A 71,265-nucleotide genomic window follows, 5' to 3' on the forward strand; every position below is an offset into this window, starting at 1 on the left:
GAGCTTACCCTCTCTCTTGTATATATGGGTATGTAACGGATCTGGTGAAGAACAACAGGGATCGGAAGAGAGACAAGACTTGGGGGAGTAGAAGAAAGAAACTTATTTCTTCATTGATAATTTTGATTGGTTACAAACCCGGGCTTATAACCATGCCCACTCACACTGACACCGAGACCCCACCCCAACAACTCCAGACCTCGTCAACTAGGCAGAGACGCCTTTCCCCCAGCTTCAGCTTCAGGCTTGGCAGTGTTGCACGTTTCTTCAGTTTCGTCAGGTGTAACTTCAGAACCGCTACTTCGGAGCTGCCTCCTTATCATGATCTGGCACGCTGGTGCACTACCGTGCTGGTGGTCCTATCCAGCAGTGTGACATAAGGCTTCACTTCCGTGCCCCAAATTGCTGTCCGCGGAGGTCTTCAACAGTTTTACCACTGTATGAAAAACTCTAAAGTTCTGTCTCATTATCTGGTTACCTTCAGTTTACGGTCTGAAGTTCTGTACTGCATGGATGCCAAGGATTTCTGTAGCCATTTTTTTTAACCTTTTGTCGTCAACACTTTATATTTCTTGTGGAAATATGTTTAAAAGAGTTAATAATTGCAGAAAATTGGTAGCACTGAATCTCATGCTATTACTGATGCTTTTAGCCTTCTACATTTTGTTACAGATGTTTCAAGTGGAGACACAAACTCCTCACCAAGATGATCAAATTTCATTACATGGTGAGTGCTTGGGGAGGAAGAATGTGAATTATGCATCAACTGTTCATTTTGACAGACAATTGCCATATGATGGCAGTGAAGCGTGGACTAATAAAGCTAACAAGAACAAACATAAGAACCTAAGATACAAGACTTCCCAAAATACAACCAATCCACATACTTCTGCTATAAAGGTTAATTCATTGTCCATGCTCCCCATTTATTGTTGCTTGGGGTGATATCTTGCCAGCATTCCGTGTAAGTCCTCAGCCTGGGGTTCCACCCGAAGAAGCGGAGGCTGCCCAATCTTCTTTATGTACATGGTGCACTTGTAGCCTATGTCATACTCCCTCTGTTCCTAAATATTTGTCTTTCTAGAGATTTCAACAAGTGACTACATACGGAGCAAAGTGAGTGAATCTACACTCTAAGATATGTCTATATACATCCATATGTGGTTGTCCATTTGAAATCTTTAAAAAGACAAATATTTAGGAACGGAGGGAGTACATGATAAAACATCTGCTCTTCATGTATTTTGAGAGAAAGCTTAAATAGCTCCTAACATGGGGATGGATGTCGTGTTTTTATGTTACCATAGTTGCGAATGGTGGTCAACATACTTCTAAGAAGCTTAAAATTATGAAGCAAGGGTAAGATATATTAAACAAGAAGCTTCTGAATCACGGATGAGCAATATGACACATCCTGCTTAATTTTTAAATATCATCACTAATAGGGATTGTGGGAGAAAAGTCAAAGCACTAAAGGTATTATCATGTCTCTACGTTAGAACTCCATTCCTTTTCTTTTGTTTGCATAGACACTATATGGTCACCACTGATGAAACCTTGTCATTTTGGCAACTGGAATTATTACTAACTGAAAATGTTCAAGTTCTATAAATGTTCAGGTTCTGAAAATGTTCAGGTTTGGACTTGTAGCTGTACTTTGCAATTTTGGACAACATGGATCTGATCAACAACAGAAAATTAGAAAAACACAGAGCTCTATAGATCAACATGTGTATCAACTTTTTTGGCAATAACTTTGTTGATCAACATGGTCTGAAGAACCTGTACTGTACTGTTCCTAATTTTATTCACACATGATAAGTCCAGGTCATAAAAATTCCATGATGTTCCTTACTGCTCCACAATCAACAGGATTGTACACAGGGACAATTAACAAGATTACTCCATGATGTGAACAATTAGACAATTAGACAGACAGTACACAGGGACAATTAACAGGATTACTCCATGATGTTCCTTACTGCTCCACAATCTGGAGATCAGTTAACAGTAAGGGAAATTCAGTTAAATAGAGGCCTTGAGTAAATTCAGTTAAAGATGCATTAACAGCAAGGCCTTGAGTAAATTTAGACTTGCTAACAGCATGTTCTGATCCACTAACAGATCATCGCGGTACACAGTGAGAGCATCTGAATAGGCTAATACCTGCTGATCATAAGCATCGACGGCATCATCATCGAGAGCCTTGGCTGCATCCCGGTCAGCCTGAGAAGCATCAGCAGCAAGGACCGGTGGCACCGGGGGTATTGGGGCCACGGGCGCAACAGGGCATGGCGGACAGGGGACCTCGCCAGAGAGAACACCCCACAGAAGAAGACCGCGCATATGGATACGCATGAAGCCCACAAACTTAGCATAGTTGGTGCCATCGAAGATCACCGAGCACCGAGGGACAGCAACAAAGCCTGAAGAAGACATAAGGAGCCCTTTTTTTAGTCAACTGCTACTGTAGGCCCGATCTGGATCGGGGAGAACTCTCACAAGGCCAGAGACCGAGCGAGGGGGATCGAGCGGGCGACCCAGGCCCGATCTGGATCGAGGACCAGCAGATCCAGAGGAGAGCGAGCGAAGGGGAGGGCGCCCGAAGGTAGCAGCGCCCGCTGTTGGGGATCGTTGCAGAAATTAAAATTTTCTACGCATCACCAAGAACAATCTATGGAGTCTTCTAGCAACGAGAGGGAAAAGAGTGCATCTACATACCCTTGTAGATCGCGAGCGAAAGCGTTCAAGTGAACGGGGTTGATGGAGTCGTACTCGTCGTGATCCAAATCACCGATGACCGAGCGCCGAACGGACGACACCTCCGCGTTCAACACACGTACGGTTGGGGAAGACGTCTCCTCCTTGATCCAGCAAGGGGGAGGAAGAGGTTGATGGAGATCCAGCAGCATGACGGCGTGGTGGTGGAAGTAGCGGGGACCTCGGCAGGGCTTCGCCAAGCTCAGCGAGAGGGAGAGGTGTCACCGGAGGGAGAGGGAGGCGCCAGGGGCTGTGGTGCGGCTGCCCTCCCTCCCCCTCCTATATATAGGCCCCCTGGGGGGGGGCGCCGGCCCTAGGAGATCTGATCTCCAAGGGGGGCGGCGGCCAAGGGGGTTGGCTTCCCCCCCAAGCCAAGTGGGGGGCGCCCCCACCCCTAGGGTTTCCAACCCTAGGCGCAGGGGAGGCCCAAGGGGGGCGCACCAGCCCACCAGGGGCTGGTTCCCCTCCCACTTCAGCCCATGGGGCCCTCCGGGATAGGTGGCCCCACCCGATGGCCCCAGGGACCCTTCCGGTGGTCCTGGTACAATACCGGTGACCCCTGAAACTTTCCCGGTGGCCGAAACTGGACTTCCTATATACAATTCTTCACCTCCGAACCATTTCGGAACTCCTCGTGACGTCCGGGATCTCATCCGGGACTCCGAACAACTTTCGGGTTACCGCATACTAATATCTCTACAACCCTAGCGTCACCGAACCTTAAGTGTGTAGACCCTACGGGTTCGGGAGACATGCAAACATGACCGAGACGACTCTCCGGTCAATAACCAACAGCGGGATCTGGATACCCATGTTGGCTCCCACATGTTCCACGATGATCTCATCGGATGAACCACGATGTCGAGGATTCAATCAATCCCGTATACAATTCCCTTTGTCAATCGGTACGTTACTTGCCCGAGATTCGATCGTCGGTATCCCAATACCTCGTTCAATCTCGTTACCGGCAAGTCACTTTACTCGTACCGTAATGCATGATCCCGTGACCAACCACTTGGTCACTTTGAGCTCATTATGATGATGCATTACCGAGTGGGCCCAGAGATACCTCTCCATCATACGGAGTGACAAATCCCGGTCTCGATCCGTGTCAACCCAACAGACACTTTCAGAGATACCTGTAGTGTATCTTTATAGTCACCCAGTTACGTTGTGACGTTTGGTACACCCAAAGCACTCCTACGGCATTCGGGAGTTACACGACCTCATGGTCTAAGGAAATGATACTTGACATTGGAAAAGCTCTAGCAAACGAACTACATGATCTTTGTGCTATGCTTAGGATTGGGTCTTGTCCATCACATCATTCTCCTAATGATGTCTCGTTATCAATGACATCCAATGTCCATAGTCAGAAAACCATGACTATCTGTTGATCAACGAGCTAGTCAACTAGAGGCTCACTAGGGACATGTTGTGGTCTATGTATTCACACATGTATTACGATTTCCGGATAACACAATTATAGCATGAACAATAGACAATTATCATGAACAAGGAAATATAATAATAACCATTTTATTATTGCCTCTAGGGCATATTTCCAACACCCGCAGCCGGCCGAAGAAGAGGACGAGGGGTCGGGGGCGGCCAGAGCAGCGCCCGCAGCCGGCCGGAGAAGAGGACGAGGGGCCGGGGGCGGCCAGAGCAGGAGGGGATGCACCCGAAGCAGGGAGAGGAGCGGGACGAGGGAGCCAGCGCTTGGCAAGGCTTGAGCGGTGGCGGATGCAGCGGGGCTCAGCCCATTCGGCAGAGAGGAAGGCCGGCACGATGGAGAGAAGGCAACTCTGGGCCAGACCAGAGGGGAGACGGCCGGAGATGGCCGGAGATGACCGGAGACGGGGGCGGCCGCACTAGGGACGGGGCGCACGGAGTTGCAGCGTGCGGGAGGAGGGGGCTAACCTAGCATCTGATACCATGTTGGATAATGAGCAACTGAGCTTTATTGAGGGCCAAAGGCCATTACATATACATGTGTGGTAAAGTGCATAAAACCCCTCGTACAATGGGGATATGACGAAAAGAGACTATACACATCTAACAATAATCACTATTTTTGGTTAACATAACACTGCATTATGTCCTTCTTTTGTAGATTTGGGTCAAACCGGAAGGTCGAAGACAATTGTTACCGGTGTTCCACAAACTAAAGCTTGTGAATTTGCTTAACATTTCTGAAGAATGTGATCTGACTTGGACATTGTTTATACTCCGAGGGGCACCCACCCTTGAGAAACTACGCATCTTGGTGAACTCTTGTACCGATTATTCGGTCCTCAATTTTATTCTCTCATTTTGAAGTTCAAACTTGCTGTGTCCACTTAGGATTTTTTTTACCTTACCAAATGCAGGTGCGGGATCATTTATGTGAAATGGTAACGGGGGAGCAGAGGAAAAAGTATGCGTTTAGCGAGGGGAAGGACATGGGACTAGAGTGGGAACCATCTGCATCTGATTTCAAGCACCACAACCTTTCCGAGCTCAGAATCTACGGGAGGTTTCAAGCAGAAGACAACATCGTGTGCTTTGTCAGGAATATCATCAAAGTAGCGGTGAATCTGGAGGATATAAAACTTTATAAGAGTCCAGTGTGTGAGGATTGCAAGCACACGCTTCAGGAGTGGACATTGAAGGAGAAGTCGTCGCTTAGCTTAGCTACAAACTCAACAAGGGGATGCTGTCTTCGCACGTCCAGATTCAGTTCCCGAGGTTAGGGCAATTTTTAACATGGCAAAAATACTGCTCTTGAGCTGCAAGCTGAAGTTGGCAGGAACAACAATATGCATCGATTAATTGTCACTAGTGAACCTTCTCAGATACTCCTGACGTTAGTGTGAAGGAGGATAAGGAGTACTCTTGACGTTAGTGTGAAGTATTTTTTGGCAAATGCAGATAAGTGTTATTCGTGATAAATGCTTGCACCTTGCTTTTACTGTGAAATGAATTTTACTAAGCGGGACACACCCTCTTTTGCTGTGGTGATGAAAGGTGTGGGGACACGTGCCTTGCCGCATCCCAGCAGCCACAATGTTTGAAATTTTGAAGTATGTTTGGGTTGCAGCAGCGGCGTCGGTCCATCACACGTAGCTGCTGGGATGTAAGTTGATGCTTTCTCAAAAAAGAATCTGCCCCAACCAAGTAAAAAAACTGTGAGAAGCATTAGAATGAATATAGTAGGGTGGGCCTGCAGTTTTGCAGGGAGATTAAGGAAGAGTTCTGAGCCCGTGGCTTCGTGCTGGTTGAAAAATAAGAGACCAGGATGTGAGCGCGACGTGGCTGGTCTGGGAAGTGGCGACGCGACGGGGCTCGCAGATTTTCTAGCTGTTGGTTCAGTAGGCACTAGGCAGTCCTAGTTAACTTTGGATATTTAGGAATATCTGATGTAACTAATTTGCCGGACCTGAGCTTCTCTTGTAGTTATTAGTTTCAGTTTGTAACACAAAAGTTGATGTGTAAAAACAAATATCTGATCTTGCACGTTTTTCCTCCTTAAAGATGGAATTTAGACATCAAAGCGTAAATCATTACAATGCATTATCCCACTATTATTTCTACACTGATATGCATAAAGATGAAGTGAGCATGTCAACTTGTTCCAACACATCAAGAGCACTCCGCTTTAACCTCTAAACAGAGCCAGGTATCAGTGAACTTATCCCAAAGGAAGCATTCACAAATATCAGAAAATTTACTAAATATTTTCTCCATTAGGCCCATAGCTTCAATTTAAGAGAAAGCAAGTGTACAAGCGCAATGTCTACTGAATTGTGGAGTTCCTGAACTCCTTCCAACAACAGACCATAGAACAGAGGACTTACAAACTACCAAGTACTATGTCACACATCTCTTTTTTTTTCAATTACGACAGGAAACGAACCATAGCAGGCAAAGACATCCCCAATTCTTCAATGATCTGCATGCGCTCATCTGCGTTCCGTGGATATCTTGATGGGCACTTCATCTTGGGATCCAAGTCACCACAGCGCAGGCATACCTTCCTGTCATGCAGAGGTATCTCCGCCATATTAACTGCATGTTCCATGACACACCTGATGAATCGCACAAAGATGCCGTCAGGTTGGAAGCCATAGATGGTGAGCTTAACCAGATTCTTGTGCTTGAAATCAGGGGCATGTGGCTTCCACTCCACGTCTGCCTTTTCACAGTAACCATTTCTCTTCCGAAACTCTTCGTCTCTCGCCATTACGCACCAATGATCCCATACTGTGATGCACAACTCTTTTAGGGATGGTGCAGCTTCAAGAATAAACATTGTCCAAGCTAAATCACATCCTTCAGGAAGATGGTCCAGATTCACGTGCTGTAGGTTGCTGAGCACAGGCCTCAGCAGCTTCGGGCTTTCTGGCAGAACCCAAATCTGGGAAAACAAAAAAACAATTTACAACCTGAGTGCAAGCTGCATATAAATCACATCCACTACTGGCGGAGAAGACCAACAACATAAGCTACTATTGTTGTTGTTGCATATACCATCATCATATGTAGAGTGACAATGGACAGGTACGATTCAAATGACTAATTAGTAGTACCTTTTCACTTTGAAAATCCAGATGCAGATCGCTTATGGAAGGAACATTACCAAGGAACTGACTGAACATAAGAGTCCCAGTCGAACAGGAGCCAGATTTAGCAAGCCTCAGCTTTGAAAGCTGTCGTACAAAACCAAAATACAGGGGATATTTATGAGAGTTGAACCAATTCTTATAGCCCACCAGCTGGAGTTTTGGCAGGCAAGTGAGCTCTACTGCCTCAAATTTCCCAAACTCGACCTCGAGCTCAGTAAGTTGAGCATGTTCTAGCTGCAGCATAGAATTGAACCCCGAGTCACAATGGGATAAACGCAAAGACTCCAAGAGCTTGCAAGTGCTGAGGATGTTGTGTATGTCCAGTTCACCGAACCTCATATTGTTCAGCCACAGACGGGTGAGGCCAGCAAATGCATCCGGACAAGCACCGAAAAAATCATTGAACTGCTTCGCATGGACGAGGAGATCAGCAGGGGAGCACTTGGAAAACTTCTCCGGTATGATCTCAAACTCAGCCGCGCCAACCTTGTGTGTTGCCATGGCGCGAGCAACAGATTTGGCGATTCTGGAACAGTCTGATTGCGTCAAGATGAATCTGATTTTGAGTTGGATGATGGTGATCTCGGGGCTCCTTGTGCTCAAGATGGTATCCGTTACATGAGCCACAGCGCTGTTGATTCTGAGAAAGTCACTGAGGTAGAAAACACGAGCTCTGTCGTATTGACCTGGAATGGAGTTAATACTTAGGAAGAAGTGTGAGAGCATGGTTGGGAGCTTCATCATTCGCTTCGAGCCACGGCACAGGATGTTATCCATCACATGAGCCACGGCACGGTTGGTCTGGAGCTCTTCACTGGGGCCGAAAACACGAGCTTTATCATGGTTAACCTGGAAAGGAACCAGCACTTAGGAAGAAGTGCGAGAGCATGGTGGGGAGCTTCATCATTCGCTTCGAGAGGACGCAGGCCCTTATTGCATCGAGCGTGTCCACCCTCTCCAGAATGTTGAGCAGAAGGTCATCAGGCAGCTTGGTAAGCCTGTCTCCGTCTGCTTCGCTGCCAGCAGCATCTTTGTTGTGAGTTGCTTTGTGCATCGCATCTAGCTGGAAAACCACAAATAATCAGACTTTTGATGATGAATCCAACGTGATGGACAAACATCAATCAAGCACAATAGCACAATAGAAACAGCACTTACATTGCGTCTGCGCCGACCAGTTTTGTTCTTCTTCTTTTTGCGACTAAAGCACCCGTTCGTCATGGCTGATCGGATCAACAATCGCTGGACGCCTGATCTGGCCTTGGTAAAAATTTCCCCTCTGCTCCTGACAAAGCAGATTAATAGCCGGTGAAAATCAAATCGGGGACACCAACTTAATTTATCGATAATCCGCCTCCGTCTCCCTTGAGATTTTCTTTCTCCCAAAACGCAGCCATACCTAACGAGGTTACCTTCAGATTCCCTGGACCTTTGAACCCAGACGGCGGATGGTAGGGATGGAGTGGAGAGGGTTGTCGGGGGAAGGAGGCCGACTGAGACTGGTGGGTGGCCGGCGGCGGACGGCAGAGGTGGTGGGGTTCGTAGGGGTTGCCGGCGGAGTGTCAGGTTCTGAAGATGTTCGCCCACCTATCTGAAGTCTCCTATCTTCAGTTAACAAAGACGGGCTTCAATGGCTACGAATCCTTCTCACCGCTTCACACACCTTCCTTTTCTTTGAGATATTTTACGGTGCATCATACTCCTGTAAATAGTGCGTAGTATATAGTTGATCCAATGGTCATTATTGATCCCTGTTTTTTTCTCTTGAGGACATTTTAGTAATTGGTTGTAAGGGTAGATTAGTCCTTTCTTAATGATAATGTTATTAATTAATAATATGGGTAATTGCTGTGATTAATAACGTAAGTAATCACAGCTGGAATAGAATTGCCCTATCTCGTGCGTTGCCCTATCTCGTGCGTTCTTCATTTTTCTGCCGCCGTCGCCTGAGTCGCACAGGGGCCGCCGCTCCTTCCCCCGCCCTGCGGTCGCTCCTTCCCCCGCCCATCGGTCGCCGTTTCCTGAGTCGCACTGGGGCGGCCGCTCCGTCTCCCGCCCTGCGGGCGCTGCCGCAAGATCTTGGACGGGGCCCCAAGATCTTCAACGGCGCAGCCGGCCCGCGCCGCCCGGCGGCCCTCTCTCTCCATCGAAGGATCTTCGGACGGCGCCCGAGATCGGTTCCTCCGCGCGTCGTGGTTGAGATCCCTCGCATAGGTACGTTGCCTCTGATGCTCCCCAAACACCATAGCTGGGCGCACATGGATGCTGGCTGTGCACGCAATACGAATCCGAAAATGGCTGCTGGGTTTTCTGTCCGTGTGGATGCTGGATTAGTAGTGTGTGAGAGGTTCCTAGTTCTTCTCATTTTTCCTAGCAAGGAATAGTAGTGTGTGTGAGAACTCTCAGATTATGAGTTTGATATTGTGGGATGCATGTTACTTCTTACAAGAACATAATACAGATTTCTTAGAACATGAAAACGATGGGTTAAATACTATGGCCAGTAGGATTCTTGGCTGCTCAGAAAATTAGTAAGGATGTCAGAGATTATTGGTTCAGTTACAGATGATAATCGATGACAATGTATAATTAATATGTTTTAGTTGCAGCGTATTTTCTTTCATGTAAATATGTAACAGGTTTTGCTGTTTCTTATGGCAGGATATCGGCATGGCTGGCGAAGCCATCTCGATAGATGAATTTATGGAGTACGACTCGATGGTCAGGCAGACATTTAAAAGTGAGAACGAAGCGTACAAGTTCTACTTAGGGTATGCGAAGAACAAAGGGTTTGGTATTAGAAAGGGCGATCTGAAATATAAGGGAAACAAGGAAAATGCATACCGGAGGACGTTTGTGTGTTGCAAACAAGGATATCGTGACGTAAAGCACTTTGATGAAACCGACAAGAAAAGGACGCCAAGGGCACTCTCTGGGTGTGGTTGTCCTGCTCTTTTGCAGGTTGAGCTTCAAGCAAGCACTGGGTTGTGGTTTGTAAAGAATTTTGTTGACCAACATAGCCATCCATTCATAAATCCTGAGTTGTCACCTTTCTTGTGGTCTCATCGTGGCATGACCGATCCACAGAAGGCGGATGTCATTGAGTACTCGGTTGGTGGACTTCGCACACATCAGATAATGGATGTGATGGAGAAGCAGGCTGGTGGTTTGGGCAAGGTTGGATTTATATCTCGCGATCTGTATAACCATGTCGCGTTGGAGAAGAAGAAAAAGATAGAAGGTAGCGATGCTCAATTTATGCTGAACTACATGACAGCACAACAGATGAAAGACCCAGATTTTTTTTACAGATACACCACAGACAGTGATGGGCATCTGCAGAACATATTCTGGGCAGACGCCCAATCTCGCTTGGACTATGTTGCATTTGGTGGTGTGGTGGTGTTTGACAGCACATACCGGTCAAACAAATATAGGTTGCCGTTTGTTCCATTTGTGGGGCTGAACCATCACCGCATCACAGTCGTGTTTGGGGTTGGTCTTGTATCCGACGAGTCGGCTAACTCATATGAGTGGCTGCTTCAGGTTTTTTTGGAGGCAATGCACCAGAAGCATCCCATCTCAGCGATCACAGACGGCGACGTTTCAATGGCCAAAGCCATATCATCAGTCTGGCCTAGCACATATCACCGTCTGTGCATCTGGCATATCGAGCAGAATATGGTGTTTCACCTCCGAAAGGAAAAGTTTAAGGAATTTAGGAAATTTATTTACTATGCCATGGAGGTTCATGAGTTTGAGAGACGCTGGTTGGCTTATAAGAAGAGATTCAGAATCACAAGGAAAAAGAAAGATGCATGGATTCACAGGATGTACGAGCTGAGAGAAAAGTGGTCTGTAGCATATAACAAGGGAAGGTATTTCCTAGGGATGCTGAGCAATCAGAGGAGTGAGTCTCTAAACTCGAGGCTTCATGTGCACCTGAATAGGAGAATGAAACTCGTTGATCTCGTGCAACACGTTGAACACTGTGTGTCAGTTTTGCGTAGGAATGAAGCAGCATTGGACGCTGTAGCTTCGCACACAATCTCCTTCACTAGATTGACTGCCGATCCACTTGAGATAAGTGCCTCATCTATTTATACCCCTGTTATGTTCAGTAAGGTAAAGGACGAGATTGTCAACTTATCAAGATGGAATGTTCTTGAGGTGGAAGAGGACACTGGTTTGGTTAGCTATGGAGTTGCTCGCAAAGAGTCGGTGCACGTTAGGTTCCATGTCACATGTATTTTTGATGGATCTAAGATGGAAAGTGCATATTGTGGATGTAGGAAGATGGAAAGCGAGGATTTTCCATGTGCTCATATATTTTGCGTTTTGAAGTACAATGGGATATGCACCATCCCCGCATGTTGTGTGAAGGCTAGATGGGCAATGCAAGCCAAGCCTGCTTTCAGTTCTGTGAGGAGTGCCAATACACATGTATGGTCAGAACAGATGGATAAGTACCATGAACTGCGCAATATGGCTAGTGAGGCTTTATTCACGGCCTCAGCTAGTGAAATGCAGTCAGAAAAGGTGATGGAGTACCTGAGGAGCATATTGGACGAGGGCAACAAAAATGATGGGAATACTGGCACGCCATCATTTGTTCCTATGCCGGCTTATTTTTCTGGGGCGCGGCAATGGTTTACAGATCAAGTCCAAGACCCTAAACCAATAATAAATCCCAAAGGCAGACCAGCCAAAGAATCGAATAAGAGGTTGAAGCCATTCCTGGAGAATTTGCAAGCAAAAAAGAAAACATTGAAGTAAGTGTTTGGTCATTTTGATGTGTACTGCATATGTTCATTTCTTGGTTGCAGCCTGTCAATATGGTTTACTTTTTGCAGGAAAGTTCATGGTCAGTTGAGTAGGGGGAGGAAGAAAAAAGTGAACAATACTGTAGAAGAAGCAGGAGAAGGAGGAGGAGGAGGAGGAGGAGGAGGAGGAGGAGGAGCAGAAGAAGAAGAAGAAGAAGAAGCAGAAGAAGAAGAAGAAGAAGAAGAAGAAGAAGAAGAGGAAACCGGTGAAGTAAGTTTTAAAAAAAATTCATGTATCTTGTCTACTGTACTTGTGCAAGTCGAACTGTTGTTGAAGCATGCTAATATGTGCAATTTAAACAATGTTTTGCACTACACAGGAAAGCTTCAGCAAAGGTGACTGAAGTTAGTATGATGACTCGGGGGAGAAAGAGAAAAGAGAACAATGACGAAGTGTGTGCTAAGAACAAAAGACCTTTCAAGTAAGTTTATGCATTTTCAGAAGTACATGTTGAACCCTGTGTCGATACCATGTTAATTTATTTGAGTTTGTACAGGAAAACGGCTGGAAAGTCTAAGTAGACAGACAAGGGGGACAAAGAAAAGATGACAATGAAGCCACTTTCTGTTTGCCATTATTCTATCGAATTGTTGGTCACAAGTGTTATACATTCACTTTTTTACTTCATCGACAAAGTCAGGTGCACCGAAGCCCCCACACTCGTCGGCGAAGAAGGTATACATATATCATTGAACCCGTACATCAACTCGTGTACAAATCTCGCTTATTGTTAGATTCAAATAAAGTCAGGTGCACATGACGCCTCTTATGTAGATCAGTCCCGATTTCCTTCTGTTTACATTAATCAAATCATTACATCAGCCTTGCACGTCTTAAATTAAGAAGCCAAATAAACAGCCTAAATGATTAGCTTAATTATTTCTTCACAATAAATCTCTTATTTTTGTTGCCTTGTCACTGAAAATAATCTTTGCACATACAGGGTACCCAGGTTGTATCAATGCACGGGTACTCAGAGTTTGTCCAGTCGTTAACTGGGGAACAGTATGTCATAGCTAGTCAAACGACAATTCGCGAAACTCTGAAGACTCCCGCAATGAACGTTAGGAGAGTTTTGTGCCAAGAGATTGCTAGCACATACGATTCACAAGTTGACGCGTTTGTAATACGCGGGGTACCTATGAGAATAACCTTGCAAGACGTAGAACACATCACAGGCCTGCCTAGCATGGGGAGGGACTATGTCCCTCCTCCGTTCAAAGAAGTGCAGGACCTATGGCTTGATTTAAAGGATCCTGAAGATAACAAACTGACCTTGAAAGGTATATGATATTTTCAGAACTATTTTTTCGTCTGATAATGGAACAAATTTCATAATTACAATACTTACAATTCTTGACAAACAACCTTTTCAGGTCTTCGAAAGCAGATGATCGGCGAAGAGAGGCCACGGTTTGTGAAGCCTTACGTCTTGTACACCATTGGCAAGTTGGTTTGCCCAGCGACACAACCCTATGTTGATCCCAAATATTTGGGAATTGTTGTGGACATACCTAGTATAAACTCCATAAATTATGCTAAACTATCTCTCGACCACTTAATGTCAAGTGTGAGGAAGTTTGTGAACGGTGCCGCGAACTTGGAGGGGAACCTCCCACTACTGCAGGTAGTACGAACTCATTATTTCCTATGATATTCTTTAATTGGTCACTTATGTATTCTTTTTAATTCTCTTGCAGACTTGGTTCTATGAGAAATTCCGAGTCGACCATATTGATTGCACCATTTCCTATCTTCAACGAGATAAACCATTGATCCAATACTGGGACGAAGCAAAGGCTGGAAAGGTGGACAAAATAATATCGCAGAACTACGTAGGAGTAGGACAGGTATATGCTTACTGTTACTAGTTGTCATCTGCTCAGTTTTTGCAAAATTGCTCATAATATAAATTTTTTTGCAGATGGTTGAGGACCTCAGGCGCCCTTGGAAGCCAGTGCGCAAGGTTTCACATCAACCTACAAAGTCCTATGCATTTGTTTTTTTTTTTGTAATACATCCTTCGTGCATGACTAACATTTTTTCCATTAATAGGATCATCGATTTGGCATAGGAAAGGACTTTAATGAGGGTCAGAGAGTTGATAATAATATCAAGGTATGTCACAACATTTCTAACTGTCTTCATGTCAGAGAATGTATGCTAACCATTTTTTATTTTTAGAAAACCTCAAAGAATGTTGCTGCTAGTACAAATGAAGTGCCAAAGTGTGTCTACAGCAACCCCAGCAAGAACCTTGCTGGGGAATTTGAGGTATGAATTCCATCTTGGTACAATGTTTTTTTGTCAACCATACTTACTACTAACTTGTTCATCTGTACAGAAGGTAAAGAAAACACCTGTGGACCCCCACAAAGGAAAAACAGACAGAGATGACGCTGTGGACTCATTTGGTAAGCGTTTTAGGAGTGACAGCAAGAACTTACCCTCCCAATCTGAGGTCAGCATCACATGTCTGAACCATATTGCTAGCAAAGGTTTTATTTCAACCATATTCTTAACTTGATGACAATATTGCAGAAGGTGAAGAAAACATATGCACACCCCCAGAAGTCAAAGACTGAAAGAGACGATAGCAAGAACTTACCCTCCGAATCTGAGGTCAGCATCACATGTCTGAACCAAATAACTAACAAACGTTTTTCTCAACCCATATTCCTAACCTTAAGTCAAATATCGCAGAAGGTCAAGCCTACGTCCATGGATGACATGGACTCCATAGGGAGGCGTGTCAGACATGACGGCCGGAAGAAAAAGAAGTCCTCACTCCTTCAGAGCGAGGAATACGAATTTTACACCCCCGCGCTCAGAAAGAAAAGAGCTCTATCTCAACAGACACATGACAGTAACGATGTTATGTACACACAGAATAAGAAGATGAATCCCGGGAAAAGCAACAGCCAGCAGCTAAAACAGCTCAAGGAGGACTTGATCAATTTTCAGGCAGAAACAGATCGAGTTACACAGAATATAGTAGCAGATTATGTAAACAGTACTCCAGAGACCGCCAAGTTGGTGAAGATCAAGGACATACTTCTAACGCAGAAGTATCTTAAATGCCTTACAACACCAGATCATTCCTCCTTTGCAGCTTGGGTGGATGATGATGTAAGTGCTAACGCAATATGGTATCTTTGATTATTTATATGTTTTCCAATTGAACTAATATCTTCTTTCTTAGGTACTCGATGCGGCAATCGAACTCCTACGTCTGGACGGACTAGAAGGTGTACGAGATCATGGTACCGTGTATGTCGAAAGGTCGACCATCGTCAACATCCTGAAGAGAGATGGCACAGTCCCGAATTGTACCTTGGATGTTTTAAGCGGCAAATCAGGCACTAAATGGGGAGATAACTACCTTAAACATGACATGGTAACAACATCCACCCTTCTGTTATAATAATAAGAAATTTTATTTTTAGGCACTTCAAACCACTTACAAATTTTGCACGCAGATTTTCCTACCTTCAAATATTCCCAAGAACCACTGGTTCCTGGCTGTTGTCAACTCCCAAAAGAGGGAGATTCAAATTCTGGACTCACTCCAATCACGCAACAACCGGAAAGAAGTAATTGCTGCGGTGAGGCTCTAACAACATTTTATATAACTTACAGTTTATACGAATACGGTACTAAATTGAGTGATATGTTACTTGCAGCTTCTTGGAATGGAAACACATATTGATATAGCAGTGATGGAAAATGGATTGCAAGGAAGTAGATGGCCGGACACTCAAGTGGCTTCGTGGCCTATCAAAGACTATGAAGTGCCACAACAAACAGATGGCTGTTCCTGTGCTCTCTGGGTGTTGAAATTCATCCAATATTGGACCGGAGTGAGATTGTCGGCAATATTCAACCAGGTAACTACATCTTCCCTATCTAACTTAACTTTCACATATACAAAGGGTCCTAACGTCTACCTCCTATGCAGGATGACATAAGATAGTTCAGAAGATGGCTTGCTGCTGCCTTGATCAATTCACCTCACAATGAGTTGAAAGTTCGGAAGGCCATACCAGCAGTTGATTTAGAAGATGATTTAGAAGACCTCGACCTCGGAGGTGACGACGGACACAACGACAGCGGAGATGTCTCAGGAGACGATGGTTCCGCACTATAGTTGTGTGCTGCTGGACTTAGGGTAGAGTTAATAGGATTGGGCGTGGTGTGGTTTTTGCCCCGTAGACGGTTTCCACACCGTTTTCAATTTTATTACTTTATCTATACAGCGGAGATGTATCAAACAATTTTTTTGGCTGTGCTACTTCATATATACGGCAAATTGCCGTACATTTACTACTTTTATCTGCATTGAATATCTACATTAATTTTTAATTAAAGTCTTTCATGCACAAAATCTTGTATTCTTTGTTTAATGATGCAATTCCCTTTGGTTTATAGGATGTGCTTCAAAAACCAAATTTCTAAGTGGCTTTACACTACCGGTGGCAATTTCCTTGCTACTTGTGTCCTTGGAAGCAACACATCCTTTTTAAACCTGGGGTTTCAGTTCTGTATTATGCCAATGAACGATAGGCAAATGCTGTCCTGTTTGCTTACCCCGTTACAAAATGTCAAAGGATGAGCCAACTTGGCCACCAACTTGGGAACTAGCCATTGCCTAACCTCTGAGTGTTTAACAGGTGTCTGAACTGGAATGTCTGTTCATATGACTATGACTTAATCTGAAACTGAAACATGCTCTCTGTGGAATCTGAAACTGCACATGCTCTGCACTAATATCACATACAAAAAAATCATTGTCTACATGAGCTACTTTCGGACTTGCTGCTATACAAGCTAGTGTTGATTTCTGAATTTGAACAACGACACAAGATGAGCAGAGAGGATGAGCATGGACCTGAACTACTGCTGGTGTCATGAAACTCGTCCTCCTCCTAGGCGAGGACCATGGCTGGATCAGCTTTTACGATGGACAAGCTAGCTTAGGAACTCGACAAAAGAAATGGGGGCCAATGGATCGATGGGTCGGATGCGAGTACCTGCATCGGCCGCGACAGATCTGTACGGCACTGGTCGGCGGCGCGTAGGGCCTTGACGGTGACGGGGCATGCCGGCGACGTCTCGCCTTAGTCCTCCCCCTCGGCGACCCGCTCCACATCCCGCAGCTTAGGAGGGGAACACGGGCGGCGGGGACATTTAGCCGCCGACCACAGCCGCCTAGGAAACCGGGAAGGGGCGGCGCCTGCGGTGCTGGCCCCTCCGAGTACGGCGGGGCGCCAAACCATACCGCCCGCAAATACTGCGCGGAGGGTACTCACGGCGACCGGGGTTCGCCGTCGTCCTGTCGCCATAGCGCCGCCATCGGTCGCCCTTTTCCTTTCACCTTTCATTCGGTTCTGTGCGTGGCCGTCAGACTGCGGGCGAGGAAGGGCAACGATGGCTATTGAAAAAACAAATGATCATGTTAAATTCCACTAATGCCCTTCACTTGTTTTTCGGGGGAACCAGCCCACGTTTTCGTTAAACAGTGAACTACCGAAACTACCCCTGATCGCAAAATATACTACCAGAAATCTGGAGTAGTATTTCCATATCTGGGCCATCCATACAGAAAAATGAACGGCCAAAATTCATCTGATGCACCGTAAAATGTCTCTTTTCTTTTTTTAGGGATTCACCCACCTTACTTATCGCTATTCATGACACTTTTATTTTAACCTAAGGCTACTTATAGTAAGAAGTATCATATACTAGTATCATGCATATGATATTAGTATATGATGTTCCGTTTTGAAAAAATATTAGTATATGATACTACTCCCTCCGTCCCAAAATAAGTGTCTCAACTTTGTACTAGCTCTAGTACAAATTTGTACTAAGCTCAAGACACTTATTTTGGGACGGAGGGAGTACCTCCATAATGCATAGTAACATAATAAAATAGTATCATAGATGACCATATTTATTGCCATGCATGACACAAAGTAGCATAGCATTTAACATGATACCGTATCTACCTATGTTACTCTAACCCCCTCTCTCTTCTTTAATTGTGTGGCATATAAGCATGTTTGCTAGTCCCAAGTGCACGTTACTGGTAATGTTACCCCCACTATGACCAGCCTAAATGATAAGGGCGATGCTCGGCGCCGGCATGCCGGCCCAAATTTAGGCCGGTCGGCCCGCAGCCGTCTGATTTGGGCGCTGGGAACCGTCTGATGCTCCTCGTCTTCGTCAACGCACGCATACAAAGAAACCCCCCCTACATCTCATCGTCCCTTTCGGCCCGCCGGCCGCACGCGTTCTCCCTCTGTCACGCCTTCGCTACCGTCCTCATCTCTAGTCGCTGCCCCTCACCAACCGTCCTCGCCGGCTGTCCAATTCTTCGGTCAGGCCCTCGCAAGGCCGTTCTCTCGTCACCGCCTTCGCCCATGCAACAGCCGTACCTTGCGGTTGCAGCTCATGTGGCGACGACCGCAGCTTGCCGCTGCTCATCCCCGATGTCGCAGCTTGTCGGGTGCACCTGACGCTTGCAACATCTCGCTTGCCCCCGTTACAGCAAAAATCGAGCGCCAGGAGAGATGCCTAGTGTTGCAACCGACGACTAAAAAATCTACAACCGGTAATGAAAAAAGGTTCAACCGGTGATGAAAAAAGTTTCAATCCATACATGACGGAAGCTATTGATGACAACGAAAAGTTGCAACCGGTGATAAAAAAAGCTTCATCTGGCGACGAAAAAAATCTTTTCCGTCGATGAAAAAAGTTTCAACGGTAGAGACGACAGCCGTGGACGGCAATGAAAAAGCTGCAACCGGCGGTTACAAAAGCTACAACCGGCGTTGAAAAAATCTTCAAACTTCATGTATTAGCTGCGACCCATGACAATGATGTGACGTTTACTGCAACCATAGTCGGTTTTTGCTACAACAGGCGATGGAATTTGCTACAAGTGCACCAGCGAGCACGGCGAGGGTGATGGGGGTGGGATGTTGCGAATCACGGACAGCGAGTCCTGTTGTGCAGGCGACGAGCGGCGCGGTGTTGCAATGGTGGCCGTGGCGAGCTACAACCTCGGGGAGGGGGTAGGATGTACTAAAAATTGTACATCATACATTAAATATAAAGTAGAAATCAAAAAACATATATTTTAAAAGTCGATTATGTATGTAAAAAAATGTTAAACATGTAAAACAATGTTCCTCATGTTTACGAAAAATGTAGATTGTGTGTGAAAAATGTTCGCCGTGTATTGAATAGTGTTGATATATGTACATGTATTCAAAAATATTAATTTGTATTTCAATTTTTTAACAAGTATTAGAAAATGTATTATATATATACTAGAAATGTAGAATGTGAATGAAAAAAATGGAGGAATTCAAAAATATATTTTTTCAAAAAATGTTAGTAATTTATTTTAAAATGTTAAACACATTTTAAAATATATTTATAATGTATATAAATGTTGAATGTGCACTGAAATAAGTTGATATGTTTTGAACAAAAAAGAAGGACGCTGATAACGCCCACACGTGTGGCATACTAGACATCCGCCCACACATCGTATGTGGCGTAAGCAGGAGGCAGCCCACACAGGCCATGTGCGGACGAACATTAGAACTGCCCACACGTGTGGGCGCACCTACTTCGTGCCACAAGCCCAACAAGTACTACTCGTCCCACCCCGCGCATGTGACACGAAGAAAAATGACCACACGTCCTGGCGCAGCTAAGTTAGTTACCCGCGGGATGACGCTTTAGTTACCATCGCGGGGGGGGGGGGGAGGGGCAAGTGTAGTTGTAAAAGCATGGCAACTCTCTGTGTTTTGGTTAACTGTAGTTGCCATGTCTAATTTATGATAGTTGCCGCGTGCAATCAAACCATAGTTGTCGTGTGTGATTAACTATTTGCCACATGTGGTCAAACAAATAGTTACCATGTGTGTTTACCTAGTTGCCACGTGTGGTCCAACCATAGTTGCAATGTATGGTTAATCATAGTTGTCATGTGTGTTTACCTGATTGCCACGTACACGCAACTGCCATCTACCAACAAATCATAGTTGCCATGTGTGTTTACCTAGTTGCCGCATACGCACAACTGCAGTTGCCATCTATCACCGTACGATCGTCGAGGGGGCGAAGAGCAGTTTACCCACACGCGCATGGACTGGTTGGTGACTGTGTGGGCGGGAACTGATTCGTCCACACGGCGCAGCTGGCAACCGCGCGCTGCGGGTCGTGTGGGCGAGTGCTCTAATGCCCACACAACACGCCATGCCTACGTGGCACTCAAATTTCTTTAGGATTCATGCAAAATAGAATCAACATGGATCAAGACGTGTGGGCGATGTACAAATATAACACATGTGTGAGCGTTATCATTTGGAAAAAGAAAACCAATGAAAATTGAGAAAAAAACAAAAAAAGAACCTAATGAAAAACAAAGAAAACCAAAAGTCAAAGAAAACCGATGCAAAAGAATGAAAACTGAGAAATTAAACAAAGATAAACAAAAAAATCGATAACAAGGAAAAAAAGGAACAAAAAATATGGAGAAAGGAAAGAAAAAACCTGTAAACCGGGAAAGAAACAAATAAGAACGAAGAAAGAAAAGAAAAGAACCAGTAAAATCAAAAATAAAACGAAGAAAACTGATGAGAAAACAAAAAAAAAGAAAAGTGATGAAGAAATAAAAAAACCCGAAAAAAGAAACGAAAAATAACAAAGAAAAACGCATCGAACACTTTCTTAAGGGGAACGCCTGCATCGAACACCACGACTGAGCGAACCAACAGCGAGCGAGCGAGCGCTGGTAACGGGCCGGCCCAGTAGTATACAGCAAACGAAAAGGCTTCAGTCTTCTGTGGCTGGGCCGAAGAGGTATGGCCGTCATCCTCTGGGACAACCCTACCGCTAAAAAAAAGGAAAACCTGCCGTCTCCGGCCACCACGACTCTCCTCCGCCGCCATCCCCTGCGACGGCCACCTACCCCACACCTGCCGTCCGCTGCGACAGCCCCCTACCCCACACCTGCCGTTCGCCGCCGGCCATCACGGCTCTCCTCCGCGCGCATCCCTTTGCGACAGTCACCCCCTGCTGTCCGCCGCCGGCCACGACCGCTCTCCTTCGTTGCCACCACCTCCGCTGCCTGGCCTGGGCTATTATGCATGGCTGCGGGTGAAGGATGCGGGAGAAGAGTTGATTTCCTTGTGCAATCGGGGAAGAGTCTGTCTATTTGACAAGTTGTAATCAGGATCCTCCTCCCTTTTGGAGGAAAGCCTGCTGGCGCTCCGTCAGCCGGCCTCGATAAATAGAGGAGCGGGAGGAGTGGGAGGGGGCGCTCGTTGATGGAATAAGTTGGCGTCCCTGATCTTATTTTCGCCGGCGATTAGTCTGCTTTCTTGTGCCGGCCTAAATAAACAGAGGAGGAGGAGGAGGAGGAGGGGGATTCAAATAAGGTCGATCCAAATAGTGCAGGCGTCCCATCATCAAGAAAACCAGGTGTTGATCCGATCAGCCATGACGAAGAAAAGACGTCATCGCAGACGCAATGTAAGTGTTGTTTCTGTTGTGCTTGGTTGATATTTGTAGAGAAAATTCCTTATATAACACTGTTTTAAATAGAGAAAAGTATGTTTTTGTCCCTCAAGTTCCCACAAAGTATAGGCTTGGTCCCTCAAGATTTTTTTGGTATACATTTGGTCCCTCAAGTCTCAAAACCGGATAACTTTGGTCCTAAACCAGATTTTGAGTATATTGACCAGTTTTAACCGCCACAAAACCGCATGATGAACAGTAAATTTGAAAAAAAAAACTTCAAAAAAATCTGAAATTTTTTGGGGTCGAATATGCTTACATGCGCAAGATGCGAACAAAATTTCAGGCTCTTTCGGCACGCGAGGAGCTCGTGGCAAAAAGAAAACAAAAATATCTGCCTGATGAATAGTAAATTCGAAAAAAATCAAAACAAAATCAAAAATTTATGAAATTTTTTGGGGTCCAATATGCTTAGGTGCGCAAGGTGCGACGAAAATTTTGTCCTGAAATGAGATCGGACGGGCTGTTGCAAAAAATTTGTCATTTTTTTGAAGTTTTTTTTTTCAAATTTACTATTCATCGGGCGGTTTTGTGGCGGTCAAACCCGGTCAACATGCTCAAAATCTGGTTTAGGACCAAGCTTATCCGGTTTTGAGACTTGAGGGACCAAATGTATATCCAAAAATTTTGAGGGATCATGTCTATACTTTGTGGGAACTTGAGGGACCAAAAACATACTTTTCTCTTTTAAATATTGTTTCCTTATTTGACACTGAAAACTTTTTTCTTCCTTATATAACACTGTGTCTAAATTTTATGTCCTTTATGGCACTTTCATCCATTTTAAGCATTAACGGTGTCAAATGACACCTGAAAAGACCAATTTGCCCTTCATGGGGTATGTGACCAAAATTTTACGTTGTTCTTTAGCTTCAATTTGTGACTTTATCTGGACGGTGTTCGACGTGATTTTGTACCAAAGAGAATTTAATTACTGAAAAATAAAATGAATGCAGAATATACAGGGAAGCAAACATGCATAAGTACATGCATATATGCAGCATGCGGTAGCTCATCTTTGAGTAGTTTTGCACACGTGCATGCATATTAGGTTGCTCACGTACTCTTTACGTGCTAGTCAGGCCTGGTGCTAGTATCTGCATGCATCTAAGGGCTCGTGGCTTTTGGGTGTCCGCAACCATACAGTCTTATTAGCCTGTAGCCGGAAAGTACGCGTACATATTGAAATACCCGCGTGCCGGCCAGCCACGTACACATACGTTTATGCATTCCGAATACCCGTGTGTACCCAGCTAAAGAAAGAGGAGCTCAGAAAGGTAATGGGAGCGTGTCATGTAATAAGGTACAGTATGTATCAGCAGCTTGCCGTAGGAGATAGACCCATCTTCACGAATGTTGCACGCACAAGCCCATCCTCACGCACGTATTGCTCGCATAAGCCCATCCTCGCGCATCGACGAGCACACACGTACTGCTCAGCTGCTCATGTGCTGTACTCCATCTCATCCAGAGGAGCCAGGCAGCCAGCGTCCAGTCGAAGCCGAGGCACAGCCTCGTTGCTGACCGCGACGCTCCGCACAAGCAGTTTGAAAGTGTCTGTTCCCTCTATGACTGAATACATACAAATTTAGGCCATCTATCACATAAGGGGTAAATAGGTCTTTTCAGGTGTCATTTAACACCGTTATGGCTTCAAATGGATGAAAGTGTCATAAAGGGCATAAAATTTAGACACGGTGTTATATAAGGAAGAAAAAAGTTTTCAGTGTCAAATAAGGTAACAAATTTTAAGACAGTGTTAAATAAGAAATTCTCTCATATTTGTACTACTTCACACGAAGGTTCTTCCTAAAAAGGCTGATTATTTGTTGTTCCAGGTAAATGCATCACAGGAAGCAACTCACAACAAAGACGCTGCTGGCAGCGAAGAAGACGGAGACAGGCTTAGCAAGCTGCCAAATGACCTTCTGCTCAACATTCTGGAGAGGGTGGACACGCTCGATGCAATAAGGGCCTGCGTCCTATCCAAGCGAATGCTCAAGCTCCCCGCCATGCTCTCGCAGTTCTTCCTGAGCTGTAGTTCCATTCCAGGTCACCATGTTAGAACTCGTGTTTACGACGTCAGTGAATTTGTCAGAACCAACACTGTTGTGGCTCATGTAGCGGATAACATCTTGAGCACAAGGAGCCCGGAGATTACCATCAGCAAACTCAAAATCAGATTCATCTTGATGCAACCTGACTGTTACATAATTGGCAAATCTGTCGCCCGTGCCATGGCGACACAGAAGGTTGGCACAGCTGAGTTTGAGATCGTAACAGAGAAGATTCATTTGAAGTGCTCTCCTGCCGATCTCCTCGACCATGCGAAGCAGTTCAATGACTTTTCGGTGCTTGTCCAGGTGCATTTGCTAGCCTCAGGCGCCTGTGGCTGCGCAATATGAGGTTTGGTGAACTGGACATACCCAATATCCTCAGCACTTGCAAGCTCCTGGATTCTTTGCGTTTATCCCATTGTGACTCGGGGATGAATTCTTTGCTGCAACTAGAACATGCTCAACTTACTGAGCTCGAGGTCGACTATGGGAAATTTGAGATAGTTGAGCTGACATGTCTACCAAAACTCCAACGGGTGAGCTATAAGAGGTGGTTCTACTCTGAGAAAGATCCCCTGTATTTTGGTTTTGTACCACATCTTTCAAAGCCGAGGCTTGCTAAATCTGGCTCCCTATCGACTAGGACTGTTGTGTTAAGTCAGCTCCTTGGTAATGTTCCTTCCATAAGCGATCTGCATCTGGATTTTGAAAGTGAAAAGGTACTAATAATTAGTCATTTGAATCATACCTGTCCATTTTCACTCTATATAGGATGGTTATATGTAATAACAGTAGTAGCTTAAGTTGACGATGTGATTTATATGCAACTTGCACTCAGTATGTAAATTGTTTTTTCTTTCCCAGATTTGGGTTCTGCCAGAAAGCCCGGAGCTGCTCAGACCTGTGCTTAGCAAACTACAGCTTGTGATTCTGGACAATCTTCCTGAAGGATGTGATTTAGCTTGGACAATGTTTATTCTTGAAGCTGCACCATCCCTAAAAGAGTTGTGCATCACAGTATGGGATCATTGGTGCAATATGTTGATGAGAGACAAAGAGTTTCGGGAGAGAAATGGCTACTGTGAAAAGGTGGACGTGGAGTGGAAGCCACATGCCCCTGATTTCAAGCATAAGAATCTGGTTAAGCTCACCATCTATGGCTTCCAACCTGATGACATCTTTGTGGGATTCATCAGTTGTGTCATAGAACATGCGGTCAATATGGCGGAGATATGTCTGCACGACACGAAGGTATGTCTGTGCTGTGGTGACGTGGATCCAAAGGTGAAGTGCGCATCCAGATATCCACGGAACGTTGATGAGCGCAAGAAGATCATTGAAGAATTGGGGATTTCTTTGCCTGCTATGGTTCACTTCCCGTCGTAATAATTGAAAAGAAATGAGATGTATGACCTAGTAGTAGTTTGTAAGTTCTGTGTTCTATGGTCTGTTGTTGGAAGGAGTTCAGGAAATCCATAATTCAGTAGTTATTGTGCTTGTACACTTGCTTTCCCTTAAATTGAAGCTATGTGAACTGTTGCCTAATGGAGAAAATAGGAGTAAATTGCAAAAAACCACCACTATTGGGGACACTAATTCACAAAACCGCCACCATTTGTTTTTTTTCGAAAAACCACCAACATTGGGGTGACAGTTTTCAAAAAACGCTGATGCGGTGATTTACCGTGTTTGAGTAGATTTCTGACCGGTGGGGCCCTTTGTCAGGCGCCACGTGGCCTGGGCGAGACGACGCTCGTGTCATGTCGTTAGAAGGCGTCGGTCAAAACCTAAGCAGGTTGTCAAACCGAACCCATTCGTTCCCCTTTCTCTTGTGTAGTTCTCTGCCGCCGACGCCCACACCGCACCGCCGACCGCCGCAGTCATGGTCTCCTGGAAGGACGGCGAAACTAGCAGCGAGGAGTTTGTTTCCCCCTTCTTGAATTCGCACGCCGAAGAATCCTACGTGAGTTTCTCTTCTGTGTCAATTAGGGTTAGGTTTCTTCAATCTGAACTCAATTTTAGGTTTGTTTTGACCGATTTGATGTGGGATTTGAGGCTGTACTGTATCTGTACCCTTGTAGGTTCCACATACCATCGTTGACCCAGAGTGGTGTGGTATAGTTGCCGGAGGACCGATGTGCAGTCACAACATGCCGGTGCAGAGGGGTGTTGTATTCCAAGGCGTGAGCACTGGCCGTAGGTTTTACGGATGCGCTAATGAGGTTTGTGCAGATCCTCTGTATGTTCAGCAATTTTACTTCTTGCTAGTAATTTTTTTTACTTCTTACTAGTAATTTAGGTGTATGTTGGTATGAATCTTATGTGTATCTAGGTTAACTGATGGAATCAGTTTGGCACATTTGGTGTTGTTTGGTAAGTAAGACCAGAGGGGATTGATTGTTCCAAAGCTTCCAGATAGGATTGCTTGTTCCAAAAAAACATTATGAGTGCAGTTTTAGTCAATTTGCACTTAGTACCGAAAATGCTATCGTGAGATCGCATTCGTAGAAGGCGTGACAAAAAAAACGATGGTCCGAAAATGCTGCTTTCGAAAGCATTTTGGAGCATTGGTTTTTTTTCTGCCACGCCTTCCACAGATGTGATCTCATGATGAAATTTTGCAAACACTTGAAAATTTGGCAAAGTTTACCATAAAAAAATCTGATTTTTTATCAATTATTTTTGATTTTACTGTTCATTTGAGCTCGAGCTCAGAAGGATACTTTTGCAACATTACGGGGCTCCTTAAATGGGAAAAAATGCATCCATCTGATAAGGTGGGTGCGGGTATGGGTTCCCATACCCGTGAACGGCAAACCCGTATACTACTACATTCTGTCAAGTAGGTCCTATGTGTCATTGACTAGATTGAGAAAAAACCTGAGGATGTGTTTGGTTGCTTGGTAAAAAGTTGGTGGGCTTGCATGGAAGTTGGTAGAAGTAGATAGAAGGGAATTTTTTACTTTTCAGCTGTTTGGTAGTAAACGTGGCTCCAAGTTCTGGCTAGCACGATGTTCTAAGCACCTCAAAACCTGGCTCAAGAGGAACACCCAAATCAATCGATTATCCTCAAGTAAGCACGTGTGCAACACGAGGCGGAAAAGATTTCCTGACACTTGCATAGCTCTCTCACACTACATGCACCATGCCGCAACAACTAAATATAACTCTACCAACCCCCGAAATTGCATAGGAGCACCTGCGGGCGCAGCCCCCTAATATCTCATCATTGAATATGCATAGGGATCCGCACCACTATAGGTATTCATCATTTTAGTTGCATGTATGTTTTGATTTAGATATGCATAGCGTTGTATTCTTTGCATGCACTGGTCCGCTGAACAGCACGCTCCTGCTCTAGCCGCCAACATCCAACGACTAAAGCTGCATTTACTCAAGCAATGGCCACATCATCAGTTAATGCCTTTCCCATTGACTTCATCTTTCCCGTTTCATCTTCCTTGAACTCCTTCGTCTCAAATTTAAAAACCATTTCACGAAATCACACTTTTCTACTAAGCTTAATTTTTATGATATTAATTCATGAAAAATTATCTAATTAGATTTGAGTGATTTTCTAAGTTATTTCATATTTTTCTGTTAATTGAGAAATTGAGTACGTTATGAGAATAATTCCAGAAACCTTTTCTATAATAATCTCAGGTATTAGCCTGCTCTAAGAAAGCTGAGGATTTAATGTACGTGCTCTAACTCTGGTCCCACCATGCATCTATCACATGTACGTGCTCTAACTGCCAACCTCCGGTCGTACACTCCATTTACTACTTACGCGGTAAAATTTCTTGCTCAGCACACTAAACTCCGGCCACAATCATTCATTAGCAGTTTACATTCTTCTGTCACTAATGAAATAACACTGCATGCCCTATACGCCCAATAAGATGTCAGAGTCATCTAAAAGAAGAACAATACTTGGGTCAATATGCCTTAATAGATAACAGGGTTTAAAACTTACAGCCTTTGGTTTATCTGGTAGACAAACCTACTCAATGGAGCTTAACTCGTGTTTGTGTAAACATCAGCTTCTCACTTAACGGGTTTTTCTTTTAAAAGAAAATTATCTAACATAAATTATTCATCTCCATCCAACAGCAATGTGGTATTAATTGCTACATTTATAGCTGGCACCCGCACTTTTTTACGTGCAAACACATGTGACATTTATTGAGAATATTGACTCTATGTGGAGAGGACATAACTCACAATGTATCAACGAGTATTTGATATGTATCTGTAACTAGCAAATTCATTGTGCCTTTAATGCAGCTATGCCATCGCAGGAACTCAATGACACAGATATCAGGGTGTGGCGTCGCCGAGAGCCATTCGTCCGCTTCCTACCAACCCCCATCTACTTTCATACGAGTTGTTATTTTCCCCTATCGTTTGGTTGTTGCATTGGCTTGACCAGGCCAAGCAGGGACAGGCGCAGTTGATATGCAGACCTCGTGCAAGTGAATGCGAGTAACCAAACACCTTTTAAGCTACAAGGCGCTAACCAATTGCATCCTCCCGAATTCCTAATCCAAAATATCCCACCCCTTGCGCCGTCACACCAACCAAACAGCCCCCATCTTGTGTCTTCATCTTACTGCTAACCCTATGCAGTAGGCGCCGACGGCCACCGGCGTTGTTGCCTGCAACGACGCGATCAGCCGCGTCCATCCTACCCTTTCTCCTCGTCTCCTCGCACCCCCCACCTCTGGGCTCCCATGCGATGCTACGACCAGTGGCAACCGTCGCTCTCCCGCATGTGACCCCCGTCGGGTGGTCGAAGCGCATCCTCCCAGCCACCCTCCATGGAGACCGACCTAGAGGACATATAGGAGGTGCAGCAGTCGATGCAGTCCGACGCCGACGAGCTCGTTCGCGCAGCTTTAGTGTATGGCGCCGACAAGAGTGGTTCTCATAGGACGATGTGGACATCAAAGTGTACGTCTTCGTCCTCCCGCCTCCAGCCACCTTCAAAAGTTTGGTTGGCTGAAAAGTTTAAATTTTGAAGTTTTTAAATTAAGGCCTCCATGGAGCTCGGCCTTCATTTGGCATTTTCGGTGAAGTGGGCTTGTTTGTTTTTCATTTATACTATTTTTTGGTCCTTGGCAACATCAATCAAAGCATTACACGTCCACGTACTATCTTTGTCTGATAACTGGAGCAATGGAGCTCGTGCTCACAAGTGCATTTTCGCAGGCTCAAAAGATAAATAGGACAGGTAATTTTCAAAGTACATATCATAGTAATGTCATGCAATTTGCTGCAGGGAGATTTCTTGCTGATGGTTCAATAGGCAGTCCTACTAATTAACTTTGGATATTTAAGAATAGCTGCTGTAAATAATTTTGCTGGACCTGAGCTTTCTGTTGTCTCGTGGGAGGCTCCTTAATTCCAAAACACGAAATCTACCAGGTTACCTTTGTTGAAAGGCAACAATGTCACTTTCCCTTACGATCAGTGTAACATTACTATTTTTTTACTTCTCACTTGAGCAAAAATAAATAAAAATAAAAATCATCCCCAGAACTGACGAGTAACCATTGAAGTGAGCAGTCAACATGTATGCTAGTATACTACTGAAGTAGTGCAATGAAAAAGTGTTTGAGCAAGAACTATTGGATTGCAAGAATATGTCCAGAGCAAGAACCATAAAGATGAAGTGAGCAGGTCTAACTTGTTCCAACACATCAGGAGCACTCGGTTCTAACCTCTAAATGGAGCCACGTATCTATGAACTTATCCCAAAGGAAGCATTCACCAATATCAGAACACTCTGAAAATTTACTACAGTATTAAATATTTTCTTCATTAGGCGACAGTTCACATAGCTTAAGCAAGAGTACAAGCGCGATAACTACGGAATTACAGAGTTCAGAGGGCTTACAAACTACCACAAAGGTGACATACATCTCTTTTTCTCAACTACGACATGAAGCGAACAAAACCAGGCAAAGACATCCCCAGTTCTTCAATGATCTGCATGCGCTCATCAGCGTTCCGTGGATATCTCGATGGGCACTTCATCTTGGGATCCAAGTCACCACAGCGCAGACATACCTTCCTGTCATGCAGACATATCTCCGCCATATGAACCGCATGTTCCATGACACACCTGATGAATCGCACAAAGATGTCATCAGGTTGGAAACCATAGATGGTGAGCTTAACCAGATTCTTGTGCTTGAAAGCAGGGGCATGTGGCTTCCACTCCACGTCTGCCTTTTCACAGTAGCCATTTCTCTCCCGAAACTCTTTGTCTCTCATCACCATATGGCACCAATGATCCCATACTGTAATGCACAGCTCTTTGAGGGACGGTGCAGCTTCAAGAATAAACATTGTCCAAGCTAAATCACATTCTTCAGGAAGTTTGTCCAGAATCACATGCTGTAGTTTGCTGAGCACAGGCCTAAGCAGCTCCGGGCTTTCTGGTAGAACCCAAATCTGGGAAAGAAAAAATAATTTGCAAACTGAGTGCAGGTTGCATATAAATCACATTGTTAACTTATAAGCTACTATTGTTATTACATATATAACCATCATATATAGAGTGAAAATGGACAGGTATGATTCAAATGACTAATTATTAGTACCTTTTCACTTTCAAAATCCAGATGCAGATCGCTTATGGAAGGAACATTACCGAGGAGCTGACTTAACTCAAGAGTCCTAGTCGATCTGGAGCCAGTTTTAGCAAGCCTCAGCTTTGAAAGCTGTGGCACAAAACCAAAATACAGGGGATCTTTCTCAGAGTAGAACCAACTCTTATAGCTCACCCGTTGGAGTTTCGGTAGACATGTCAGCTCAACTATCTCAAATTTCCCATAGTCGACCTCGAGCTCGGTAAGCTGAGCATGTTCTAGTTGCAGCACAGAATTCATCCCAGAGTCGCAATGGGTTAAACGCAAAGACTCCAAGAGCTTGCAAGTGCTGAGGATGTTGGGTATGTCCAGTTCACCACCAAACCTCATATTGCACAGCCACAGGCGCCTGAGGCCAGCAAATGCATCACGACAAGCACCGAAGAAATCATTGAGCTGCTTTGCATGGTCGAGGAGATCGGCAGGAGAGCACATCAAATGAGTCTTGTCTGTTACGATCTGAAACTCAGCCGCGCCAACCTTCTGTGTTGCCATGGCATGGGCGACAGATTTGCCAATTGTGTAACAGTCAGGTTGCACCAAGAGGAATCTGATTTTGAGTCTGCTGATGGTGATCTCTGGGCTCCTTGTGCTCAAGATGTTATCCGTTACATGAGCCACAACACCGTTGGTTCTGACAAATTCACTGACGTTGAAATGGTGACCTGGAATGGAACTACAACTTAAGAAGAACTGCGAGAGCATGGTGCGGAGCTTCATCATTTGTCTCGAGAGGATGCAGGCCCTTATTGCATCGAGCGTGTCCACCCTCTCCAGAATGTTTAGCAGAAGGTCATTAGGCAGCTTGGTAAGCCTGTCTGTGTCTTCTTCGCTGCTGGCAGCATCTTTGTTGTGAGTTGCTTTCTGTGTTGCATTTACCTGGAACAAATAATCAGCTTTTTTAGGAAGAACCTTTTGTGTGAAGTACAAACATCAATCAGGCACAACAGAAACAACACTTACATTGCGTCTGCGGTGATGTCTTTTCTTCGTCATGGCTGGTCGGATCAACAACTGGTCTTGTTGAACACACAATGTAAGTGGGGTGATGGGGAGGGCTTTCTGACCTTGCTGATGATCTAAAAAAACTGGTCTTCTTGATGATGGGACGTCTGCACTATTTGGATCGACCTAATTTGAATCCCCCCTCCTCCTCTATTTATTTATAGGCTTGCACAAGAAAGCAGACTAATCGCCGGCCAAAATAAGATCAGGGACGCCAACTTATTCGATCAACCAGAGCCCCCTGCTACTCCCCCCGCTCCTCTATTTATTGAGGCCGGCGGACTAATCGACGGCAGGCCCTCCTCCAAAAGGGAGGAGATATTAGAGGAGAGGGAGGAGGATCCGGATTACAACTTCTCAACGGACAAACTCTTCCGGAAAAAAAATACTCCTTTCAGATTACGCTTGCCGCACAAACATAAATTTATCTCCTCTCTTCCCCGGTTGCACAATTCCTACAAAAGGAAGGATAGTACTCCCTCCGTTTTTAAATATTTGTCTTTCTACATATTTCAACAAATGACTACATACGGAGTAAAATAAGTGAATCTACGCTCTAAAATATGTCTACATACATCCGTATGTGATAGTCTGTTTGAAATGTCTAAAAGACAAATATTTAGAAACGGAGGGAGTATTAGAGAGGAGTAGGATCCGGATTAGAACTTCTCAACAGACAGACTCCTCCGGAAGAAAAATTACTCCTTTTGGACTGCGCTTGCCGCACGAACAGAAATTGTACCTCTGCTCTTCCCCGATTGCACAAGGAAATCAACTCTTCTCCCGCCTCCGTCTTCCGCGAGATTATTTCGCCCGAAACGCAGCCAGGCATAATAGCCCAGGTACCGGAGGTGGTGGCAACGAAGGAGAGCGGTGGTGGCCGGCGGCCGGACGGCAGGGGATGCAGTGGCGGGGGGGGTGCGATGAGAGAGGAGGAGAGTCGTGGTGGCAAGGGGAGAACGGCAGGTCTGGGGTGGGGGGCTGTCGCATGGGATGGCGGTGGAGGAGAGTCGTGGTGGCCGGAGCCGGACGGCAGGTGTGGGGTAGGGTTGTCGCAGGAAATGACGGCGGAGGACAATCCTGGTGGCCGGAGCCGGACGGCAGGTGTGGGCCAGGTGCTATCGCAGCGGGTGGTGGTGGCCGGCGGCGGCGGAGCAGGGGAGGGGTAGGTGGTTGCCGCAGGGGAGGGACGGCGCCCGCGGCTGGTGGTATGGATCCCCAGATCGCCTAGGGTTAGTCTTAATTAGAGCATCCCGCGTTCGTACGGACGGGCCGGCTGGTCACTGTTCTGTCACGATTTTTTAATTTAGACGGACCCCTCAAATGTCCGGACTGACCGGTACCCCATATCCAGCCTAAATATGGGGAGGATAGGGGCGCCCGGGCACGTCCGCCACATCAGATCCAGGCCACGCTGGCCCACCCAACCCCACATAAAATCCTCCTCATCCGCTCGCCAGACCAAACCCGTCACTTCACTCCCCTCACCTTCACTTCCCCCCGTCACCCAAGCTCGTCTCCGGCTCCTTCCGGTCATCTCAGGCATGGCGGGCAGTGGATCTGAGTCCTTCACTTCCAGATCCGTCGACCCCGAGCTCATCCCACACGACCCTGAAGAGGAGATGGTCGTTCGACTTGCGCTCCGCCACGCCCGGGAGGAGGCCTATGCACGACTACGCTCGGACTCCATCCGTCGGGAATCCATTGCGTCCGCCCAAATGGCGCATGGATCCGGTGCGTCGTAGCTGCCTCGCTGGAGGCCATGTGGTCCATCTCGCGTCCGAACGCGTTGGCGGACGCGCAACCGCTCTGGTGGCGCGTCGATATTTGGGATGCACCATCGTCCCACGAGGTCATGGCACGGCGTGCCCGCCGCGCAAGGCACCGGGCGCGGGAGGCGGTGACAGTCCTCGCGGCGGTGGACGGCGGCAAGGCGGAGTCACATTCTCCTGCGCTGAAAGTGCAACAAATCCCCGGGTGGTTTTGGTAATTTATAACAACATATATCTCATTGAACTAATGTCCATTCAAGATAAATATTTCAGGATGTTCAACGATTGGCATGGTAAGGACTAGAGATGTGGACCCCTCAAAATGCTAAGGAAATGGATAGGCAAAAAGCTCAAGACTCTTTATTTTTGTTTAAGTGATCCAAGATCACATTGAGTCCATAGGAAAGTCAAAACTATTAAAAGGGGATAAGGTGTTGCTTAATGATCTATTTGCTCGAGTACTTTGTGATATTGCTCCAAAACCCTCAGCCACTTTCTCTATCCAAATATGTCCAAAACCTAAACTCCAACTCGGCCCCACCGGTACTTCCTACCCGGAGCCACCAAGTTCATCTGGACTTAGCCACTGCCAAAACCCTAACAATTCGGATCCACCGATATGGATCTCGGTCCAACCGAGATGGCCTTGCCAGCTCTCCATTGCTTGTTGCAATTATTTCGGTCTCACCAAGAATTGCAATCGGTCTCACCGAGATGGCTTGACTGATTCTTTTTTGCCTTAATTATTGCTCCACTTTGGTCCCACCGAGATGATGCAATCGGTACCATCGAGTTGAGGTTTGCCCTAAGCCCTTGCACATCAGTCCCACCGAGATTCCTAACGTTCATATCTTTACACACCACCGAGTTTTCTGATCAGTGCCACCAAGATGGGTCAAATGTGTGTTATGGTTGGATTTTGTGTGGAGGCTATATATACCCCTCCACCCCCTTCTTCTCCGTAGAGAGAGACATCAGAACGTGCCTACACTTCCACCATTTATTTTCTGAGAGAGAACCACCTACTCATGTATTGAGATCAAGAGATTTCATTCCTACCATTTGAACCTTGATTTCTAGCCTTCCCCAAGTTGGTTTCCACTCAAATCCTTCTTCCACCATAGCCAAATTTGTGTGAGAGAGTTGAGTGTTGGTGAGATTACCATTTCAAACACAAGAGCAAGGTGTTCATCATCAACACAACCTCTATTACCTTTTGGAGGGTGGTGTCTCCTAGATTGGTTAGGTGTCGCTTGGGAGCCTCCGACATGATGTGGAGTTGAACCAAGAAGTTTGTAAGGGCAAGAAGATCGCTTACTTCGTGAAGATCTACCCGAGTGAGGCAAGTCCTTCATGGACGATGGCCATGGTGGGATAGACAAGGTTTCTTCTTTGTGGACCCTTCGTGGGTGGAGCCCTCCGTGGACTCACGAAGCCGTTACCCTTCGGGGGGGGGGGGGGGAGGGTAAATCTCCATCAACATGGACGTACTATAGCACCACCTATCGGAACCACACCAAAAATCTTCGTGTCCCCATTGCGTTTGCCTTCTCCAAACCCTCCCCCTTTACCTTCATGTCAATGTTTTACTTTCCACTGCTATACTCTTAGAACTGCGTGTGTAGGTTGATTGCTTGACTTGTCATAATTGCTAAAATATGTCTACAATTAAAATTGGGAAAAGGATAGGTTTTTATTTGTCAAGTAGTACATACTTTCGATCCTACAAGTGGTATCAGAGCTTTGGTCTATGTAAGCCTTTATTCCATTGCTTTGTTGATCATAGCCTTGGTTTCACAACCTAGAAGAGTATGGTGTCTAGTGAGGGTAAGTATCACCGTAGAGGTCCTTACTTTGATGGTACAATTTTTGCTAGTTGAAAGCATAAGATGAAATGCATATTCTTGGTCATAACCCCGCCGTTCGGGCTATTGTTCGTATTGGCTTGCAAAGTGAATTCTTTGAAGATGGTAGAGAACCGGATCGTGAAGCGGCCGCGGAAGAATTGAAGATGTTGCAATACAATGCTCAAGCTTGTGATATTCTCCTCAATGGATTGTGCCCGAAGAATTCAACAAAATCAGCCACCTTGAGAATGCAAAGGAAATTTGGGATACTTTGGTTGATATGCACGAAGGTACCGAGTCCATTAAGGAATCCAAGTTGGATGTGCTTCAAGGTCAACTTGACAAGTTCAAGATGAAGGATGGTGAAGGAGTCGCCGAAACATACTCTAGGTTTGCTCTCATCACAAATGAGATTGTTGGCTTAGAAAGTGAAGAGATGACCAACAAATTCATCATCAAGAAGATCTGTCGTGGTTTTGTCACGGCAGATGTCCTAGTGAAAGGACTTAGTCGTGGAGCCATCGCGACGGGTTAGCTTAAAGGGGTTAAAGTGGGACAAAGGACACAAGGAGTTTATACTGGTTCGGCCCCTTGCGGTGAAGGTAAAGGCCTAATCCAGTTGTTGTGGAATTGCTAGGGTTTCGATGACCAGGGAGCGAATCCGCTATGCCTGGCTCTCGAGTTGTTGTTCGTTGTCCCTAAACCGCGGCCGGGTCGTCCCCTTATATACATGGGTCGACGCCCTACGGTCTACAGAGTCCCGGCCGGCTCATACAACGTGTCCGGCTCGGTGACTCACCTTATATTCCTTACAATACAAGTCATACATGATATGGCGGTTTATACCTACGAGCCCTAATCCGCCCTTGGGCCTTGGGCCTTCTTATCAAGTCTCCTCCGTAGAACGCCATCTTCTATGCCTTCATGGGCTTCAGATAAATAACTCATTATGGGTATAACCCGGCCCCTCCTGGCCGGATTATACTCGGTAGTAATATCCCCAACATTAGGCCCCAGATTGATTTGAACCGGTTCATGTCAATCTTCAACACTTAGGAAAATTCCCCTTTTAGCGCCTTCGCATAACCTTGTAATCCGCCATGACGTCATCTTCTAAGATTGTAATAAACCGCCATGATGTCACCAGTTATTAAAAATTGTATATATCTCACCTTCATTGATGAGCCTCCGACAATCAAGGCGACAGCTCTGTTATATATCCAACTTTTGGGCCCCTCGATTTTCGCGCCTGTCACTTATCCCTTCGCCTTATAAATAAGACGGGGGGGGGGTCCTTTTCATTTTTCCCCCGTGTCCCCTCACTTCTTCCTCCTTGCGCCGACCTGACCCTCACGCGCAGCCGCCGTCGTCAAGCTCCGCCCTCGACCTCATCTCCGGGCGCTGCATCAACCTGAACGTACCAGAGAAACGCGGCGCGCCTTCGCTGTTCCGTCAGTAACAGTAAGTCTCCCTTTTCCTTGTTCTAGATCCGCCATTAGGGTTTCGGTGTTCATCAAAGCTCGAAGCTGTTCTTCTCTGTTCATCTCCGTAGTGCAAACGGCAACCTAAGATCCAACATTTTCTTTCGCAGTCGTAGTTGTAATCCCCTTTTTCATCCTTAGAACATCTTCTTCGCATAGAAAAACTCATCTGGACCTGATGAACTACTTAAACACCTGTATTTTAAGCCTGGATATATTTTGATTTATTGACACGCTGCAGATCTGAAATTACCATATCAATCTGTGAAACTTGTTTTTCCCTTACTTAGATATTTGAGATTTGTACCTTCTATACCAATGTAGGCGGTTTAACTTTTTAGAAAATGATAATCCGGTAGGTACCATTAGTCCCCTCTTAAACCGCCAATTCATTTATATTTGTAACCCCTCCAATATCAGACTCCGGTTTAACAATGTGTATGTGCCTTTGTCTTCTCCTTCTGATCTTACGTCGCTTTATGTTTGTCCGTCATAAATCTTAAACCGGCATTGATCTTTTCCTCCAGCTTTTTGTTGAAATGGCCAAACAGTTCTATGCTTGCAATTGGGTCCCTTCTCGAGTTACTGAAGAACAACTGAATGGGTTAGTTGCCGCTGGTGTTTTAGCGAAGAAGGAAGCCATACACTGGAGAGTTCCCGCCCCAGAAAATCCTCCTAGAACCGAAAATGGAGAAGTGGTTGTGTTTGTTGACCATCTGGGTCGGGGGTTTAGCCCACCCGGTTCAAAATTCTTCCGTGATGTGCTTGCTAGCTTTCAACTCCATCCTCAAGATATTGGGCCTAACTCCGTGTCCAATATTTGTAACTTTCAAGTTTTTTGTGAGGCTTATCTGCAAGAAGAACCCACCGTTGAGATGTTCAGAGACTTTTTCTATTTGAACCGCCGTACTGAGTTCACAGATGGGCCCAACACTGAGCTGGGCGGGGTTTCAATTTAGAAGAGGAAAGATGTCAGCTTCCCTCACGCCAAGCATCATAGTCATCCCAAGGACTGGAATCAGACTTGGTTTTACTGCCGTGATACATCTCCAACTGATGAGAATCCTCTGCCGGGTTACCGTGCTCACCGGCTTACCAACACTCATCCATTCCCCCCAGCGGCTAACCGCTAAGGAACGATCAAAATACGCCCCTCAGCTGTCAAAACTCAAAGCTTTTGTTGCAAACGGATTGACAGGTGTTGACTTCGTTTGATGCTGGGTTTCTTGGAGCGTTATGCCTTTAAGCCGGCGCCCCAGTTTAATGTGTGAGTACACAGGGAATCGAAAGGACCCTCAGCGTCACATTGACATCCAGCTCACTGATGATGAAGTCACTGAATCTGTCAAGAAAATGCTTGATGAACCGGTGGCTGTATGCAGCAAAGTAGGGCTTAGTCCCTTCTGTGCTTCCAACAAACCGCCAACTGTAAGAATTGCATCACTCTTTTAATCCGTCCTCCTGTAAACACTCCATTATAACCTTTGTTAATCCGTGCAGGGCGATGATCCATTCTGGAAGCGAAAACCGCAGGATAAACCGGTGAAACCGCAGGATAAACCGGCGAAAATGCCTCGCGCCAAGACCAAAGTTATAAAGAAACCTGCAAAGAAGAAAACTGCCGAATCCTCCGACCGGAACATTGATGAAGATCTTGATGATCCGGCATCAGAGGTAGAACTTGACCTCCCTTGGCTCATTTTTTATACACCTCATTGACAATGACCATTATCAGGATGATGCGGAGGCTAGTCATGCTGGCGCGGTCGAGGTAATTATTCTTTCTTCTGGCTCAGATCCGCTGCCAACATCAAAAATCCGTCAAATAGTCCGGAAAGTAAGATTTTCAAACCCTTTAGCTTATTTGGATCCACACTTTCTTGTCAAGACATAGCAGCATGAAGCTCGCCACACAACCCGGCATAGCGGCCAAGTAGTGACCTCCTCCGGTTTACCGAACTCTCCGGTTCGTAAACGTCGCCAAGAGGTTTCTTATACTCCTGACACACTTTGTCCTAAAGTGGGTTACTTTCGATATCCTCTTAATCCGTCTGACTCAAATTATCAGGGAACCTCCCATTCATCATCCGGCGAGTCATCGGCCACACAACTCCCTCCACTCAAAACTGTTCCTGGGTAAGTATATTACACTTTAACCCTTTATTCCTTGTATTTGTTTATTATACTAACTTTTTTGTTTGTTCTTTTCAGTGCCAAAGCCAGACCCAGCAAGAAGGCCAAGTTGAATAAACCGACCGATGATAATCCGGCCACTGAACCGGAGAAGACCCCAGAGCCCTTTGATCCGAATGCTGATACCATCCTGGATGATCCGGTACCTTAGGTTCAGGACACTTTTATTGAACCAGTAGAAATAAACCCGACGAGCCAGTCTGCTGATCCGCCAAGCCCATCTGCTGATCCACCAAGCCCAGCAAAAACAACTGATAAACCGCCAAGCCCAACCAAAGCTACTGATGACACCACGGATGATATTATGATTACCGGTGTTGGTCATACTATTCCTGGCAACCCTGTCGCTCTATCAAAGCATAGTGCCAAGGAAGAGTTTTCTGCTATGGACAAGGGCAAGTGGAAAACAGACTTATCAAGCTATGCCCACCTCAGTGCTCAGGAGATTCATTCTGGATATTTAAACCACCTGTACACAAGCCGCGACTATGAAGCCGGTTTAGTAGGTCTAATGAAGGAGCGATATGAGGTAAATATCAATTACTTTGCACAAGTTCTTTTTCTTTACAACCGGCCTAAATTATCAACTCCAGTAGCCCCCAAGTGCCGGTTCATAATATTAATGTGAATCGGTACTTGTAGTAGAATAATATTTGATTTTGCTTGCGTAGCCCCCAGGGGCCGGTTTATACCTTTAGGATGAACTGGTACCTTTCCTGTCATGAAGGTTCCAAAATTTCTGATAATCATCTTCTTGTAATCCAATTTATTGGGAAAAAACTTCATAACTTTGCCTTGAACCGATATGCATTAGCCCCCAAGGGCCGGTTTGGCAATACCTGTGCAAACCGGGACTTCATTACATAATAATGCTTCAACTTTGCCTGTGCAGCCCTCAAGGGCCGGTTTATTCCTCCAGGCTAAACCGGGACTTTATAGAATAAGAATTCATTTTCACCCGTGTAGCCCTCAAGGGCCGGTTTATCTCTTCAAGATGAATCGAAACTTCATGCTGTAAGGATCACACTTTGTTGAATACCATATTGTTGATAACTAGTGATAGGCATTAGCCCCCAAGTGCCAAGTGCATAACTTGTTATGTGCTTGGGACTTCAAATATAAACCACCAACTCCTAATATGTTCATCTCTTACAAGCTGAGCTGAGTAAAAAGGACTCTCAAACCGCCGACCTTCAGGAAAACATCAAGTCCCAACAAGCAGAGACGACCAAGGCCAAAGAGGAGCTGACCAACGCCTTAGCAGCCATGGAGAAGCTAAAGGGAAACTTCAAGAAGGAGCGGGCAGACTGGGAATTAGAGAAGGCCACACTGCAAAAGAGGGCTGAGGACGCTGAGACGGCCCTTAATCCGGTGATGGAAGAGCTGACTGGCTTGAAGCAGCAAATCAATGCTATGACCAATGCTGTCTTCGATAAATACTTTCTTCATAAGCTTTAAATAAGCAATATCCATGAAACCACCGGGTTACTAATATTTTAACCCTTTGCAGGTAGCCGCATTACTCATCTTGGCTCGGACATGCAGAAGAAATTGAAAGCTGCTTATACACTGATAGAGCAACTGTATACCAGTGCACAACGGGTTATTTGCACAACTTCTTACAATAAACCGCCCCCAACTTTGATCAAGGACACTTTAGAGAAGCTGTCGATGATGCCCGCCTGGCTTGAAGAAATAAAGCGATCAACTGTGAGGGCCGGCGCTCTTACCGCCCTGACCCGTGCTAAAGCATGGATTTCTGACCTTGATCCGGCTAACATAGGGAATGGATACCCGAGCATTAAGGAGGACGGATCAGCATTTGATAATGAAGATCTTCGGGCTTTGACAAGGGAAATGCGCCCGTTGGCTAGTAAGCTGACTGAAGAAACTGATCTTTTGTTTCATCAGTCGATTTATGATGCCCACAACAAGAGGGTCAACACGCCGGCCTACGAAACGCCCACTCTTATTCCGCCAATTCGTAAGCATACTTATGCTCCTGAAGTTGACCCTTCCGATCTTATAAGCGATGAAGCTGTGTTCAGAGCCTTAACTGGGATTGAATGGTCAACCACTGACTTCCAGCCACTGGATAAAGAAGAGGAGGATGAACCGGCACAGGATGATCCCCAACCTTCAAGCCAGCATGAGGAAGAATCTTGATCTGGAGGCCGGTTTAGCTTCTGCCCACTGCCATGTGTGTGATAAACAATTATCTTTTTGGGGCATCAAAACGCCTTGTAATAGGCTAGTTAAAACACTTGGTCTGCTATGCCATCGTGCATATTTACTCTCATAATACTGTTAATCCGTCATGATTATGCTGTGTCTGCTTATGATCCTTAGCAGCTTTATTCAATCCTGTTTCTGCATACAACAGGTTTAAAGTGTCCTGGCGGTTTACCGCCGGACGGGTCATAACGCCCAATATAAAACCATGGTTTATAACCAAGGCTATACTTTAAGAATAATCAAATATGAAATACATCATACCTGTGATACTGAATCACATTGTTGGTTTACCAACTTATTGTAGTAAGGGTGATTACCCAAATCTTGAGTATTGATAACTCCTCCCCTGTTTTGCCGGTTTACAATGAAACAGTGTCGGGTTATAATAAACACCGGATTATCCATATATAACACTGGCGACTTGTAGTCAAAACCAGACCGGGTCAATAAGCGCCGGATTATAACTGATCATGTACTTACAACGTATGTACATGACCGGGAAACGGTCCTTCGTTAATGCGGAGGAATCCCGAAGATTCCGATGAGTCATCGAGTGGCTGACCAGTCTCGTGCTTTATCATGACAGTCAGTTTTTGGCTTTCTCTACTGAGGTGCTGGCCCAGATGAACCGGGGCACAATCGCAGTAGTTCTCCCGGTGGCACCTTAGCCGATAGAGCGGAACGTAAGGTATCAAAACACGGGAGCCGGGCAAACCCAACATTTGACCAAAGACATGATTCAGAGCTGATGCATATAAGGCCAAACTCGCGACGCCGAACACTCCCTAAGGTATCCGGACTTTACAACATATACTGGGCTGAGTAACGCCCTCGATAATGAGCCCTAAATTTCCAGGTACATGCGTAAATCTGGTGTGACGAAATGTCAACAACGCCAGTATCCCTCTCGGTTGTGTTATGTGCCGGGGGGAATGAAGCAACAAGAGACAGTAAAAAAGGTCAACGCAGGGACTTAATCTAAAAAGAAACCTTTGAACGGGGCACTGCTGCACGTCTATGCCTTTATCTCCGTTGTGCCGTATCCTGGAAGGGTGTAGCATGATGATCATCTGTAAAAAAGAGAAAAAAAACCCAATTGAAAGAATCTGGTGATCGTGCGAAAAGTTGGTTATTCTTAATGAACCATAAAAATGCAATCTATTAATTTACTAATAGGATCAAGCCGAATTATGAGCCTTTATACATGCGGGCAGCCCCTAGCACCACATGTGGGGGCGTGTCCGCCAACCAAGCTCAGGTTTATCTGGGCTGCTACAACTAGTGGTGCGCCGGACACGTCTAGCCGCGTCCGTGGTCTTGACGACCGATCATTTGTTCGGGTTGGGGAGTTGGTTCGGCTATTAGAGCTGCCGCATATTCTTCCGCACGTAGACAACGCTCTGTATTTCCGCTAATTGAGATGACGCCACGTGGACCGGGCATCTTGAGCTTAAGATAAGCATAATGTGTGACTGCATTAAAACGAGCGAAGGCCGTTCTTCCCAGTAGTGCATGATAGCCGCTTCGGAATGGAGCTATGTCAAAGATTAGTTCTTCGCTTCGAAAGTTGTCGGGAGAACCGAATACAACCTATAATGTTAGAGAGCCCGTACAGCGGGCCTCTGTGCCTGGTATTACTCCTTTGAAGGTAGTACTGCTTTGGCTAATTCTTGATGGGTCTATCCCCATTTTGCGGACTGTGTCCTGATATATCAGATTAAGACTACTGCCGCCGTCCATAAGGACTCGGGGTGAGATGGTATCCGTTAATTATTGGGTCGAGCGTCAAGGCAGCCGAACCTCCATGACAGATACTAGTCGGATGATCCCTGCGATCAAAAGAGATCGGGCAGGCCGACCATGGGTTGACTTTGGGGGCGACAGGCTCTACAGCGTAAATCATGTTCACTGTTTTGAACTCTGGTGGAAATTCCTTCTGTCCCCCAGTGTTCGGCTGGCGAGGCTCGTCCTCGTCTTCACTTGGCGTCTCCCTCCCTTTGTGTCTGGCGTTTATCTTGCCGGCCTGCTTGAAGACCCAGCATTCTCTGTTGGTGTGATTTGTAGGTTTTTCGGGGTTGCCATGAATCTGACATAATTTGTCTAGAATCTTGTTTAGGCTGGATGGTCCATCTCTGGTGCCTTTAAATGGCTTCTTCCGCTGACCGGGTCGAGAGCCCCTAAATCCGGCGTTGACCGCCATGTTGTCTGGACTGTCCTCATTATTTCGATGCTTATTTTTATTGCGTCGTGGCTTTCCATTGCCGTCCCTGGCTTCTGATGTGCCTGGGTCGTTGGTACCATTGCGGGCCAACCAACTATCCTCGCCCGCGCAAAAGCGGGTCATAAGGCTTGTGAGGGCTGCCATTGTCCTCGGCTTTTCCTGGCAGAGGTGTCTGGTGAGCCATTCGTCCCGTACACTATGCTTGAAAGCCGCTAAGGCTTCGGCGTCCGGGCAGTCGACGATTTGATTCTTCTTAGTAACAAATCTGTTCCAAAGCTTTCGGGCTGACTCTCCGGGTTGTTGAATTATGCGACTTAGATCGTCTGCATCCGGAGGTCGGACATCGGTCCCTTGAAAATTAGCCCTGAAAGCATCCTCAAGTTCTTCCCAGCTTCCAATTGAGTTTTCGGGGAGGCTTTTCAACCAGTGCCGAGCTGGACCTTTCAACTTGAGGGGCAGATATTTAATGGCATGGAGATCATCTCCGCGAGCCATGTGGATGTGAAGAATAAAGTCCTCAATCCAGACCCCAGGGTCTGTCGTTCCGTCGTATGCTTCTATGTTTACGGGTTTAAATCCCTCTAGAAATTCATGATCCAGCACCTCATCGGTGAAGCACAGGGGGTGTGCCGCACCTTTGTATTTGGATGCTTCTGACGGTTGTAGTGTTCGGCTTTGATTCCGAGCTGTTATTCGATCAGTATGATCATTTGGGCGGCCCTGATCCTGTGTCGGAGCATGCCTCCTAGATCCATAGATGGACCTGGCCATACCGGCTTTTTTGTCCAGGTGCTCACGTAAATCGTGTGCTGACTTGTGTGCAGCATTATTAGCTGCTTTGTCTCGGCCATGGGATGGTCGGTCCGGCCGGTCGGCCGTATTATTTTTCGGCGGTATGGGCTTTATAACCTTGTCGTCGAATTCAGGCAGAAGCTTGCGTTTTGGGTAGCTCTTGGTATAGCGATCACCGCCGTATTTTTCTTCAGTGTCGAGCACTTTATTCCATATGCGGTTGAGCGTATCCTGCGCGGCATTAAGCCTTTGCTTCTACTTCTTCAAGATCCTCGCGGTGGCAATAAGCATTTCGCGAAGGTCTTCTTTCCAATTGCTTTTCCGGGATGATGAATGCATCGTCGTCCGGACTGTTCTCCTCTCCAGAGACATGTTTATCAGTTTTATCTCCGCCGTCATCATGATCGGACAGCGGCCCCGGATTATGTTCGGCGTCCCCCGGCTCATCCTGCTCCATCGCTGGGTCCATGGGGTCGTCCGGGGTATTATTTCTTCTTGCGCTGTTATCGCTGTTTTTACTGTGGAGGGATTTGGAGCGGCGCCGATGCCGTCGCTTTGGTTGCTCTTCAAGGGGATTATCCTCCGTTGCATCCTTCCGTTCCTCGCCATCGCTTTCTCTGGGTGTGTCCACCATGTATACATCATATGATGAGGTGGCTGTCCAGCGCCCTGTGGGCGGTGGTTCCTGGTCTTCTCTATCATCGTCGTCCATACCGTTGATGTCTTCGGAGTCGAAGTCAAGCGTGTCGGTTAAATCGTCGACAGTGGCTATTAAGTGGGTGGTGGGTGGGTAACGAATTTCTTCGTTGTCCGCTCCCCACTCAAGCCGGACATAGTTCGGCCAAGAGTCTCCTCACAGGGAGAGAGATTTTAACGAATTTAGCACGTCGCCCATGGGCGAGTGTTGAAAGATATCCGTGGAAGTAAACTCCATGATCGGTGCCCAATCAGATTCTATAGGCACGGATGCACGCGATTCGGAGCCTATGGCCGGAAACGAGTCAGAGGATCCGATGACACGGACCTCATTGGAGGCGAAGTCTGTGTTCGGCTCCATCGCCGATGAGTGTGCGGCCTCCGTGGCGGGGTGTCGATGGGAAACAACACCTATGGGACCACGAGGATCCGTTCTACGATTGCGGGGCGCTGGGTTGTGAGGAGAGTAGGATCAGCAGTCAGTACAAGCACGCAGATTGTTTACCCAGGTTCGGGCCGCAGAGATGCATAATACCCTAGTCATGCTTTGGTGGATGTATTGGGTGTTCTTGAGTCCGAATCCTTCTCCTGGATGCCCTGGGTCTCCTTTTATAGGCAAAGGGATCGCCACAGTGGCACCAGGAGGTGGCATCGGGGTACTGTGGTTAAGCTTATTGCTAGCTATTACGGGACACGATGCATTTAACGCACCCCTGACTGTCCCTTCCACTTTACCGCCGCTTCGCCCCGCCTTGACACGCGCCTGGGCCAGCAAGGCGGTGGCGCCATGTAGGCAGGCAAGCAGCTGAGGTGGCGCGGTGGTGGTGCCTTCAGGAACATCTGCATGCCACCACGTAGGCACGTGCTGAGTTGGCGGAGGAGCCCTGCGTCGACACGCAGGTGCCTGCCCGGCTGGTGGGCTGGCTGCTACATGGGATTGGTGGCGAAGAGCTTGGCGGGTGCGGGCCTGGCTGCGGCCTCGCGGATGCCTCGGCAAGGGCCTTGCCGGGGCCCCGGCAAGGGTCTCGCCGTGGCGTTGCGGTTGTCCCTGGCAAGGATCTTGCCGGGGGTCTTGTGGGCTTTCCTCGGCAAGGATCTTGCCGAGGGTCGTCGTCTTCTGGTCCTCACTTGATCTTGAGTGTTCCTTGTCTTCACAAAGATCTGCATGCCACCATGGAGGTGCCTCCCGAGCCCTGCCCCAACGCAGTTAACGGCATTGGAAATCGTGGGCTCAAGGGTGGCTCGCTCCGCTAGTGTGGGCGAGCCGCCCCGGCAAGGATCTTGCCAGGGCTACTGAGGCTGCCCCGGCAAGGGTCTTGCCGGGGAAACCTTCTTCATCCATCTGCTCTCTGTGGTCCTTGCCTTGGCGTCGTCTCGCTTGTCTTGTGCTTTGGTTCCACCTCGGTTCACCTCCCCTGCCCTGCCAAGTGCGGCCGTGGCGTGTGGCTCCAACTGCCCGTGCACAAGTAAAGGGGTCAAAAGGGGAGCCCCTATTTTTGTACACCGACAGGAGCCCCCGGGCCTGGGCCACACATAAGCGCAACGCGTTGTTGGGCCAGGCCCAAAACGGTGCGCGGGTAGGTGGGGCATTTTTTTTACCGCGGTAAAACTTCTGTCCGCTGCGTTTCCCCACGACCCGCGTTGATTGCGTGACATGGGGATCGTGTGTGCGGGTGACCGAAGCATGCTGACGCCATCCGTGGTGAACAGCAAAGAGGCGGCCTGCGTGTCTCTTCGAGACTGGAGGGCCGCTGCTCATTTACTCTCCGTACTTGGGGAACCGCTGCTCCACACGTCCCATTATGCCCATCTCTTGCGCCACGTTCGCTGCATGCACGACGCAGAGCGAATGACAGTCGCGCGGGATACAGGAAGTCGCGCGCGCGTGGGTCGATTTCCGCGTGCCTTCAATTGGGCGGGGAGGGCGGTCGACGGCCCCGCCCGCTGTCACTTCAATGAGCCGGATTGGCCGAAAGGGGCGACCGAGCCTCGCCCCTGCCCCTTTATAAAGAGGGGAGCGGGAGGAACGGCGCCTCCCAATCCTTCGTCACCTGCTTCTCTTCATTCCTGCTCCCTCCTTCCTCTCATCCGCCATGGAGAAGGGGAACCCCGGTCCTTCGACGGTGGCGGCGAGGGTCTCCGCTGGACAGCGCGTCCCTCCTCCCCAAGAGCCCGTGCTGGCGGAGCCAACCGTGAGGGGAAAGGGAAGGGGGCGAGGCCGTGGTCGTCGTGGTGCTCGGGGAAGAGGAGGACGGGGCGGCACATCGGCCTCGCCTCCGCCAGCGCCCCCTCCCGCGGTGGAGGGCCACGTTGGGGACAACCCCCGCGAGTTCTTCATCAGGCTACGCCAGCCGCCGTGCCGTCGTCTTCGCCTTCCGACCCCGTTTGCGCGGGAAATGGAGCTGAACCGGCCGCAGGCGCTGCGGCTGCATATGAGGGGTTGTGGGAACAGCGGCACATGGGCCGATGTCGAGTTCCCCGCCCCTCACATCATGTACCTTCGCCGAGGATGGAAGACTTTTGCTTGCATCCACAGCCTGACGGAGGGGCTCACTCTCCATTTCAAATTAATGGAGAGCAGCCTCCTCTCCTAAGGCCTTTGGGCACTTCGGAACTCGCGTAAGGTGCTGCGTGGAGAGCTCCTCTGATGGCGAAGAATCCTCCTCGAGCGAGAGTGACGAGGAAGACATCGGCAGCGACGATGAGGGTAACGGGCGGCAGGATGACGGGTCCGACTAGGCGTCGGGCGTGCTGCGCCTGGGCGGGTGCAGCAGCAGCAACATCTGCACCTGGCCGCTCCTCCGGCGGAGTTCGCCGGGGGAGGGGCCAGCTCCTTGAACTTCTCGGGGCCGTTTCCTTGGGCGGCTGGCGTTGGGAGGCTGCGGAAGAGGAAGAGGGCGGGCGGCAAGGCCGTCAAGTCAGAGTACGCGGGCACCAACGCCTTCATCGCGTATTGGCGGCCTGCCGCCTCGTCTTCCAGCTCTTCCTCCGGCGCCGTCATCACCAGCCAGCCTTTGGACGGCCACCGAGACGTTCTCTTGGTGCTTTTTGTTGGGGAACGTAGTAATTTCAAAAAAAAATCCTACGCACACGCAAGATCATGGTGATGCATAGCAACGAGAGGGGAGAGTGTTGTCCACGTACCCTCGTAGACCGAAAGCGGAAGCGTTAACACAACGCGGTTGATGTAGTCGTACGTCTTCATGATCCGACCGATCAAGTACCGAACGCACGGCACCTCCGAGTTCAGCACACGTTCAGCTCGATGACGTCCCTCGAACTCCGATCCAGCTGAGTGTTGAGGGAGAGTTTCGTCAGCACGACGGCGTGGTGACGATGATGATGTTCTATCGACACAGGGCTTCGCCTAAGCACCGCTATGATATTATCGAGGTGTAATATGGTGGAGGGGGGCACCGCACACGGCTAAGAGATCAATGATCAATTGTTGTGTCTATGGGGTGCCCCCTTGCCCCCGTATATAAAGGATCAAAGGGGGGAGGTGCGGCCAGCCTTGGGGCGCGCCAGGAGGGAGTAGGACTCCCCCCCTTTTCCTAGTTGGATTAGGACTTGGGAGGGGGGAAAGAGGAGAGGGAGAAGAAGGAAGGGGGGGGGGGCGCTGCCCCCTTCTCCTTGTCCTATTCGGACTAGGGGGGAGGGGAGCGCGGCCCAGCCCTATCCGCCTCTCTTCTCTTCCACCTAGGCCCACTAAGGCCCATTATGTTGCCGGGGGGGGGGGGTCCGGTAACCTCCTGGTACTCCGGTAAAATCCCGATTTCACCCGGAACACTTCCGATATCCAAACATAGGCTTCCAATATATCAATCTTTATGTCTCGACCATTTCGAGACTTCTCGTCATGTCCGTGATCACATCCGGGACTCCGAACAACCTTCGGTACATCAAAACATATAAACTCATAATATAACTGTCATTGAAACGTTAAGCGTGCGGACCTTACGGGTTCGAGAACTATATAGACATGACCGAGACATGTCTCCGTTCAATAACCAATAGCGGAACCTGGATGCTCATATTGGCTCCCACATATTCTACGAAGATCTTTATCGGTCTGACCGCATAACAACATACGTTGTTCCCTTTGTCATCGGTATGTTACTTGCCCGAGATTCGATCGTCGGTATCTCAATACCTAGTTCAATCTCGTTACCGGCAAGTCTCTTTACTCGTTCTGTAATACATCATCTCGCAACAAACTCATTAGTTGCAATGCTTGCAAGGCTTAAGTGATGTGCATTACCGAGAGGGCCCAGAGATACCTCTCCGACAATCGGAGTGACAAATCCTAATCTCGAAATACGCCAACCCAACAAGTACCTTCGGAGACACCTGTAGAGCACCTTTATAATCACCCAGTTACGTTGTGACGTTTGGTAGCACACAAAGTGTTCCTCCGGTAAACGGGAGTTGCATAATCTCATAGTCATAGGAACATGTATAAGTCATGAAGAAAGCAATAGCAACATACTAAACGATCGAGTGCTAAGCTAACGGAATGGGTCAAGTCAATCACATCATTCTCCTAATGATGTGATCCCGTTAATCAAATGACAACTCATGTCAATGGCTAGGAAACATAACCATCTTTGATCAACGAGCTAGTCAAGTAGAGGCATACTAGTGACACTCTGTTTGTCTATGTATTCACACAAGTATTATGTTTCCGGTTAATACAATTCTAGCATGAATAATAAACATTTATCATGATATAAGGAAATAAATAATAACTTTATTATTGCCTCTAGGGCATATTTCCTTCAGTCTCCCACTTGCACTAGAGTCAATAATCTAGATTACACAGTAATGATTCTTACACCCATGGAGCCTTGGTGCTGATCATGTTTTGCTCGTGGAAGAGGCTTAGTCAACGGGTCTGCAACATTCAGATCCGTATGTATCTTGCAAATTTCTATGTCTCCCACCTGGACTAAATCCCGGATGGAATTGAAGCGTCTTTTGATGTGCTTGGTTCTCTTGTGAAATCTGGATTCCTTTGCTAAGGCAATTGCACCAGTATTGTCACAAAAGATTTTCATTGGACCCGATGCACTAGGTATGACACCTAGATCGGATATGAACTCCTTCATCCAGACTCCTTCATTTGCTGCTTCCGAAGCAGCTATGTACTCCGCTTCACACGTAGATCCCGCCACGACGCTTTGTTTAGAACTGCACCAACTGACAGCTCCACCGTTCAATGTAAACACGTATCCGGTTTGCGATTTAGAATCGTCCGGATCAGTGTCAAAGCTTGCATCGACGTAACCATTTACGATGAGCTCTTTGTCACCTCCATAAACGAGAAACATATCCTTAGTCCTTTTCAGGTATTTCAGGATGTTCTTGACCGCTGTCCAGTGATCCACTCCTGGATTACTTTGGTACCTTCCTGCCAGACTTATAGCAAGGCACACATCAGGTCTGGTACACAGCATTGCATACATGATAGAGCCTATGGCTGAAGCATAGGGAACATCTTTCATCTTCTCTCTATCTTCTGCAGTGGTCGGGCATTGAGTCTTACTCAACTTCACACCTTGTAACACAGGCAAGAACCCTTTCTTTGCTTGATCCATTTTGAACTTCTTCAAAACTTTGTCAAGGTATGTGCTTTGTGAAAGTCCAATTAAGCGTCTTGATCTATCTCTATAGATCTTGATGCCCAATATATACGCAGCTTCACCGAGGTCTTTCATTGAAAAACTCTTATTCAAGTATCCCTTTATGCTATCCAGAAATTCTATATCATTTCCAATCAGCAATATGTCATCCACATATAATATCAGAAATGCTACAGAGCTCCCACTCACTTTCTTGTAAATACAGGCTTCTCCAAAAGTCTGTACAAAACCAAATGCTTTGATCACACTATCAAAGCATTTATTCCAACTCCGAGAGGCTTGCACCAGTCCATAAATGGATCGCTGGAGCTTGCACACTTTGTTAGCTCCCTTTGGATCGACAAAACCTTCCGGTTGCATCATATACAACTCTTCTTCCAGAAATCCATTCAGGAATGCAGTTTTGACATCCATTTGCCAAATTTCATAATCATAAAATGCGGCAATTGCTAACATGATTCGGACAGACTTAAGCATCGCTACGGGTGAGAAGGTCTCATCGTAGTCAATCCCTTGAACTTGTCGAAAACCTTTCGCAACAAGTCGAGCTTTATAGACAGTAACATTACCGTCAGCGTCAGTCTTCTTCTTGAAGATCCATTTATTCTCAATGGCTTGCCGATCATCGGGCAAGTCAACCAAAGTCCATACTTTGTTCTCATACATGGATCCCATCTCGGATTTCATGGCCTCAAGCCATTTTGCGGAATCTGGGCTCACCATCGCTTCTTCATAGTTCGTAGGTTCGTCATGGTCTAGTAACATAACCTCCAGAACAGGATTACCGTACCACTCTGGTGCGGATCTTACTCTGGTTGACCTACGAGGTTCAGTAACAACTTGATCTGAAGTTCCATGATCATCATCATTAACTTCCTCACTAATTGGTGTAGGCGTCACAGGAACCGGTTTCTGTGATGAACTATTTTCCAATAAGGGAGCAGGTACAGTTACCTCATCAAGTTCTACTTTCCTCCCACTCACTTCTTTCGAGAGAAACTCCTTCTCTAGAAAGGATCCATTCTTAGCAACGAATGTCTTGCCTTCGGATCTGTGATAGAAGGTGTACCCAACAGTCTCCTTTGGGTATCCTATGAAGACACATTTCTCCGATTTAGGTTCGAGCTTATCAGGTTGAAGCTTCTTCACATAAGCATCGCAGCCCCAAACTTTAAGAAACGACAACTTTGGTTTCTTGCCAAACCACAGTTCATAAGGCGTCGTCTCAACGGATTTCGATGGTGCCCTATTTAACGTGAATGCAGCCGTCTCTAAAGCATAACCCCAAAACGATAGCGGTAAATCAGTAAGAGACATCATAGATCGTACCATATCTAGTAAAGTACGATTACGACGTTCGGACACACCATTACGTTGTGGTGTTCCGGGTGGCGTGAGTTGCGAAACTATTCCGCATTGTTTCAAATGTAGACCAAACTCGTAACTCAAATATTCTCCTCCACGATCTGATCGTAGAAACTTTATTTTCTTGTTACGATGATTTTCAACTTCACTCTGAAATTCTTTGAACTTTTCAAATGTTTCAGACTTATGTTTCATTAAGTAGATATACCCATATCTGCTTAAATCATCTGTGAAGGTGAGAAAATAACGATATCCGCCACGAGCCTCAATATTCATAGGACCACATACATCTGTGTGTATGATTTCCAACAAATCTGTTGCTCTCTCCATAGTTCCGGAGAACGGCGTTTTAGTCATCTTGCCCATGAGGCACGGTTCGCAAGTACCAAGTGATTCATAATCAAGTGATTCCAAAAGTCCATCAGTATGGAGTTTCTTCATGCGCTTTACACCGATATGACCTAAACGGCAGTGCCACAAATAAGTTGCACTATCATTATCAACTCTGCATCTTTTGGCTTCGACATTATGAATATGTGTATCACTACTATCGAGATTCATTAAAAATAGACCACTCTTCAAGGGTGCATGACCATAAAAGATATTACTCATATAAATAGAACAACCATTATTCTCTGATTTAAATGAATAACCGTCTCGCATCAAACAAGATCCAGATATAATGTTCATGCTCAACGCTGGCACCAAATAACAATTATTTAGGTCTAATACTAATCCCGAAGGTAGATGTAGAGGTAGCGTGCCGACGGCGATCACATCGACTTTGGAACCGTTTCCCACGCGCATCGTCACCTCGTCCTTGGCCAGTGTTCGCTTAATCCGTAGTCCCTGTTTCGAGTTGCAAATATTAGCAACAGAACCAGTATCAAATACCCAGGTGCTACTGCGAGCTCTAGTAAGGTACACATCAATAACATGTATATCACATATACCTTTGTTCACCTTGCCATCCTTCTTATCCGCCAAATACTTGGGGCAGTTCCGCTTCCAGTGACCAGTCTGCTTGCAGTAGAAGCACTCAGTCTCAGGCTTAGGTCCAGACTTGGGTTTCTTCTCCTGAACAGCAACTTGCTTGCTGTTCTTCTTGAAGTTCCCCTTCTTCTTCCCTTTGCCCTTTTTCTTGAAACTAGTGGTCTTATTGACCATCAACACTTGATGCTCCTTTTTGATTTCTACCTCCGCAGCCTTTAGCATTGCGAAGAGCTCGGGAATCGTCTTATCCATCCCTTGCATGTTATAGTTCATCACGAAGCTCTTGTAGCTTGGTGGCAGTGATTGAAGAATTCTGTCAATGACGCTATCATCCGGAAGATTAACTCCCAGTTGAATCAAGTGATTGTTATACCCAGACATTTTGAGTATATGCTCACTGACAGAACTATTCTCTTCCATCTTGCAGCTGTAGAACTTATTGGAGACTTCATATCTCTCAATCCGGGCATTTGCTTGAAATATTAACTTCAACTCCTGGAACATCTCATATGCTCCATGACGTTCAAAACGTCGTTGAAGACCCGGTTCTAAGCCGTAAAGCATGGCACACTGAACTATCGAGTAGTCATCAGCTTTGCTCTGCCAGACGTTCATAACATCTGGTGTTGCTCCTGCAGCAGGCCTGGCACCCAGCGGTGCTTCCAGGACGTAATTCTTCTGTGCAGCAATGAGGATAATCCTCAAGTTACGGACCCAGTCCGTGTAATTGCTACCATCATCTTTCAACTTTGCTTTCTCAAGGAACGCATTAAAATTCAACGGAACAACAGCACGGGCCATCTATCTACAATTAACATAGACAAGCAAGATACTATCAGGTACTAAGTTCATGATAAATTTAAGTTCAATTAATCATATTACTTAAGAACTCCCACTTAGATAGACATCCCTCTAATCATCTAAGTGATCACGTGATCCAAATCAACTAAACCATAACCGATCATCACGTGAAATGGAGTAGTTTTCAATGGTGAACATCACTATGTTGATCATATCTATTATATGATTCACGCTCGACCTTTCGGTCTCAGTGTTCCGAGGCCATATCTGCATATGCTAGGCTCGTCAAGTTTAACCTGAGTATTCTGCGTGTGCAAAACTGGCTTGCACCCGTTGTAGATGGACGTAGAGCTTATCACACCCGATCATCACGTGGTGTCTGGGCACGACGAACTTTGGCAACGGTGCATACTCAGGGAGAACACTTTTATCTTGAAATTTAGTGAGAGATCATCTTATAATGCTACCGTCAATCAAAGCAAGATAAGATGCATAAAAGATAAACATCACATGCAATCAATATAAGTGATATGATATGGCCATCATCATCTTGTGCTTGTGATCTCCATCTCCGAAGCACCGTCATGATCCCCATCGTCACCGGCGCGACACCTTGATCTCCATCGTAGCATCGTTGTCGTCTCGCCAACTATTGCTTCTACGACTATCGCTACCGCTTAGTGATAAAGTAAAACAATTACATGGCGATTGCATTGCATACAATAAAGCGACAACCATATGGCTCCTGCCAGTTGCCGATAACTCGGTTACAAAACATGATCATCTCATACAATAAAATATAGCATCATGCCTTGACCATATCACATCACAACATGCCCTGCAAAAACAAGTTAGACGTCCTCTACTTTGTTGTTGCAAGTTTTACGTGGCTGCTACGGGCTGAGCAAGAACCGTTCTTACCTACGCATCAAAACCACAACGATAGTTTGTCAAGTTGGTGCTGTTTTAACCTTCGCAAGGACCGGGCGTAGCCACACTCGGTTCAACTAAAGTTGGAGAAACTGACACCCGCCAGCCACCTCTGTGCAAAGCACGTCGGAAGAACCAGTCTCGCGTAAGCGTACGCGTAATGTCGGTCCGGGCCGCTTCATCCAACAATACCGCCGAACCAAAGTATGACATGCTGGTAAGCAGTATGACTTATATCGCCCACAACTCACTTGTGTTCTACTCGTGCATATGACATCTACGCATAAAACCAGGCTCGGATACCACTGTTGGGGAACGTAGTAATTTCAAAAAAATTCCTACGCACACGCAAGATCATGGTGATGCATAGCAACGAGAGGGGAGAGTGTTGTCCACGTACCCTCGTAGACCGAAAGCGGAAGCGTTAACACAACGCGGTTGATGTAGTCGTACGTCTTCACGATCCGACCGATCAAGTACCGAACGCACGGCACCTCCGAGTTCAGCACACGTTCAGCTCGATGACGTCCCTCGAACTCCGATCCAGCCGAGTGTTGAGGGAGAGTTTCGTCAGCACGACGGCGTGGTGACGATGATGATGTTCTATCGACACAGGGCTTCGCTTAAGCACCGCTACGATATTATCGAGGTGTAATATGGTGGAGGGGGGCACCGCACACGGCTAAGAGATCAATGATCAATTGTTGTGTCTATGGGGTGCCCCCTTGCCCCCGTATATAAAGGATCAAAGGGGGGAGGTGCGGCCAGCCTTGGGGCGCGCCAGGAGGAGTCCTACTCCCACCGGGAGTAGGACTCCCCCTTTTCCTAGTTGGATTAGGACTTGGGAGGGGGAAAGAGGAGAGGGAGAAGAAGGAATGGGGGCGCTGGCCCCTTCGCCTTGTCCTATTCGGACTAGTGGGGAGGGGTGCGCGTCCCAGCCCTAGCCGCCTCTCTTCTCTTCCACCTAGGCCCACTAAGGCCCATTATGTTGCCGGGGGGGTTCCGGTAACCTCCCGGTACTCCGGTAAAATCCCGATTTCACCCGGAACACTTCCGATATCCAAACATAGGCTTCCAATATATCAATCTTTATGTCTCGACCATTTTGAGACTTGTCGTCATTTCCGTTATCACATCCAGGACTCCGAACAACCTTCGGTACATCAAAACATATAAACTCATAATATAACTGTCATTGAAACGTTAAGCGTGCGGACCCTACGGGTTCGAGAACTATATAGACATGACCGAGACACGTCTCCGGTCAATAACCAATAGCGGAACCTGGATGCCCATATTGGCTCCCACATATTCTACGGAGATCTTTATCGGTCAGACCGCATAACAACATACGTTGTTCCCTTTGTCATTGGTATGTTACTTGCCCGAGATTCGATCGTCGGTATCTCAATACCTAGTTCAATCTCGTTACCGGCAAGTCTCTTTACTCGTTCTGTAATACATCATCTCGCAACAAACTCATTAGTTGCAATGCTTGCAAGGCTTAAGTGATGTGCATTACCGAGAGGGCCCAGAGATACCTCTCCGACAATCGGAGTGACAAATCCTAATCTCGAAATACGCCAACCCAACAAGTACCTTCGGAGACACCTATAGAGCACCTTTATAATCACCCAGTTACGTTGTGACGTTTGGTAGCACACAAAGTGTTCCTCCGGTAAACGGGAGTTGCATAATCTCATAGTCATAGGAACATGTATAAGTCATGAAGAAAGCAATAGCAACATACTAAACGATCGAGTGCTAAGCTAACGAAATGGGTCAAGTCAATCACATCATTCTCCTGATGATGTGATCCCGTTAATCAAATGACAACTCATGTCAATGGCTAGGAAACATAACCATCTTTGATCAACGAGCTAGTCAAGTAGAGGCATACTAGTGACACTCTGTTTGTCTATGTATTCACACAAGTATTATGTTTCCGGTTAATACAATTCTAGCATGAATAATAAACATTTATCATGATATAAGGAAATAAATAATAACTTTATTATTGCCTCTAGGGCATATTTCCTTCACTTTCTGCTGCTCGTAGCTCACCTAGGCGCTCCTTTTGCCCCTCTTCGCTTCCTTGACCTGCCTCCTGAGGAGAGGGATAAGAAAGGGATTACGGGCACCTTATCTTTTTTTAGTTTGTAAGCCTGCGGGCAGTAGTAGAATTTAAAGCTTGTAATCCCCTTGCTCATGTTTTTCACTCCGTAGGAACTGTACCTGTATGGGATGTTTTTAATGAAAAAGGGATGTTTGCCGGGTTTTTCGTTCGTGGGTGAAACCCGCGACAAGGAGCGAATCCTTGTTATTTTTTAAGATAAACGTTTTTCGCCCGGCAACAGGCCTTGCCGTCCCCCCACTTCACTCGACAGTTCTCATGCCCTTGGCGGAGGCAGGGATGAAGCGGGCTTAGGCTCCTCGTTCCATTTCCTTGCTGCCGCGACTACAACCAAATTCGGACCCAGGAGATAATACTTGGGCATAAAAAAGGGGAGCATGGTAGTCTAGAAATAAAACGAGGGTTCATATATCCCAGTTCCATACCGAAATGCATGACAGAGGGTAAAAGACTGATCTGGATCTGTAGCCCCCGACAGCCTTGGCTTGCCGTGGTTGGATCCTTGTATTTGCAGACCCTGGCAACTTTGGTTTGCCGGGGTTGGGACGTCGGTCTGCTCCCTTTCTTCCAAATAGCTTAGCAGAAGTGCTCATGTGTCCTGTGAACCAAAGAGGACAGGAAAGAACAGAGAGACGCACACTCGACCTCTAAACTAGGGGTTAGCCGCCGCTAAGCACTATCTACCCTAACCGAGGAAGAGACTCGACCTAGCATGCATGCTATAACTTAGGGCGCCAGGGCTTCAGTTTTTTTATGCTCAGGGTCTGCGTCTGGCTCTGTACGAAGGGTTACATGCCTTGTCGGCAAGGCTTGTACAAAAGGGTGGCTTGCCGGGAGGCCCGACAAGCCGCGCCTTATGGGTAAAACTTGCGAAGATGCTCGATGTTCCAGGAGTTGCTCACTGGAATGGCATCCTCGGTCTCCAGGCGGACTGCGCCAGACCTGGTGACTCGTGTTACCCGATAAGGGCCTTTCCACTTCGGCGTCAACTTGTTGGAATTCTTGGCGACTGAACATGCCGAAGAACAAGGTCGCCTTCCTCAAAGCTCCGGGCATGAACCTTGCGGCTATGGTAGCGGCGCAAGGCTTGCTGGTAGCGCGCTGCTCTCACAGCCGCCCGGAGACGATCTTCCTCAAGGAACGTTGCGTCATCTTGCCGTAATCACTCTTGCTCAAGCTCATCATAAGCGAGCACTCGAGGTGACCTATATATGAGTTCCGTGGGGAGAACTGCTTCTGCCCCGTAGACCAGGGCAAAGGGTGTCTGGCCGGTGGCTCGATTTGGCATCGTTCTGATCGACCAAAGAACCGCTGGCAACTCGTCAATCCAGCGCCTTCCACTTTTGCGCAGCCTGTCAAAATTCTTCCTTCTTAAGCCTCGCAGAACTTCAACATTTGCTCTATCTGCTTGGCCGTTGCTCCGCGGGTGTGCCACGGAAGCAAAACAGACCTTGCTGCCGAGATCCTCAATGTACTGCATGAAGGCGCGGCTTGTGAACTATGTGCCGTTATCGGTGATAATCTTGTTGGGTACACCAAAACGGCAAACTAGTCCTTTGAAGAACTTGATGGCTGACTGCGCTGTCACCTTCCTCACTGCTTCCACTTCTGGCGACTTTGTGAACTTGTCGATTGCAACGTACAAGTACTCAAAGCCCCCGGCAGCACGAGGGAAGGGGCCCAATATGTCGAGCCCCCAAACCGAGAAGGGCTAGGAGAGAGGGGTGGTTTGAAGGGCTTCAGCTGGTTGATGAGCTTCTTCGAATGGAACTGGCACGCTTCACACTTGGTTACTAGTGCCGTCGCATCCTGGAGGGCAGTGGGCCAGAAGAAACCTTGCCGGAAAGCTTTGCCGGCAAGGCCCCTCGACCCTATGTGGGAGCCACATATACCTCCATGTATCTCTGCCAACAGCTCTAGTCCTTCCTCCCGGGAGATGCACTTCAATTTCACCCCATTCGGCCTTTTTCTGTACAAGACGTTGTCAACGAATTGGTATAGTGCAGACCGGCGGGCTACTCTCTCTGCCTCTTCCTGCTCCTTAGGAAGCTCTCCTGTTTGGAGGAATCGGACGGTGTGTTGCGCCCATGCCGGAGCCTGTGGCTCGACGGCAAGGACCAAAGGCATCTCTTTTGCCACGGGAGCGGCTGTCTATACGGCCATGGCCTGAGGCCCTGCTGGAGTCGGTTGCCCCACGGCAGGATCGGCATCCACGGCAACATCTTCGCCAGCGGCTCCGGGGAGCTCGGTGGGGAAGTACTTGCCGGGGCCTAGTTTCCTCCACTTGTTCTGCCCAGTTGATGGTTCGACGGATGGTTGAGTTAACTGAAGCACAAAAGTACCTGGTTCCACGGGTTGCTTGAGGGCAGCACGCTTTGACAGGTAGTCGGCGATGTCGTTCTCCGTCCGAGGGACATGCTCTGCCTGTATACCGTCAAAGCGCTCCTCCAGTTTCCTCACTTCATCCACGTAAGCTTCCATCAACGGGCTCTGGTAATCTTTGTTAATCTGCCTGACGACGATCTGCGAATCACCCCTGACGATGAGCTTTTTGACTCCGAGGTCCGCTGCGATCCTGAGACCGGCAAGCAAGCCCTCGCACTCGGCAGTGTTGTTAGTTGACATCTCCCAGGAAAAGTGCATTTGGATGACATACTTGAGGTGCTCTCCGGTGGGCGCGACAAGCAGCACGCCAGCACCAGCACCTTGCAGCGAAAAAGCCCCATCAAAGTACATGATCCAGTTGCGGCTCGTTTCCTTGCCGGGGAGAGTGGTCTCCTGTACCTCTTCGTCGGGTGTCGAGTTCCATTCTGCAACGAACTCCGCCAAGACTCTGCTCTGAACCGTCGAGGTGCTTTCGAACTTTAAACCGAAACTCGATAGCTCCAGGGCCCATTCCACGATCCTCTCCGTTGCATTTGGGTTATGCAGTATCCGTTGCAATGGGAGGCGGGTGACAAAGGTGATCTCGTGCACTTGGAAGTAATGACGCAGCTTCCTCGAGGCCATAAGGAGGCCGAAGAGCAATTTTAGCACACCTGAGTACCTCGACCTAGCCCCCTGCAAGAGGGAGCTGACGAAGTAAACTGGGTGCTGCACCATTTTCTTCTTCTGCATCACTTCACCTAGTCGCGCGGGCCCTGTCGCACTGGCGTGAGCCTCTGCCGGGGACTCAGTCATGCCGGGACCGAGCCCTGCCGGGGAGGGTTCCGGCTCGCCATCCGTTGATTCTGCCGTCGCCGATGTCTGTTCGTCGACCTCTCTCCATGCCACCAGTGTGGCGCTAACCACCTGATTCGTTGCTGCTAGGTACAGCAGCAATGGTTCCTGTGGTTTGGGCGCAACCAGCACTGGGGTAGAGGAGAGGTACCTCTTCAAATCCTGCAGTGCTGCCTCAGCCTCCGGGGTCCACTCCATTGGGCACGTCTTTTTCAAGATCTTGAAAAAGGGAAGGGCACGCTCCGCGGACTTGGAGATGAATCTGCTCATGGCGGCAACGCAGCCAGTGAGCCGACGGACGTCTTTGATCCACTTAGGTGCCTCAATCTGCTCGATGGCCTTGATCTTATCTGGGTTTGCCTCAATCCTGCGCTGCAACACAAAGAACCCGAGAAGCTTGCCGGATGGGACACCGAAGACACACTTCTCAGGGTTTAGCTTGAGGTTGATCTTGCGCAGGTTTGCAAATGTTTCCTCCAGATCTTGCACAAGTGTTGCTTTGTCCTTGGTTTTGACCACTAGGTCATCCATATAAGCTTCCATATTTCTATGTAGCTGGGGCTCAAAACCAATTTGGACTGCTCTTGCAAAGGTTGAGCCAGCACTCTTCAACCCGAAAGGCATCCGTAAAAAGCAATACGTACCACATGGGGTGATGAATGCTGTCTTCTCCTCGTCTTCTTTTGTCATGAAGATCTGGTGGTACCCTGAGTAGGCATCGAGGAACGATAGCAGATCACACCCGGTCGTGGAGTCAACAATCTGGTCGATGCGCGGCAACGGGAAAGGGTCCTTGGGACAAGCTTTATTGATATCTGTGTAATCAGTACACAGCCTCCACTTCCCATTTGCCTTGTGCACCACTACCGGATTGGCCAACCAAGTCGGATGGAGCACTCCTCTCACCAGTCATGCTGCTTCTAACTTTCTGATCTCTTCTGTGATGAACTCTTGCCGTTCCAGAGCTTGCTTCCTGACCTTCTGCTTGACGGGCCGTGCATGAGGACAGACAGCAAGATGGTGCTCAATCACTTCCCTGGGAATGCCGGGGATGTCGGAGACTTGCCATGCAAACACATCGACATTCGCCCGCAGGAAAGTGACGAGCTCGCTTTCCTATTTGCTGTCGAGGGTGGAGCTTATGGTAAAAGCTCCCCCCGTGCCGTCCTCCTTGACGGCCACCTTCTTGGTCTCTGGTGGTGCAGCTCTGGACTTCTTGCTCTTGCCGGTGGAGCCCTATGGCACGTCCTCAACGGTAGCACAACACTCCGAAGGGGTGTGCTTGCCGGAGTGGGTGCGAGAGGTCTTGCCCGTCTTCTCCTTCCCTCCCGGGGCTTCAGCGGCAGGAGCAAGTGCCTTGGCGGCAGCTGCTGCGACTGCTTCCCGGTAGAGTAGGTCAGCGCAGATCAGCGCGTCTTTCTTGTCGGAGGGGATGGTGATGATGTTCATCGGCCCGGGCATCTTCAGCGTGTTGTAGGCGTAGTGAGAAGCCGCCATGAACTTGGCAAGTGCCGGGCGACCGAGGATCCCGTTGTAGGGCAAGGGGATCTCGACTACATCAAAGACAATCCTCTCCATCCTATAGTTCAGCTCACTTCCAAACGTCACACGCAACGTGACCTTTCCCTTCGGCTGGCTCCTTCCCGGGTTGACCCCTTGAAACATGCACGTTTCCTCGAGGTCTCCATCAGTAATTTGTAGCCTTTTGATCACGACAGGTGAGATCAAGTTCAGACCGGCCCCACCGTCAACCAGCATCTTGTTCACCTTGAGGTTGCGTATCGTTGGTGAGACCAACAACGGCAAACACCCGACCGCAGTTGTGCGGTCAGGGTGATCCTCGATGTCAAAGATGAGGGGCGTGCTGGACCATTTCAGGGGCTTCTGGGCGTCGAACGAGGGCTCTGCCGCTGTAATCTCACGCGCCCACTGTTTGAGCTGGCGGTGAGAAGTATGCAGCGAGGCACCACCGTCGACGCACATGGCCTCTGTAGCCTTCTGGAACTCTTGCTCATGGGACTCGTCATCTTCATCATGATCATCATCTTCTTGCTTCTTGTCGCGACCCCGAGCGGGCCTCTCTTGTTGGCTATCCTTGCCGCGGTGACCTCCTTGGCCGCCACGCTTCTTGTCCGATCCTCCGGCACCATCCTGACCCTTCTCCTGTCCCGCCTCTCATACTCAGCCTTCTGCTTCTCAGCAAGCAGCTCGACTTGTCGGCAGTTCTGGAGGTTGTGGCCTTTGGTGCGGTGGATCTTGCAATACTGCTTGTCGGAGCCCCCTGGCTTGTCGGCAGCCGCCAAGGCCCGGCAAGCAGCGCACCTGGCAATCTCCTTGCTGGGGTCGTCTGCCTTAGCCTTCTTGGTGGCGCCGGTGTCGTCGGACCCCTCGACGGCAAGCACGGCCTTGCCCTTGCGTTTCTTGTTGCGACGCCGGCCCTTCTTCGCTGGGGCGGTGGTGTCTCCATCGGTAGAGTCGGTTTCCGCGCCGGCATCTTCGCTGGGGTACTTCCTTCCCTCTTCAGCCCGGGCGCACCTATCGGCCAGGACAGAGAGTTCGGCCACATCCCTAACCTTGTTCATTGCCAGTTCTTCGCGCATCTTGCGATTGCGCACGTTCTGGTGGGACGCACTAATCACGGCTGCGGGATGAACGTCGGGGATGTTGTACTGCACCCGGCTGAACCTCTGGATGTACTTGCGCAGGGTTTCTCCATCCTTCTGGGGAATGATGTGCAAATCACTCGCCTGGCCGTGAGCTTGGTGGCCTCCAGTGAAGGCACCAACGAACTCATGACACAGGTCTGACCAAGAAGAAATGGAATCCACTGGCAAGTGCATCAACCAAGACATGACGTTGGGCTTTAGAGCCAACGGGAAGTAGTTGGCGAGCACCTTGTCGTCGCGAGCTCCAGCAGCTTGCATCACGATGGTGTGGATGCTGAGGAACTCCGACGGATGGGTCTTGCCGTTGTACTTCTCGCCGACATCAGGCTTGAGCGTGCGGTGGGACGGCTACTGGAATTGCCGCAGCTCACGGGTGAAGGCCGGGCAACCCACCTCGTAAGGTAGGCCGCCGAAGCCTCCCGGAGCCGGGGGGTCCGCAGCGGGCCCTGCCCCGCTTGTCCGACTGGTGGTGTGTATCGCGCCGGCGCTCGATGGTGGTTCGAGCATCTTCGTGAGCTCGCTCCTGAAGAACTTGGTGCTGGCCGCGGTGGGTCCGCGGGTCGGACGACGCTATGGAGATGTTATCACAAGCGTTGCCACGACGGGCTGACGCCCGTAGTGGTTGGCGTGGAGGAGGAGATTGCACCGTGGCCACAGCACCCCCGGTCCTTCCTCCACTGGCATGTGGTGGCTGGATGGAGCGCCGACCCGAGGGCCCCGTTGGTCGCGGATCGTCTTTGTTGGCGATGCGACGAGGCTCCGGATGGTGGCTCTCCACTCGTCGAGCTTCTCCGCAGCAGGAGGGAAGTCGAGGAGCAGCTGCGCGCACGCCAAAGCTTCTGCTGGCGTGGGTGGTGGCGAAAGCTGCGTGGACCGCGGCGCTCTTCGACTTCTAACCACGTTAGAAGGAGCTCCGTCATGGCCCAGCGGCTGCGTGCCACTTTCGTCAGCGCTTCGGCGGGCATGTAGGCCCCCTTCTTCCCGCGGATGAAGCACAGGGCTCTTCCCACGACGGCGTCCAGGGTCACCAGCGTGGTGACGCTGCTCGTCGCGCACACCATGGGAAGAGCGCGCTGTGGGCGCCGGGATGGGCGTCTTGGAGGTCGCTACGCCACCTGTGGGTGGCACAACAACACTCTTGGAGGGCCCCGCGCCGCCTACGTAGGGCCCAGCTCCGTCCTTGGATCTAGCGGCGTGCAGCTCGTCATTCGGCATACGAACGACACCGCTCGCCAGGCTCTGACTGCCAGAGCGATGTTGATGCTCGCGGGCTGCGACTCGAGTTCTGTCAGCGACCGGTCCGCTGCTCGCCTGCACCGGATCGGGCCGCTTGGCTCCTGACGAACCGACCGCCATGGCCGCCTTCTTCTTGGGAGCCATGGCGATGAAGAACTGCTAGGCTAACTACTAACCCAGATTCTCACAAATGCGCTCCCCTACCTGGCGCGCCAAAGATGTCGGTGGGAAACGACACCTATGGGACCACGAGGATCCCTTCTACGGTTGCGGGGCGCTGGGTTGTGAGGAGAGCAGGATCAGCAGTCAGTACAAGCACGCGGATCGTTTACCCAGGTTCGGGCCGTAGAGATGCGTAATACCCTAGTCCTGCTTTGGTGGATGTATTGGGTGTTCTTGAGCTCCTGAACTAGCTACAAGGGGCGTAACTTGTCCAAGAGTCTGAATCCTTCTCCTGGATGTCCTGGGTCTCCTTTTATAGGCAAAGGGATCGCCATAGTGGCACCAGGAGGTGGCATCGGGGTACTGTGGTTAAGCTTATCGCTAGCTATTACGGGACAAGACGCATTTAATGCGCCCCTGACGTGTCCCTTCCACTTTACCGCCGCTTCGCCCCGCCTTGACACGCGCCTGGGCCAGCAAGGCGGTGGCGCCATGTAGGCAGGCAAGCAGCTGAGGTGGCGCGGTGGTGGAGCCTTCAGGAAGATCTACATGCCACCACGTAGGCACGTGCTGAGTTGGCGGAGGAGCCCTGCGTCGACACGCAGGTGCTTGGCCGGCTGGTGGGCTGGCAGCTGCATGGGATTGGTGGCGAAGAGCTTGGCGGGTGCGGGCCTGGCTGCGGCCTCGCGGATGCCCTCGGCAAGGGCCTTTCCGGGGCCCTGGCAAGGGTCTCGCCGTGGCGTTGCGGTCGTCCCCGGCAAGGATCTTGCCGGGGGTCTTGTGGGCTTTCCTCGGCAAGGATCTTGCCGAGGGTCGTCGTCTTCTGGTCCTCACTTGATCTTGAGTGTTCCTTGTCTTCACAAAGATCTGCATGCCACCATGGAGGTGTCTCCCGAGCCCTGCCCCAATGCAGTTAATGGCGTTGGAAAGCATGGGCTCAAGGGTGGCTCGCTCCGCTGGTGTGGGCGAGCCGCCCCGACAAGGATCTTGCCGGGGCTGCTGAGGCTGCCCCGGCAAGGGTCTTGCCGGGGAAACCTGCTTCGTCCATCTGCTCTCTGTGGTCTTGGCCTTGGCGTTGTCTCGCTTGTCTTGTGCTTTGGTTCCACCTCGGTTCACCTCCCCTGCCCTGCCAAGTGCGGCCGTGGCGCGTGGCTCCGACCGCCCGTGCACAAGTAAAGGGGTCAAAAGGAGAGCCCCTACTTTTGTACACCGACACGGTGTCCATCCACCCGTCCTCGGATGGCACGATCTGCTCCGGATTAAGAGCCAGGGCAGCCGCAGGCGTGATCTCACGAACACCGTCCGATGGCAGATCTAAGTCATGCTCGTCCTGACTGTTCGGCGCACCTGCCATGGGCTCGAATCCGTCGAAGATCAAGTATCCGCAGATGTCGGCCGTGTAGTTCAAGCTTCCAAAATTGACCTGATGGTCAGGGGCGTAGCTATCGATCTGCTCCAGATGGCCAAGCGAGTTGGCCCGCAGTGCGAAGCCGCCGAATACGAAGATCTGTCCGGGGAGGAAAGCCTCGCCCTGGATCGCATCGCTACAGATGATTGAAGGAGCCATCAAGCCTTATCGTGACGACACAGTGGAACTCTCAGTGAAAGCACCAATGTCGGTGTCAAAACCGGCGGATCTCGGGTAGGGGTCCCGAACTGTGCGTCTAAGGCTAATGGTAACAGGAGGCGGGGGACACAATGTTTACCCAGGTTCGGGCCCTCTCGATGGAGGTAATACCCTACTTCCTGCTTGATTGATCTTGATGATATGAGTATTACAAGAGTTGATCTACCACGAGATCGTAGAGGCTAAACCCTAGAAGCTAGCCTATGATTATGATTGTATATCCTGTCCTACGGACTAACCCCTCTGGTTTATATAGACACCGGAGGGGACTAGGGTTACACAGAGTCGGTTATAGAGAAGGAGATCTTCATATCCGAATTGCCAAGCTTGCCTTCCACGCAAAGGAGAGTCCCATCCGGACACAGGACGAAGTCTTCAATCTTGTATCTTCATAGTCCAACAGTCCGGCCAAAGTATATAGTCCGGCTGTCCGAGCGCCCCCTTATCCAGGACTCTCTCACCCCCCACCGTTGTGGGCCCCTCGTGCCTCCCCTGGCCGACTTCTTTTGCCTATATATGTCCATATACCCTAAAAACATCGGGGAGCAGAATAGATCGGGAGTTCCGCCGCCGCAAGCCTCTATAGCCACCAAAAACCAATCGGGACCCTGTTCCGGCACCCTGCCGGAGGGGGGATCCCTCACCGGTGGCCATCTTCATCATCCCGGCGATCTCCATGACGAGGAGGGAGTAGTTCACCCTCGGGGCTGAGGGTATGTACCAGTAGCTATGTGTTTGATCTCTCTCTCTCTCTCTCTCGTGTTCTTGAGGTGATACGATCTTGATGTATCGCGAGCTTTGCTATTATAGTTGGATCTTATGATGTTTCTCCCCCTCTAGTCTCTTGTAATGGATTGAGTTTTCCCCTTGAAGTTATCTTATCAGATTGAGTCTTTAAGGATTTGAGAACACTTGATCTATGTATTGCATGTGCTTATCTGTGGTGACAGTGGGATATCACGTGATTCACTTGATGTACGTTTTGGTGATCAACTTGCGAGCTCCATGACCTCGTGAACTTATGCATAGGGGTTGGCACACGTTTTCGTCTTGACTCTTCGGTAGAAACTTTGGGGCACTCTTCGAAGTACTTTGTGTTGGTTGTTGAATAGATGAATCTGAGATTGTGTGATGCATATCGTATAATCATACCCACGGATACTTGAGGTGACATTGGAGCATCTAGGTAACATTAGGGTTTTGGTTGATTTGTGTCTTAAGGTGTTATTCTAGTACGAACTCTATGATAGATTGAACGGAAAGAATAGCTTCATGTTATTTTACTACGGACTCTTGAATAGATCGATCAGAAAGGATAACTTTGAGGTGGTTTCGTACCCTACCATAATCTCTTCGTTTGTTCTCCGCTGTTAGTGACTTTGGAGTGACTCTTTGTTGCATGTTGAGGGATAGTTATATGATCCAATTATGTTATTATTGTTGAGAGAACTTGCACTAGTGAAAGTATGAACCCTAGGCCTTGTTTCAACGCATTGCAATACCGTTTGTGCTCACTTTTATCATTAGTCACCTTGCTGTTTTTTGTATTTTCATATTACAAATACTCATATCTATCATCCATATTGCACTTGTATCACCATCTCTTCGCCGAACTAGTGCACCTATACAATTTACCATTGTATTGGGTGTGTTGGGGACACAAGAGACTCTTTGTTATTTGGTTGCAGGGTTGCTTGAGACAGACCATCTTCATCCTACGCCTCCCACAGATTGATAAACCTTAGATCATCCACTTGAGGGAAATTTCTACTGTCCTACAAACCTCTGCACTTGGAGGCCCAACAACGTCTACAAGAAGAAGGTTGCATAGTAGACATCAAGCTCTTTTCTGGCGCCGTTGCCGGGGAGGTGAGTGCTTGAAGGTATATCTTTAGATCTTGCAATCGAATCTTTTAGTTTCTTGTTTTATCACTAGTTTAGTTTATAAAAGAAAACTACAAAAAAAATGGAATTGAGGGTACCTCATATGCTTCATCTTTTTAATATCTTTCATGAAAATAAGGATTCCGATAATTGTGCTCAATTGCTAGAGGAAGAATGCATTAGAATGTTTGGCACTAAATCTTTGAATGATGAGCATGATTGCAATGTTGTTAGTATGAACTCCTTGAATATCCATAGTACTAATGATGATTGCACTAGTCATGATGAAAATGTCTCTTATAAGCATGTCAACTCTTGTGGAGTGCATAGAGTTTGCAAGTACACACCAAATAGGGAAGATAGATTTTGCAAGAGGCATAAGTATTTAGAAACTAAATGGTTGCAAGAGAGGCTAGATGTTTGTGCTGAAAATTTAAAATTTCTTCACCATACTTGTGAACTTTGCAATGAACATGGTCATTTAAATCTCCAATGCAAAAAAATTCATGATCGTATCGTGTCCAAAAATTGTGATGATTTGGTTTCCCTTGCACATCATAATGAACTTAGTTTGCTTTTGGGTTATGAAGAAATGAAACGTATAACTAAGCATATTCCAGAATATAACCTTGAGAAATTCCTCGATATTTATCTAGAAGAAATTTTTATGTATTGCACGGTGAATTGCATTGAAAATCCTTATATTTCCAATTACATAAAGACAAGAAAACAAATGGAAGATGAAGAAAATACAAATGAAAGGGAAGAGACTTCCCAATATCCTCCTATTATTTCTTATGATGAATCAGGTAACGAGGAGGAGCCTTCTATACAACCAATCTCATCAATAAGGAGCTCAAAAAAGAGGGTTAAACCCACACATGATGTGAAGAAGAAAAGGAAAAGACGGAGGAGCAAAGGTAGAAAGGTATCCCTCCCAAATGATGTTGCTCCTATTACTCATTGTGATGATGATAATTGCTATACTATTGGTGCTATCCATACTATTAATGATGAGAGTGATTATGCTTATGATATGAAAAGGCCCAAGCTTGGGGATGCTATGTTTGATGAGAATGACATGTTTGAGAATATATTTGCTGCAATTAATGTTTGTCCCAAGCTTGGGGATGCTATGTTTAATGAAGATGATATTTTTAGCCTCCCAAGTTTTGATGAGCAAATTTATTATGATGATAGCTTGCCTCCTACTTATGATGATTATTGTGACGATACTTATGCTATAAAAAGTAGTGATGATTATATTTATAAAACTTGTCATGATTATGATTACCCTTTTTCTGAACATTACTCTTTTAATGTGGAAACAATTTATAGTATTCGAGTCTCTTATGATACTCCCACTATTCCGAATGACAAGAATTTTGCTTATGTGGAGAGTAGTAAATTTTCTATGCTTGTAGATCATGAAAAGAATGCTTTATGTGATAGTTATATTGTTGAATTCATTCATCATGCTACTGAAAATTATTATGAGGTACACTACAGGAAACAGCTACTTTGCCGTCTGCCACGGCGGACGGCAAAGGCTCGAAAGGCGGACGGCAAAGACCTTTGCCGTCAGCCGCGGACGGCAAAAGGCTCCGTCAAAGAAGGCTACGGCAAAGACCTACTTTGCCGTCTGCTTCCAGGCGGCGGACGGCAAAGGCTCTTTGCCATCTGCGGCGGACGGCAAAGAAGCGGACGGCAAAATGAGTAGTGTTAGTGTCCGTTAGGTGGCTAACGGCAGCCTTTGCCGTCCGCCAGCTGACGGCAAAGGCTGCAGGCTCTTTGCCATCTGTTGGCAGGTGGCAAAGAGACCAAATAGGCATTAATTCTGTTTCTTCTTATATCAATTCATTTTCACAGAAAATCAAACACATATATATATATATGACCAATATAGCATATCCAACACATATTACCAATACTCATGAACACATATATATCCAACACATGTTACCAATATATAGTCATGAACACATATATATCCAACACATATCCATGAACACATATCCAACAAATATTACAAGGAATGATCTAGAGCTAAATATCTATTTTCCTAAAAGACTATCTTATTACTAAGATCTTCTCCGGATCTTCTTCTTTTCTTCCAACCTGCATAACAAAAACACTAAGAAAGAGAGAATGGGTTAGGAGTAGAAATGTAGCATTTCACTTGGTGAAATGCAATGCCCTAGGAGCCGGTACTTGAGATCAAGATAATCAGCCAACCAGACCAAGTCCCAACACATCCAACCACCACCAGCTTAGAAGAGATAACTATTAAGGAGAGCTACAGAAGACCTCAAGGTATACTTGAGGGATTATGTGCTCAGACAGCCTGGAAGTGCCAGGGCTAGTTCATCACAGCACAGGGATAGTCACATGTAAATTAAGCCTAAGAGAGGGGGGCTCAGACCAGCATCACTGCCCAAATCAGATGTAGTATCTGTCTTATCAGTAGAAAACTAGGAAAGTAACAGCCAAAACCAAGTATAGCATCTGTTCATAGGCTATTAGAAAGAGACAAATAGGAATAGCCAAACCAAGTGGTATCTGTTCATATCAGTATTAGAAGTAAAATAACTAAGAACAAGTGAGTATCCGTTCATGAGTAAAGTAACTGACCAAAGTAACAACTCCAGGATCAACTAAACAGAACAGAGCAGTACAGGAGTATATATACTTCACAAATACACATAGATGGTCACTGACCAAAACCCTGACACAGCAAGAATCATCACAGAGAGCTCCAATACAAGTTGATGCTCATCTACAGCAGCTAACCACAGCTAATAGAGCCTCACATCCCACAAGATCAAGATCTAGAGCTATGCATTAGAGAGATCAGGAGGGGAGCAAGGAGAAGCTCACCAAAAGGAGTTGTAGCCGAAGTAGGATGCAGCCACACCATCACTATGGTGTGACCAGCATCACAACCAACACCACCACAACAAGCCGGAGCTTGCCAGAGAGCACCACAACGGCGGCACCAGTGAGAGCACGGGCACGAAGGCGCCAACCAGGGGCACCGCAGCACGGAGGCGCCACCCAGGGGCACCACCGCGCCACGGCACATCCAGCACCGCCGGCGACGTGGGCACATCTAGCACCACCGCGCCACAGCACATCCAGCACCGCCGGCGACGTGGGCACATCCAGCACCACCGCGCCACGGCACATCCCACAACCACAACCACGACACATTCAAGTTGTGAAGTGCCATTCATGTGTCACTAACATGTGGCCCCAGGGCACTTTTTAGGTATACATCTTTCTGTGGTACCAAGTTAAAAAAAATCTTGGTACTAGTTGGCCCCAGACGCACAGAGGTCAGGTTTCTGAATATAGCAATGAGCTGCTTCGGAGGTTCTGGCTGAATCCAAATCTGCAGCAAGAACATACATGCACAACTGAAACTGGTAGAGAAGACATGGTATGACGATGCAGAAGATTTATATTTAAGTGGTGCGCAGAAATTAAGTATACCATTTGGTACCCAAAACACAGAGTCAGTGTTGACAGGTTCCTGGCACCAACACTCGTTGACAGGCATTCGCTAAGCGCGAATGGCTCTTGCCATGCCTTGGCTTTAGAAGCGAGTACTAAACCGCGAAGCTCAGGAACGTAGCCAAAGCGCACTGGAGGGTTATTGAAGAGCCAACATTTGCACTCCACTTGTCTAAGCTTGGGGACAGAGACGAGCTCGATCCGTGTGCACAAAAGGCCGATGAACACAAGCTCCTGGAGCTCAGAGCACGGCACATCGATCTTGAGCGTGGAGTGCAGATCAAGCAATCTGCAGAATCTCAAGCTGAGGTGCCTGAGCCTACTGCAAGTGCTAATGAGGTCAGGTGAGGGGA

General features: G+C 47.6%; 3 protein-coding genes and 1 pseudogene across 4 annotated transcripts; 2 read left to right on the top strand and 2 right to left on the bottom strand.

Moving 5' to 3' along the window:
* Window positions 1-6,501: 6,501 nt before the first annotated feature.
* Window positions 6,502-8,424, bottom strand: LOC123142793 (uncharacterized). The gene is made up of 3 exons (XM_044561542.1): window positions 8,235-8,424; window positions 7,332-8,200; window positions 6,502-7,159 (listed from the first exon to the last, which is right to left on the bottom strand). Exons 1-3 carry the CDS (start codon window positions 8,419-8,421, stop codon window positions 6,641-6,643), a joined length of 1,575 nt encoding a protein of 524 aa, XP_044417477.1. The 5' UTR covers window positions 8,422-8,424; the 3' UTR covers window positions 6,502-6,640.
* A 4,268-nt stretch (window positions 8,425-12,692) lies between these two features.
* Window positions 12,693-16,159, top strand: LOC123142794 (uncharacterized). Its single transcript, XM_044561544.1, has 13 exons — window positions 12,693-12,866; window positions 13,135-13,474; window positions 13,568-13,818; window positions 13,892-14,041; window positions 14,116-14,157; window positions 14,247-14,309; window positions 14,376-14,465; window positions 14,536-14,652; window positions 14,733-14,813; window positions 14,895-15,320; window positions 15,394-15,588; window positions 15,671-15,796; window positions 15,875-16,159. The coding sequence occupies exons 2-13, from the start codon at window positions 13,153-13,155 to the stop codon at window positions 16,157-16,159; spliced, it is 2,148 nt and encodes a 715-aa protein (XP_044417479.1). The 5' UTR covers window positions 12,693-12,866; window positions 13,135-13,152.
* Window positions 16,160-18,938: 2,779 nt separating this feature from the next.
* LOC123142795 (uncharacterized) lies at window positions 18,939-25,404 on the top strand (annotated as a pseudogene).
* Window positions 25,405-29,637: 4,233 nt separating this feature from the next.
* On the bottom strand, window positions 29,638-32,747 carry LOC123146277 (uncharacterized). Of its 2 annotated transcripts, XM_044565901.1 has the most exons (4): window positions 32,246-32,747; window positions 31,462-32,107; window positions 30,451-31,377; window positions 29,638-30,301 (listed from the first exon to the last, which is right to left on the bottom strand). In XM_044565901.1, the coding sequence occupies exons 2-4, from the start codon at window positions 31,492-31,494 to the stop codon at window positions 29,780-29,782; spliced, it is 1,482 nt and encodes a 493-aa protein (XP_044421836.1). In that variant the 5' UTR covers window positions 31,495-32,107; window positions 32,246-32,747; the 3' UTR covers window positions 29,638-29,779. The 2 variants fall into 2 exon arrangements, with proteins under 2 accessions (XP_044421836.1, XP_044421835.1); XM_044565900.1 differs by having other exon boundaries at window positions 31,462-32,747.
* Window positions 32,748-71,265: the final 38,518 nt, after the last annotated feature.

The sequence above is a fragment of the Triticum aestivum genome, chromosome 6D (assembly GCF_018294505.1).
Source record: "Triticum aestivum cultivar Chinese Spring chromosome 6D, IWGSC CS RefSeq v2.1, whole genome shotgun sequence".
NCBI classification, from domain to species: Eukaryota; Viridiplantae; Streptophyta; class Magnoliopsida; order Poales; family Poaceae; genus Triticum; species Triticum aestivum.

Excerpts from the sequence above, each read along its gene's own strand:
- LOC123142793 (XM_044561542.1), bottom strand. The coding sequence starts at position 8,421 with ATGCACAAAGCAACTCACAACAAAGATGCTGCTGGCAGCGAAGCAGAC. Across the intron at positions 8,201-8,234 it reads GCTCTCGCACTTCTTCCTAA|CTCGTGTTTTCGGCCCCAGT; the intron begins GTGCTGGTTCCT and ends ACCATGATAAAG. Across the intron at positions 7,160-7,331 it reads TGGATTTTCAAAGTGAAAAG|ATTTGGGTTCTGCCAGAAAG; the intron begins GTACTACTAATT and ends TTGTTTTCCCAG.
- LOC123146277 (XM_044565901.1), bottom strand. The coding sequence starts at position 31,494 with ATGACGAAGAAAAGACATCACCGCAGACGCAAT. Across the intron at positions 31,378-31,461 it reads GACATCACCGCAGACGCAAT|GTAAATGCAACACAGAAAGC; the intron begins GTAAGTGTTGTT and ends TATTTGTTCCAG. Across the intron at positions 30,302-30,450 it reads TGGATTTTGAAAGTGAAAAG|ATTTGGGTTCTACCAGAAAG; the intron begins GTACTAATAATT and ends TTTCTTTCCCAG.
- LOC123142794 (XM_044561544.1), top strand. The coding sequence starts at position 13,153 with ATGCACGGGTACTCAGAGTTTGTCCAGTCGTTAACTGGGGAACAGTAT. Across the intron at positions 14,158-14,246 it reads CTTGGAAGCCAGTGCGCAAG|GATCATCGATTTGGCATAGG; the intron begins GTTTCACATCAA and ends TTCCATTAATAG. Across the intron at positions 15,321-15,393 it reads CAGCTTGGGTGGATGATGAT|GTACTCGATGCGGCAATCGA; the intron begins GTAAGTGCTAAC and ends CTTCTTTCTTAG.